Genomic DNA, 72,089 nt, shown 5'->3' on the forward strand with positions numbered 1-72,089 from the left:
TAAAAAATGGTCAAAATCTTTGTTCGCTGTTACTATAGCGAACAAAAATCAAACTTCTTTGTTCATTGTCGTTAAGAGCGAACAACCCCGAACCTGTGATCTGGGCAAAAAGTGCTTATTTTGGAAATTAAGTTTAGAAATTGCTTATTTTTTGAATTTTTTATATTAATTTGCTTATTCTTTTCAATTTTTCTGTTATATAATTTGCATGATTGTTTTATGATTATAAAGTTATTTGACTTTGAGAGATGTCTCTCAAGCCCTGCTCATTAATTCTTAAGTCCACTTACTATATCCTTAATGTCTACTTACATTATCCTTAATTCCTATTTACTATATATTTAATGTCCACTGAAAAAATACTTAAAATGCCTATATACTATATACTTAATGCTTATCGAGAAACTTAGCCTACATACCATATCTTTAATGCCTACTTACAATACCTTTAATGTCTATTTACAATATACTTAATGCCCACGGAGTAAGTACGTACTATATTATAAATACATATTTACAATATTCTTAATGCATACCGAAAAACTTAATCTATATTTTTCTTTTTGGGCCAACCCAATTAGAGATGGTCTCTCAAAGAAACCGTCTCTCTCACAAGAATTTGTGTTAAAATTATAAGTGATTACTTTAATATTATAAGTGATCATTTTAAGATTGTAAATGTGTATTGGGCCTAATAGAGATAATCTCACCATAAATTTGTCTTATTAGAAAATTTTTGTTGTAATGATTCCCTCTGTCCCTTTGATTTTGTAACCTAGGATTAAAAAAGCTATCATATATTTAAAATTTAACGTACAAACTCAAAGGAATGAAAAGAGTAAAAAATAGGTGTGTTGGTTGATTGGACAAGTTAGAAAATTTAGTAGTACTAGTGGAAAAACCTCACATATTGCTAAGGTTTTTAGGTCCTTATATGTTGCGGTTAGGCCTCAAAACTTGATATGGTAGTAGATTGGTGTCCATTCTACTCCAGTTCAAAATCGGAGCATAAAAGGAATTATATGTCGCGGTTTTATGGAAATCTTTATCATAAAGTAATTATAAATACTTGGAAAACTTTTGTATGCAATGTCGACATATGTATTTTAATCGTTTCTTCCTCGGTATAATGTATGATACAATAATTTTATGATTAATCTAACCTACATTAATGGAGTATAGCAAGTAAAATTCTCCCTCCAATTCAAAGTTAATGTTTTATTAATTTGTTTTTTTATACTATTTACGTTTTAGTACTCTTAATTTTTATTTCATTTTTAATTTATAATTACAAATATAGTCAACTGGGATATTGTTTGATTCGTCTCAATGTGAAGGTTATTAAATTTTTTACTATAAGTAATTAAAAATATGAAAATTCCACGTGGTAGCATCCAGTTTTCATGAAACGCCAGTGGTAGCACTTTTGTAAGATTTTTCCACATGGTAGCATCCAGTTTATGCACTATTTAACTACCGTAACATTTCCCGTTAAATTCTTGTTAATTTCCGTTTAATTCATCATTTTGTAAGATTTTTCTACATGGTAGCATCCAGTTTTTTCTCTCAAATGTTTAATTCACCATTTTAACGTTTAATTCACCGATTAATTTATCAACGCCCTTAAATGCATCTGTTGAGCTTATTAGATGCTTTTTTGAATTATTTATTAATGTTTGTAATGCACCTATATTTCGAACTTTATAATGACATTACTTTGAATGAAAATGAAATTGTTACAATATTTAAGGGCGTTGATAAAATAATCGGTGAATTAAACATTAAGATGGTGAATTAAACATTTGAGAGCAAAAATTGGATGCTACCATATGGAAAAATCTTACAAAATGAAGAATTAAACAGAAATTAACAAGAATTTAACGGAAAATGCTACAGTAGTTAAATAGTGTATAAACTGGATGCTACCATGTGAGATTTTCCTTAAAAATATTATAGTTTAAACTAGTACATTGACAAACGTATAAAAAGTAAATAAGATATTAACATTAAACTGAAAAAAGTATTACTTTTATACGGTTAAAAATTGGTCAACAACTGACACAAAACTTTATAATTAACAAAGTCGTTACAAGTACTAACAAATTTTGTATTATAATAGGAAAGACATGTATATGTATTCTAGATACTTGTTTAGACATAATTTTCATGAAGTTTGGATTAGTAAACAAGAAAATTCTTGACCATATATATTTCCTATTCTAGATAGTCCAATTTGTCTTGGAGAACAAGGTGATAAAAGTCAACTTGGACTTCTCCACCTCGTTTTACAAGTACAAACCCTTCATAGGAGTATATATAAAATAACAATTACATTATAAATTGATAAATATACACACATTTTCAACAATTAAATCATAATTTCTTTTAATTTAATTTGCTTTGAATTATGGCTGGCCCTGGTTTGTATTACTTTTTCCCTACTGATTACTTTGTCCCTCCCCTGCACTCCTCCATAGGGGATCACAAAAACCCTAACCTCCCTCCACAAAAAACATCCCAAATGATCAAGAATACACCTCCTGATGATCATGATCATGACGATCATTATCATCATGATTGTGATCACAATCAGAAGGTAATGAAGATGATCAAGAAGAGAAGGAATTTGGCTGTCAAGACTAGTTGTAAAAAATCAGAAGAAATTTTGCATGTTTACGAGAAGGAGCAACAGCATTATCATCATCCTATACTGTGTATCTCGACCAAGGAGCAACATCAATAAATAATAATTAATTTTATTTGACTATTGTAAAGGGATTTTTTTTTTTTTAAAAATATGATATATAGATTAATAATTCATAATACTAAGAGATCATAGTAATATATGGCACAAAAGAAATTGCTACATGTTAGGTATTAATCGGTTTTGATGTATAGTATTTACTTTTTACAAAATAATACTCCTATAATACTCTTGTTATTTAATGTAGTGATAATATTCAAAATACAATATTCCTTAATGTAGTGTTTGAGAACAAATATTTCATTTCAAATTATGAATTTTAATTATGAAATCATAAATGAAGAATTTGAGAATGACAAGATTTGGGTAGTCATATTCAAATCCTCAATTTTAACTACTTTGAAAACAATGATGGAATTTGATTCAAATCCAAATTTGAAAATTTTTAATTTGCCAAACAATAAATTTGAAACAATTCCAAATTTTCAAATAAAATTATTGTTCCCAAACATAGCATAAGTTAATTTTTAACGTTGGTTATATATATACATTTTATGTTTGTCTCCTTTATTCTCTCATTGTTTTTTTAAAAGCCAATACCCTATCTAGCTAATTGGCTAAAACCCTTAAAATTAAATTATTCTAGATCATTAAAACTCTTATGTTTCTTAAAATTAATTAAAATACTTATATACATACAACATTTTATTTTTATATGATGTTTTACAAATTTTCAAGGGGCATGCCCTTTTGAGCCTCAATAAAGATTCGCCCCTATTAAGTTTATTTTCATCTTTGAAAAATAAAAAATGAAGATTATATAAGACGCATTGTTATCATCAAGCAATTCAAACAATACTAAAATGGTAACATTGCTAGAGTTTTATAATTTTTGAATAATATTTAGGTATTTAATTATTTATGTTATGTATCATGTTTTATTTTAAAATCATAAATTTAAATAGTGATTTACCAATAGGGAGTTTCAATCAATTATTGAATGTATTTTCGTTGTATTTTTAAAAAAAAGAACTCAATAAGATTGTAATTCACAAAATTGAAATTTTAATATAATTAATTATAACTTTGTACGAATTAAATATATTAGTATATTTAAGTTTATTTGTAGAATCATATGAATATATAATCTTAAGATTCGATCCTGTTAATTTTATTTGGCCTCTATAAACAAGTCCAAGTAAAATCCTTATACTAACAATTTTGATCAAACTTATAAGCTAGCTGGTAAAATCTTCGTAGAAAATTTGTTTCAACTTATCGAATGTGTATGAATCTATTGTGTGAAATTAATCCAAGATTTCATCATCCATACTTCTTACATTCATGACCCATCTAGTTGTCGATCTTGAATGGTTGGAATGATAATAGTCATGCTTGTTTTACTTTTATTATTTCATTTGCTTCACAATTAATAGTCATTCTAATCCATTATTATTTGTAAAAGTGACATTATTATGTGGTAATGGAAAATTGTCAATAAAAAAATTTGTATGATCAAAGTTTCATCATCGTGAAAATGATATTTGATCATCACCACGAGGATAACATTTTACACTAAAAAACATTTTCATTACCATTTAGTACAACATCAAACAGACTGTATATGGCTCACATGTGAGGAGGTAATATAATTTTTTTAAAAAAAGTAAATACGTAACTAGTTAACACATTTCAAGGCTATAATATTTGCTAAAATTTTTAGTTGAATTGATTCCTCGACCATTGTTATTTGATTTACCTGTAAAGGCATTGTTATCAACTAAGCTTTCATACTTCTTGCATCATTTAATTCCTCTATCCCTTTAAACTACTACATTGTAAGGTTATAACATTTAGTTTAAATTTTTAGTTGAATTGATTTCTCGACAACTATTATCTGATATACCTAATAAAGCATTGTTATCAACTAAGCTTTCATGCATTGATATGATATAATTCCTCTATCGCTTTAAATTTGTTATAACTCAAAAATCAAAGTGAGAATTTTTATTTATTTGTAAGAAATTTAAAGAAATCAATGCAATATCTCACTACCATCATTAGGCGAAAAACCAAAGAGTAACCTATAGACAATAATGGGAGCTTGAATCCTGTATGTTTCTTGAAAATTTGAATAAAATAAGATTATTTAACAATTTAATTCCAAAAATAAGCTTCGAGAAAACTTAATTCTCAAAATAAGCGTCCGTACATCCAAACCTAGCCTTGGAGTAAGTCGCTGTTACTAACAGCGAAAGACAAAAAAAAAAAAAAAAAAGTCATAAGTCACTGTTAGTAACAGCGACTTAGGGAGTTGACCAGTCAACTCCTTAAGTCGCTGTTAGTAACAACGACTTTAAGGTTAGGTTGGAATGAGGAATTACCTGAGAACTGAAAACTTAAAATTCATTAACGGCGACTTACTCCAAAGCTAGATTTGAATGTACGGATGCTTATTTTGGGAATTAAGTTTTCACGAAGCTTATTTTTAGTATTAAATTGTTAAAACATCTTATTTTATTCAAATTTTCTATGTTTCTTAAATGCAACAGTCATGGACTTGGACCTTTATTAATTACAACAGACTATGTTGAAGTTTTAGGTGCTTTGAGCACACTTTAAAGTATATTTGGGCATGTTGATATATTAAGGAAATATAGGGTATATTGGTGGGATTAATATATAAGTCTTAAAGAAAAATTGGATTTCAAAGTGGAATTTTGGACATAAGATAAAGTCAAATCGGCTTTATCTCTAGGGTTTAAAATTTAAAGTGAACCTTAAAAAGATAAATTAATTAAAAAAAAAATTAATTTTGATTTAAGAGTAATTAATTATTTAATTTTAACATTAAAGTGGTCAATGTTATATTTCTACTTACAAGTTTATAACCTTAAATGGATCAATTATTTTAAAGTCTTCAATTTTGATATTAACGTGATTTATTTAAACCTTAAAATATTAATTATCAATTATATATAAAGTAATCAATCAAATGATTCGTTATAACTTTTAAAAGAAATCAATTTTAATTTTAAATGTATCAATTATAATCATAAATTGGTCAATTAATGATTGCACATTGTAAATAATTATAATTGAGTCGATTGGACTATTAGTCTCATAGCAAGACCGTCTCTTACAAGACCTGTTGATTAAAAATAAATAAAATAAAATAAAAACAGAAAAAACTATAACAACATCACGTGGTTTCCGCATGAGTTGGTAAAACAAACTTCACAAATTTCCGAAGTCCTAACTCCTAATTCGATTCCCCTTGTCTTTCTGCTCGTCCTGTTTATCTCTCTCGCAACACTCAAACTAAACTGCAGATCTCATCATCTCACCGACACCAATAGAATTATTCTTCTGATATTCAATCTTTCATATTTATAGAATTCAGATTCACATAAACATGGGAATTTCTGGGTTTCTTGCTGATTCAAAAGGGAGTCAAATTTTAATGGTGGGTTTGATTTTAATGGCTCTTTCCTTTTATGCTGGTACCCTTTTCAGTAACAATGCCCCTCTTTTGGATGTTCATTCTTCTAATTTTTCCCTTGGTAATTTCCTCTCTTTCTTCCGCTTTATTGTTGGCTTTTATTTTTGTTGGGTAATTTGAAAATTCTAGAACAATGTTGTAAACTTGATTGTTTTCTTTGAATACTAGTTTTATTTTATTTTATTTTTTTTGTCACTGGGTTAATTGTATGCTAGTGAATCATCTTTTTTACTTGTTGAAAGGGATTTTGTGTTAAGATCTATAGTAGGAGTATAAGGAATTATGTGAGAGGTGAAGTGAATAGATTCCGTAATTCTTGCAATTGATTGAACATTTATGCAACTTTGAGAGGTCGTTTGTTTGCGCATAAATTCCATAGGTATTTTAGTATTTACGGTCTGTTTGGTAGTGGGTATGGTGGGAATGGTAATCGAATGCTAGTGTAATTTTGCAAGGAATATCTGGCTTATTGGTCTTGCTTGTTCTCTTTCAAGCATATCATTCTCTTTGCAAAATTCATTCAAATGTATTACCATTTGAAAATATAGTATTAGGTGGGTAATGAAAAAACATGCAAAGAAAGTTTTTTATGATTAAAGTTTCATTGCCATGTAAATGATATGATACATATGAACATATCATATAAATTTACACTATAAATCATTGTCGGTACCTCCGTTTAGTATTAATAACCAAATGGGTCGTTAGAGTTTTGTTTTTTCGACAAAATAATAATGAAAGAACTATAAGGGTAAATTCCCAGGCTTGGATTTCACTTACCATACACTCCCCTTGATTATTTACAATTCTCAATCATAGCAAATTTACAGGAACTTAACAAAGGAGATTAACATACAATAATCTATTTTTTTGAGAAATATTAGGTGGAGCGATGAGGTCTACTCAACCAATTAATTTCTTTAGACTTTTGGCTTGTGTCAAGTTTTCCAAGTGCAAGATTGAGTTTTGCTATGTGAAATACAGTTGGGGTGTTTGTTTGACTATATTGGCATTGATGACCAAGTTTAATGTGAATAAATTAAATTAGTTCATGGACTGTAATTAATAGAACAAACATTTAGCTTTTTAAGAAAAAATCAGTTCGTGGGTTGTAATTAATAGAACTGGGACTATCAGATATCTTGTCACCTAAAGAAGGGGAACATATCATAGGGTTTCGAAAATTGTACATCTAAAAATTAGGCACGAAGACAAGAGGCAAGGATAATACATTGTTCCATTAAAACCCGTGTTTTACGCTAACTTCTCTTTTCAGCTTTTCATGTGTTGATGAAATTACCCTTAGGGCTTCAAAGTTATTCATTGTATGTCGCCAACAGTTTACACCACAAATTGAGCATTACAACAACCCATTTATCATCTAAAACGTCGTATTTTTAGACCTCTTCATACTTATATCTAGGAAGTATACAATACTCTTATTTTCTACGTCTAATCTAGTTTTAAAGTCCTCAACAGATATCTCACGTGCAAAGAAGTTTCTTGTAGTGGCTCCTGAATACTACTATGTGTTTGCCTGTATGTATTTCTCAAATTCATTGGGGAATATGTTTGTTGCCACATGATGTTTGGGAACTTGAGAATTGACGTGAATGGGTGCATTAATATTGATTGTATTTCATTTTTGTATGTAAGTTGGTGAGTGGTTGGAATATGGAAGTGTGCTTGTAGAAGGTCTTGGTTAACTAGATTGATTATGTGCATTGTAGCTAATAGCAACACCATAGCATCAACTTGAGACATCGATCTCTTGCTGAAAAGGTTATACTTTCTTTGGTTTTTATTACTTGCTACAAATAGTGACATCTTGTGAGGAGAAATGTCTATCTGTGGCAACTTATAAAAACCAGAGGAAGTATGAATCAAGTATTGCCAAGAAGGGTGGTTGATATTTTCCATAAAAATATTCAAGGATAAGAGGAGCGAATTAGCCTCAAGTAGCCTTTAGCACTGCTATCCTCAAAGTGAATGTTTCGTATGTATAGACATCCTACATATCTCTATACATATCATTTTGTTGTGCTCTTTGATGTATTGGAAGTTATATTGTTAGGATTGCCGTGACTTACGCACGGGTGTTTGGCTTGGTGAGGATAGTAAATCTGAATATAGGGTTATAATATCGACTGTGTGACAAATGCCCAGCTTAAAGTCACTCATTGTTCCTTATAAAATCCCGAATGAGATTATTGTGGAGATGATGTGACAGTAAAAAAATCGGTAGAGCACTAACCACATTTCGAAAACGGCATTTCCGGATTCTACAAATGATTGCTATTTGCGACATGTTGACTTTTTGTCCAGAATTTTCTTTTGCATTTCATTGTTCTTTTTTTTTCCCTGCAATTGACACTTCAACATAACTTGTAGGTTCCTCAAGGTTTACAAACAGAGTTGCTCTAACTTATCGAAGAACACCAATATTAATCCCTCAACCTGGATTGAATGTATGCCCAATCAACATGAATGAGTATATACCTTGTCACGATCCTTCATATGTGAAAGATTTGCTCCCAACTTTAGATCTTTCAAGAAAGGAAGAACTTGAGAGGCACTGCCCCCCGATTGAGAGGCGTTTATTCTGTTTGGTGCCACCTCCCAAGGATTATAAAATTCCTATAAGGTGGCCAATCAGCCGGGATTATGTTTGGAGGTCTAATGTGAACCACACCCACCTTGCAGAAGTGAAGGGAGGTCAAAATTGGGTTCATGAGAAGGACCAGTTGTGGTGGTTTCCTGGTGGTGGTACTCATTTTAAGCATGGAGCCTCTGAATACATTGAAAGGTATGATCTGAATGAATGCAACGTCTTAATTGTGTTTGGTAGCTTTTCTGGCATGGCCTCTAAGTGAGAAATAATGTACTATTGACTTATTGTGGCAAACAAGGTCAATTATCGTTCGTTATGTCTTTGTGATATGGAGAGGGATCGCCAACCATCGCCTAATCTGTTTTCACTTTTGATATCATCATTATAATTGTTAATTATATAACATTTTACGCCCCGTTTGGTAACCGGTACTAAATGGTGGGAATAGTAACGGAATGTTAGTGTAATTTTGATAAGAATATCTCTTGATAAATTTAATAACCGTACTTATTCTCCTTCAACAAGCTCATTTTCTTTAGAAAATTCATTCCAATGCATTACCACCTAAACATGTGGTATTAAGTGGAAATGAAAAATTGTGAACAAAAAAAGTTTTTTTATGGTCAAGCTTTCATTACCATGATAATAACATGAAAATTTAGACTGCAAATCATTCCCATTACCAGCAATTAGTACCATTAACCGAACGGGTAGTTAAGGTCTTTGATGTTCTCTCGCAGATAGTTGATCTGCTGACTGAATTCTGTATGCAGGTTAGGGAATATGATCACTAATGAGACAGGTGATCTCCGTAATGCAGGGGTGTTTCAGGTTCTAGATGTTGGGTGTGGTGTTGCTAGCTTTGGAGCTTTTCTACTTCCGTTGGATATTCAAACAATGTCGTTTGCACCCAAAGATGGGCATGAAAATCAGATACAATTTGCTTTAGAACGAGGCATTGGTGCAATGATTGCTGCTATATCCACCAAACAGCTTCCTTATCCCACAAGTTCATTTGAAATGGTGCATTGTTCAAGATGTCGTGTTGATTGGCATGAAAATGGTTAGTATTTTCTTCGTAGGTTCCCACTTTTCTTTTGGAATAAAATTTTCAAAAATTATTGGAACCATGATGTGGTTAGAATGTTTACAACCTTTAGTGATGTTCTTTCTAGTGGATGAATTTTTGGGGAAATATAATCAGCCTTACATCAGCGGCGGTTCTGGGGCTGTGCAGGGTGCCCAACCACACAGGACCTCGAACCTAAAGGGCCTCATATTAAAAAATCATTAAAATAACATACTATGCTGGTAGAGTAGTTGGTATGAGTTTTACTTAACAGATTTAAGGTTATAAGTTCTAAACCTATTAATTACATTTTTCTCTCCTTTTTTATCTCTTTTCAAAGCAACACTTTAACTTTCAAATATTTTCTCTTACATCATTTAATTTTTACACATTCATCAAACATCAATTATCACTAACTTAATGTACAAAAATACTATACAATTTATTTAATTCTAGTACTTAAAATTAAAATTGTGTTGAATCTTTATTCTAGTTTAAGAAAATCTATAGTTCTATGAAGGGCCCCAATTTTAGAATTTTATGAAAAATAAACAGGATCTCGAAATTGTTTGCTCTGCCCCTGGCCTTATCGCAAAATAAATTAATTTCTTTCATCAACCTTATCGGAATGAATGGAGAAGAAAAATCATTGTGCACAACTATTGGAACTTATACCAAAAATCCATGAGACTATTTCATGGTTGCTGATTCCATCCTTTGAGATCTGAACTTCAGTCTTATTGCTGTTGAGTTTTTGTTCGACGATGAGGCATATGATAAAATTTTACCATGGTTGAATTTATTAAAATTTTATACAGACGACAATAATATATCGCTGATATGCTTTCGTACTAGTATGTTTTCCCATTTTTGTAAATTTTTTTAATATGTACATCATGCAGATGGCATTTTGCTGAGAGAAGTGGATCGCCTTTTAAGACCGAATGGGTACTTCGTATACTCTGCCCCACCTGCATATAGAAAGGATAAAGATTTTCCTGCGATATGGGATAAGTTGGTGAATCTAACAAAAGCTATGTGCTGGAAACTTATAGCCAAAAAGGTTCAAACAGCAATCTGGGTTAAACCGGGAGATCAATCATGTGTTCAGCTGAATGCGGAGCAAAACATGATACAATTATGTGACATGATCGATTCCACAAAGACACCATGGAATAAACCGTTGAAAAATTGCATAACCGTAAATGACGGATTTTCGAATTCTAATAAACTTCCTCCTCGACCAGAGCGTCTTTCAGCGTTTTCTGGGGCTCTGACCAGATTAGGTATGCTATTGATCTTGTTCATTTGCAGATGAGTCATACTATTCATGTACTCCCTGTCCCTTTAAGCTTTCCCCATTAAAACTTTATATGTAAGCGCTTTTTGGCAAACAATCTATGTTACTTGGACTCAGGTACTAATGTTGGATACTGGTACGTGTCCAAGTATTAGATACATCTAAATATTCAATTCTACACCTAAAATGGTGCTATACCAACGTCCGAGGATTAAGGATCGGACTCAGGTACGTGAAGCAAAATGAAGAGTCCGAGTAACATTACAAACAATGGCAAGCTCAGTGAAACATACTTCACTAGTTAGTTCGCCTTCGCGATTCGCTCAAAATGGTTCAAAAATAGTCTAAAACCGACTATACTTCATTTTTTTACGATTCGCAAGGCTTTTAGCGAATCATGTGACAGTGGGCAAACTCAAAGGGATGTAGGAGAGTTAGTTTATTCAAGTTGATATCTTTGCGTGATTTGAATAGGTATTAGTCAAGAGCAATTTACGACAGACACGCTATTCTGGGAGCATCAAGTTCAGCAGTATTGGGCACTTATGAATGTTAGCAAAGCCAAAATTCGGAATGTTATGGACATGAATGCTTTGTTCGGTGGGTTTGCTACAGCATTGAATTCTTATCCTGTTTGGGTTATGAATGTGGTTCCTTCAACCATGGATGATACATTGACTGCTATATATAGCAGAGGTCTGCTTGGTGCTTTCCATGATTGGTAAGAAACGTCTACTATTATATGTCTGTAACTTTTATTACCATCACTATAGTAAGTTTAACCGGCATTGTTTTCCAATTCATGAATGCTTTTTGTTTAGGTGTGAGCCGTTTTCAACTTATCCTCGATCTTATGATCTCTTGCATGCGAGTTATCTTTTCTCTCATTACAAAGATCGCGGTAATATTTGTCAACTGGAGGATATCTTGCTGGAGACAGATCGTATGTTGAGACCTGAGGTAGCATTCAATTTGTTCATTAGCAATTTACTTTTACGCTTTAAATTAGGTCCCACTATGACTTTCACTAAAACTTTTCAAACACCTTCTGAAAATTAAGAGTATAGAACCAGTGGCGGAACTAGCGTGATGTCACCGAGGTCAGTTGACATCACTTAAATCCAAAAAAAATCAAATATTACATGTAAATATACCCTAGATGAGTTGGTTACTGTATTGTCTTCCATATGTGACCAGCGATCAAAACCCAGCAGGCGCGTTTTACTAAAATTGACATCACTTGTTTTTATTTTCTGGATCCGCCACTGTATAGAACGCATTTTTATGCTTTGAGAGTTTGTACGTATTATGATTAAAGACATAAGCATGAATAGGATGTAATATGTTCGTTAATAGACGAGTTCGTAACGCACTTGTATATAACTTTGTTCCCCTTAATTAAGCGTTCCTATGAATGATGTGTATGCTAGTCGCGAAGATAAAGCTCTCGACACCTAAAATCTGGCCAAAGTTGTGGAATGTAATCAGAATGTCGTTTGTGCAGGGATTTATAATTATTCGGGATGAAGAACCGATACTTTCCAGGATTAAGGATCTTGCGCCAAAATTCCTTTGGAAGGTCAGCTCATACCAGCTGGAAAACAAGCAAAAGCAGAAAGAAACTGTACTCATCTGTTGGAAAATGTTTTGGGCAATCATTTGAAATAATTATGAGAATTCTGATATATAAACGACTCAATGATACATAATTCCGTATATGCATGAATCCCCATACATCTCGAGGTTCATGGACCATGGTTGTTGGTGCAACACTCGGGTGTATCATTTACGCTAACAGACGAGATTGGAGAAGAGTAACTACCAATGGCAGATAAAGAAGATAATAGGGCGAATACGGTAGTTCCTTGTTTTTGTATGTTGTTCAAAGCAATTTAAATAGTTCTAGCTCCAAAGTAGACATTTAATTTATTGTTTCCTCCCTCGTTTTAGAGTATAAGTGTTTAAGCGACTGTAAGGAAAACTACTGAGTTTATTGTATTTGTATCCTGTTGTAATATAATTTAATGCATCACCGTCTATCTTTGTTACTTGTTGGTCATAGTCTCTCTCAATACCGTGTCTGAGCTTTCTTACTGGTGGCTGCTTTTCTGTTACCTCATCGGTTTCCCATCGTTTCAAGCACCATACCGAATCAGAAATGATCACAAGTAGATATTACGTGTTTCCAAATATAGTATTTTTTTTTTTAATTCTTAATTGTGTATGAAGTAATATATAAAAAATTAAATTATATAAAAAGTCAAATATAACAAGCATAATACAAATTTGTAATAAGAGATTGTTGGTCTTTGATCTTCCAATTTCTCTATTGGCATTACTAAAACAATTAGGGTAAAATTTTTTTTATTATTATTTCTAACATGGAAAAAGTGGTTTTAATTCAACAAGGATTGCAAAATTCTTTTTAAGTTAATTACTTGATTATTTTGAGTGGACATGTCATAAATGCCAATATTTTTAGTAATTTTTGTTATAAAGTATATATTAAAATTCAATTATAGTCCAATAGTCTTCATGGCTAAAATTTTATTCATTTACTCAAAATAATTATGAATCTGTACTGTAATATATTAAAAATTTTAAAAATTTATTAAACTTCATTAATTGAGAAATGATATTAATTAATATTTTTTAATATTTACCAGCTTTGATTTTTTATCAAATTTATCATTTAATAAATTAATATATTAATCATTTACAAATTTATTTTTCTAAATTCTCGTACACATCCAAAACTTTAAATATAATCCCAAATCTGAATCAATTTATATTCTTATATGTATATAGATATAGATATTTATTCTAATCTTAAAATCTTTATTGTCAAGTAATTCTGTGTAATTAGTGATAATCACCATCAAACCATTTACTGTCATCCCTTGATTTCTCCTTGAAAATAAGAGACCAAATCAAGTAAATTAAACTTCCATAAGCAATTGGTTGCTGATTTCGTTTCTTCCATTAAAGATTCACAATTCAACCACCATCAATCGAACAATAGCCAAACTTCAAGATCGGTAATTTTATAAGAACATAGTTTTAATTTAATAATTAAATTAATAAAATTATCAATTTCAAACAAAATTCAAATAAATAGAAAATCTTGAATAACCTTAATAATAAAAATGAGATTGGCAGTGTTTTAATTTAAATTAGTTTGTGTGTCAGATCACAATATTCAGCACAGAAGTCTCAGACAGGGATAACTGTGATAATTTTTATGATTCTCATCATCCACAAAAATAAGTAATCACATGCCATTTTATATTCTTCTAAATTAATAATCAAATGTTGATTGAAAATTATAAAAAAACAATGATAATAAAACAAAATGAAAAATTTATCCGAAAAATAGCCTCAGACCGTCCTAGTACAAAAATATCAACATAATGCAAGATTAAACCTCACATTTGCTGCAATCAACCATTAAAAACTATTCATCACAGGCCATTTTTTAGGGATTTGATAAAATCTAGGGTTTTAAAATTTTACAAAATGAAAAAGAAAAAAGAAAATAAAGAGGACGCATCAGATCTTCCTATTCATAAATGGTGATAATCATGGCACTCGGAAAAGATTCTGAGCAATCACTCCAGAAACATTTCATCATTTGGCCTCTTCAAAGTGAAAACAGAGAAATTAAAAGAAATCGGCGAAAAATCGGAACAAAAAAGACACTCAAATTAGGGTTTGATTGAGGATTAACAGTTAATGTGAATATATATATAGCGAGAATGAGAGGCAGATGAGTAAGGAATTTAGGGTTTCGGCTGAATTAGGGTTTTTTTAAAGATCAATAAGAGCTGTGTATGTTTGGGCCTGGGCCTGCAAGATTTTGGGTCTTGCCTTCTACTTTATTTACCAAGACTTGGCCGAGACCGTTTCAAATTGACACCAATAGTAGGCGGCCTAATTCGCGCGTGTAGCAATATCATACGTTTTCCCTTTGTTTTTTTTCATTTTCTGGGCATTTATCATTTTCGACCTTAAAGGTAACAATTTCAACGTAAAGTAATACTTAAACATATCAATTAAAGTAAAAAAATTCAATTTGAACCTGTAAGTGATCAATTTTGACGTTAAACTGATAAATTTCTACCTAAATATGGTCCTGTTTCAAAATTTTAGAACGAAGATATATAAGATGGTATTATTCTATCATTCTACGGATGAATGTCAAACAACAAACGAATGGTCAATAAAACTATCAATAATAGCGTTAAAACTATTTACGTATTAAATTTGAACTAAATGCTATACAATTTGAATACGTATTTTTAAAACAATAATTGAAGATTAGAAGATCAAATTTGAGTTAGATTATAAAACATCATTGTCAAATTATATGTCATAATTTAACTATTAACATATTCAAATTGAACTAAAACCTAGACAATATCTTTATAAACTTTAAAATACTTATTTTGAAAATAATAATTGAAGCTTATACGTTCAAAATTGAGTTAGATCATAAAACATCAATTGTCAATTTATGTGTCATAATTTAACTATTAACGTATTCAATTTGAACTATTTACAAATATATATAAATGTGTTAATGAAAGAGTAATATCACTATTATTAATCGATGATTAAAGAGTACAAAAAATCTTATGTTCCATAAGAACCATCATGTTGCATTGAATAAAAGTACTTGTATAGTACAATGTTTTAACATTATTATTGATAGTGTTATTGACTATTCAATTGTCGTTTTAAATTCATCCATATAATGATAAAATAATACCATTTTATTAACGTTGTTTTCAAATTGTGAAACAAAACCATATTTAAGCAGAAATTGATCAGTTTAACGTCAAAATTGATCACAAATAGGTCAAAATTGAAAATTTTCATGTTAATTGATCTGTTTAAAGTTTATTTTAAGTTGAAATTGATCCCTTTAAGGTTAAAATTAATATATTTAAGATTAAATTAAAAAATGCCTAAAAAATGAAAAAAAACGAGAGAAAACATGTAAGGTTGATACCATATTTGAGACGGTCTCGGCCAAGACCGGCTGTTCTTTATTTTATGGAACTTGGGCTTTATGGGCAAAATAATGTACCTATCGATGTATGCTATATGCTAAAAAAATTACATAAATTTTCATATCAGAGGGTCTCACGATGATACCATTTTAATTAGGTTGGCCCAATTACATTTATTTTTAAAGCGATGACTTTTAATAGCTTTAAAGTTATCACTTATAACCTTAAAATGATCTCTTACAATTTCAAAGTGATCTTTTGGATAAATGGGCTTACTTGTATAGACTCGTCTCATGCTGAGACGGTCTCATATGGGATGGGCTGAAAAAATTATTAACAAGATTTGTATAAAACCTTCTCATCATAAAATAAATTCATATAATCAACTCATTTTTTTAATTGATCAATATAAGAATGTAATGATCATTTTAAGTTTATAATTGACTACTTTAAGTGAAATTATCAATGGTATTCATGAGTTTTGATACTTTATTAATGACCCTAAGTTTTTTTTATCAATGGTACCATCGTATTATTGAGCTTCTTACATCCGTAACCTTTTTTAACTTTTTTTGTCCAAAATCGTCCATAACCGTCAATTTTTTTATGTTTTAAATTGAAAAATAAAAGAAAAAGAAAAAAGTTAACTGTTTTGAACGGACGAAAAAAGTTTAAAAAATTACGATTTTAAGACGCCCAATAATACAAGGGTACCATTAATAATAAAAAACACTCAGGGTACCATTGATAAAATGCCAAAACTCAGGGATACTATTGATAATTTGCTTTACTTTAATACTATAAAAATAATCCATTTAAGATTATAATTTATTTTAAAATTACATATAGTCTATTTAAGACTGTATTTATAAATTGAATTAGCCTAATAAAAATAATCTCACCCTAAAATTCTCTCATTTGAAAATTTATGAAAAACCTTAGTTTAAATGACAAGACTCATCTGTTGATAAGCACATTAAAAATTTTAGCTCCAAAGTATCTTTTTAAATTTATAGTAATAATTTAAACATCACTTACGTGAATAATATAGGGTAGTGATAATGTTGTACACTAATGGATGTTGGTATCAAGCGATATTAATAAATAATAATTTAAAGTTTAAATTTTCATCAAAAGTACTTTAATCATTAAAAAGTTTTCGTTTGCAATTTTTAGTTACCACTGAATATTACGTCTCTAAATGATGAGATATAGATGGTTGAAGATTATCATTAAAATTGTCATGAAAATTTCCACCAAAATTACATTGATTTATTTAGTAATTGTTCAAACTTATTATAAATGTTAACTACCAAACAGATTATAAATTCATATTAGACTTATTTTGTAAATCTACATTATAATAATTTAGTTTTCAATTTAAGTCAATAGAAGACTAATTCATACTTTCTCCATTCCCCAAGGAAGTTCCCACAAGAAATATTCGCGGGAATTATAAAAAAATAGAATTTATTGGATAGTGGATATATTATATTATTGAATAATAAATTTGATGGAGAAAAGATGAGGACCATAAGCATTAATAATTATTAAGAGAAAGTCAGTAGAAAAAATATGAGAACCATAACTAATTAAAAAATATTTTTAAAAAGTTAGTGAGAAACACGTGGAGACCATAAAGAATATAAAAATGTTAAAATGAAGTTAATGGAATATATGCAAAAACTACAAGAATTATTAAAATATTAAAATAAAGATAAATAAGATTATTTTTATCTAAAATTTATAACATAAATAAAAAAATTATTTATGAAAACAACAAGTAAAATACCAAAAATAACAAATGCAAGCTTTTTAAGTAACGGAAGGAATAATATTCTATACGGTGGATACTTACTTTTCACTAGAGCTGTTCAAAACAAACCCGACCCGAAAATCCGACCCGGAACCGAAAATTATCCGACCCGAAAAAATGTAAGTTTTTTAGGTTTACCGAACCGCAATTACCCGAACCGATACTTCACTCGAACCGTTTAATAACCGAAAATGACAAAATCAAACTCGAACTGCAACCGAATTTTATAACCGACATATAAACCTTAACCGATGTTACCCGAACTGAACAGTGATCGACCCGAGTCAAATCCGACCCGAATTATGCACGTAACCGAATGCAACCTGACTAAAACCGATTAAGATCGAACTGTTTTTAACCTGAACTGATACAAACCCGAACCGATTGTTAATCGAACTGTTTTTTACCCGAACTGATACCAACCCGAACCGATTGTTAATCGAACTGTTACAAATCCGAATCAATTTTTCACCTAATTTTAGCAAATTAGGTCCAATTTCAGTTTTCTAATTATGATTTTTTGAATATTTGAAACTAATTTCTAATATTGAAAGATTGTAAACAAGATTATATATAAATATTTTAGCAAATCAATTATAAACCAATAAGATTTTACCAATTCTTCAAGCTTTAAGCCCCAAAAATTTACATTCATCACTTATACATCCACCAAATATAAATTTACAAATATTAAGTTTTTAACCCCAAAAATTTACATCCATCACTTATACATCCACCAAATTAACATATACAAATATCAAGTTTTTTACCCCAAAAATTTACATCCATCACTTATAAATCCACCTAATGTAAATATACAAATATCAAGTTTTTAACCACAAAAATTAATTTTCAATCAGCAACTATATATAGTTACATATCCACCATAAAATCTCTCACGTACTGCTGCTTTGCTTGTGGTACCATATTTCAATCTTGAACAAAAAACAAACAAAAAAAGTATTAAAAGAAAGTAATTCATTCTTATAAGAAAGATACAAAAAAGAAACACCTAAAATTTTGCTACCAGAATATGTATCACATGTCGGGTGAGATCATTGTAATGCCTCTCAAGGTCAACAAACACCGCATGTTCAGCAAGCTACCAACATGAATCATAGCTAAGGAAACATTTCTAATTGCCTAATCTCAAGTAAACAAGGCTATTAGAAAGTTGCCTATAAGACTAAGACTCATGGATAACATTCACCCAACCCAACGATTATCAAGTTTCCATGTGACTTGTAAGGTTAAATTACTTGCGTCCAGATTCCGTGTTTCAATTTGAGCCACAATCAGATCCATAAGAACCAACATCTTTTGCATGGCAACAATCAAGTGAATAAACCATAACTGAGTACATAAAGTACACGAAACAGGAGTTATAATAGAATGATAATTAACTAAAATTTATTTAAAAAGTAAAATACGTACCAGATTCTGAAGATGAGGATCCACTTGGACCCTGATCTCCCTTAGCATGCGATTCTGCATCGGGGACTAAGTCACTGCCAACAACTAATCCTACTTCATCAGATTCTTCTTCATATCCAAACAACCAATTACGAGTTAAAATCAAGGCTTCAACATGTCTTGATAAAAGGGATGCTCTCCATCTATTCAAAATTCTTCCTCCCATAGAAAAAGTTGATTCGGATGCAACTGTGGTTATTGGAATAGCCAATATGTCTTTAGCTATTTTAGACATAATTGGGTATGTAGTTTGTTGGTCTTTCCAATACAACAAAATATCAAACTTCGAATCACCATGCATGTGCAAAAAGAGAACAATATTTTCTCTGATTAAAATCACCAATGACATCACCATTGTTAGCAAGCCATTCTTGGTAAGGTTCACAAGTCTTGAGGTGATTTCTACAATTAGAGGTTCCATAGTGACCTTCGGCTCTATAATCAGTATTCTTACAATGGCGACAAACAGCATGTAATGAAATAACAACATTGTTATCATCCTTCTCGGCCACTATGGTAAAATGATCCCAAACTGGTGAGGTACGCTTTCCAAGTCCTTCAATATCCTCCTGAAACTCAGTTTTAGTTCGCCTTCGACCTCCAGCTAAAGAAATTCCACCTCTTCCTCTACTAGTTTTTGCACGCTTTGGTGGACGAATAGGACGTTGGACAACTTGTCTAGGGTTCGGGTTCACATTCCTTGGAGTGGATACACTAGTTTGTAACTCTTCAAACGCTGTTAATTTCAACAAAAATAATATACATGCTAGTAATTTATCTCAATATTGAACACAATGCAAAAGAATAATAAAGTACACAACATATAAGGTACTTGAACCATTAGATTAACAAATTACCCGTGTTCGAAATATTGTCAAATTGAAAACCATTAGCTTCATTTGCCTCATTAAAATTCATCTTCCTACAATTAAGAATTAGAGATTGAACAAATTTAATCCCATCTTCTAATTTCAAAAGAAGTATTGAACATTGTTTGAACAAAATTATACATTAATATGTATTCAAGATTACTAATACAATTACAAACTATCTTATACTTCTCTGAATAATAAGCTATTAAAAATGAGTGACAAAGAAAAACTGCTTGGAGGACTTATAGCGGGTATTCTGAGACTACTTCAACTCAGACTACACCAACTAAGAGTGCAAGTAAGCCTCCGAATCCTGGGTATGGTCCGATGAGTTTACGCATAGTTCCCATAGAGGAATGACACCAACAATATTTGAATATTTTTTCAGTACAATGAGCAGATCACAGCTCTCCTTGATCCATCATCAACAAATTTGTTTCTTCGTGATACTGTGAAAATTGTGTCCGATAGAAGCAAAAACATTTACGTTAGAATATTCAGATCCAATATATGATTGTGAATTTTGAAGCAAAAACCATAGTGGTATGACCAATAACAAAGAAAATGATGCCAATTTTGGTCCATTTGATAAAGCTAACTAAAAACACCAAAACAAGGGTTCAACAGATGAACAACTTACAAAAACTTGACAGTTGCAACCATTTCAACATAGGAACAACATATGAACAACTTACAGGGGTCCATTTGATAAAGCTAACCATGAATATCAGCCGTTTTCTATACAAAAACTTACAATTTCAACCCAAACAAGAAAACAGATGCAAAAGTCACTATCATTTGGAGATTTACAGTTGAATTACAAGTCACTATCAGAATATCAATTGCAAGTATTTCACAACGGATAAAACATAGGGACGATCAAGATGAAACCCAGAAGAAATTCAAAACCCATAAGCATTAATCAAACATTCAGACTAAAACCTAAAAAGTAATAATATGGAAAAAGTAAGTTCATGTACATGGAAGAAGCTTGCAATGTTATTCATAATTAGGAACACATTTGGTTGGGTAAATTTCAAGTCCTTAGGTCAGTTTTGAATACATCAATGGCATTTGGTATAAGATGGATTGGATTTCATGACGCTGAAATTGAAGAAATGTGCGAAACAATAAGTGCAACATCAAATAATCCAGCGATAAACCAACGATAAGAAATTAATCCAGCGATAAACCAAAGATAACATAAAATTCAAGCATCCTTATTGCATCTTGAGAGCTTGAAGGCTGGTTAAATTAAAATCCCCTTTCTATGAATTTATATCACAGATTCACAGTTATCCTTATTAGAAGTATCCATTACTATCTAAGATTTTATTTGAGTGTTTATATCCTTATGTGAACCTAACCAACTATAACCAATCTCAAACATCATCATCATTATACACAAATGATTCTCAATAAAGATATACATAACTATCAACTATGTCTAAGTGTGTACTTACCATTAAGAATAACAACTACAATTCACACTGCAAAACAAAAAGGCACTTCTATGACAGAAGAGAATTGCATACAGAAATTAAACTTTCATAAATACAGACTTCAATTACACGATGGGGCTCCTTCCAAAGCAGATAAGGTTGCATACAGAAGACAATTGAACTAAATCTTCATAAATACAGACTTCAAGCATGCCAAGAAAGTAAAAAATGACCCCAATGAATATAACTTTCAAAGACAATAGCATAAGCCCTTACCTTCCTTCACCAAATTTAATCAAGTTCACAGCCTCCTCATCAATTTACTCAAAGCAATTTACTCAAAGCAAAACTCAATCAGTGTGTGCGGCTATGACGGTGAAGGTGAAGAAACTAGGGTTTCTTCGACTGCCTTAAGATTGTTGGGTATTTGGGCCGTGAGAGTGTGAAGTGTATTGTAAATTGGAGGAGAACGGTGAAGTGTGAACGTGTTCTACCAGCCGGATTGGAGGAGAACAGATGGGATTGAAAGAGGGCCGCCGGTTTCAGTGAGAGGATGAAGAAGAGAGAGTTGGGTTAGGGTTTAGTCGAGCGGGAATTGGGAAATAAGGTATTGTATCAGATTCACTTTCAGGATGAGGAAAATACATCAAATCCCTTTTTCATCCGGCGACGTGGCACAATCTTGACCACTGATATGATATTACCATTATAAATCCAACGGCTTAAACCCGTTATCCGTGTGCTATCAATATAACCAATAATATTTTATCATCAAATTGGACAATTATATGATTATATCTAAAATAATTTATTTGAGTAATATAAATATTTTATATCAAATATTAAATATTTTTATTATTGAATTTGGTCAAATTACATAATTTAGGCTATTTAATTCAAAGTAAAAAAAAAGGTGGAGTACTACACTAGTTTCATTTACTATAATCTATAATAGATCGAATTATGATAAGTGAACTTTGAATTACGATCGATTATTAATAATAGCCTATAAATTACTTTAGAGTTTAGAGTATTCAAGATCAATAATAACTAATAACTAATAGTAATAAGTAATAACATTGAGTTAACAGTCAAATGTCAATGATAGTCTATAAGTCTATAACTATAACTCTATAAGTATAACTCTATAAGATAGTTTGTATTAGTTATTTAGTTTTATTTACTCCAATAGATATAGTTCCAAACATTATTAAGCTTTAAATTAAATACGAATATACGATCAATTATTAGTGTAATAGATTTATTATTTTAAAGTATTCATTGTCACTAATAAGTATAAATACATAATATCATATAAAATGGTTATAATTACTTGATTAATCTAATTCACTTTATTATATATAATAAGTTTCAATTATCAAACTTAGAAATACAATCGATTATTAGTGTAATAGAGTAATGTATATTCTAATAGCTTAAACTCCCTCTAATTAAAAAACAAATGTCTCATTTGGAATTTGCATAAATTCTCCTCTAGTAATATATTCTAAATTTCTAATAGGTTAATTACAAGCCTAAAAAGAAATCGAGATAATTACTCTAAATTGGAGAGACTATTAGTTTATACTTTAGAGTACTCAATAAGACAACAACGCTAATAAGTCTAAGTACGCAACTAATAGTCTACGAGATAGTTTAGATTATTCTTATTCATTCAAACAAATCGAGTTTCGATTATTGAGTTTTAATATTCAACCAATTATCAAAAGTAGCAACATGATGCATTATTAAATAAAAGTCTCATATATATATATATATATATATATATATATATATATATATATATATATATATATATATATATATATACATATATATATACATATATATACATATATATATATACATATATATATATATATATATATACATATATATATATATATATATATATATATATATATATATATACATATATATATATATATATATATATATATATATATATATATATATATATACATATATATATATATATATATATATATATATATATATATATATACATATATATATATACATATATATATATATATATATATATATATATATATATATATATATATATATATATATATACATATATATATATACATATATATATATATATACATATATATATATATACATATATATATATATATACATATATATATATATATATATATATATATATATATATATATATATATATATATATATATATATGTATATATATATATATATGTATATATATATATATGTAAATATATATATATGTATATATATATATATATATATATACATATATATATATATACATATATATATATATATATATATATATATATATATATATATAAACTAATTGAAATAAATTGATCTGCCATAAAATGAGCATACATCAATTAAAAACCCGACTATTAACTTATTTCGATATTGACCCGATCGATAGTTGTCCGTAACCGATAACTACTCGAAAAATAAAGCTCGAACCCGATCTGTTCCCGAAAAAACCGAACCACTTAGTAATCGATGACAACCCGAGACCGATTGACACTCGACACGAACTTCAACCGACACCGAACTGATGCAAACCCGATAGCTTAAATAACCGATCTCCAACCGAACCGTGACTAACCGACTCGACCCGTTGTAACACACAGCCGAAAAATAACCGATCCGAAATATAACCGAACCGAATAACACCCGTACGAAACCGACCCGATCAACCGAATGAACACCTCTGCTTTTCACCGATCACATAAAAAAAACCCAAATCTGGAAGAACATTAACACTATATACTCCTACTGTCTCCGAACTCCGGGTAAATTAAGTTGTTCATAAGTCGACAAGTCGTCAAGCACACTCAGTCATCTCATCTTTTTTTCCTTTTGCTATGATTGAAATCCTCGTTGTTCATCTTAAGATCTGATTACAATTTTCCTTGATGTGCATCATCTCCAGATCTCACTCATCTCATTTTTTATCAGGTATCATACTATTACTTCTATAATCATAACAATTTGCTCAAAATTCAGTAAGTGTAGATGATTTCTTCTTATCTAATGCTCAATTTCAAAATTCTTGTTTCGTTGGTCTTGGATATCGTATAATTGATATAATTATGATGAGGTTTTGTATAATGCTTTAGCTATTAGCATATTGGGAAGTAATTTTTGAATTTGTGAAAGATGTTATGTTAGTCATCTTATAGAATTTTTAAGGAATGTAGAAATTTTCTGATTGAAAATTATCATTATTTGGAATCACTAATATGATTGGTCAGTAATTATTAACTGAAGTATTTTGTTATATTTATGGCTAGTTTACTTTCGAATGGCCTGAGTAGGGTAATAACAATTTGTGCAAGTGAAATAGTGAATCGTCGAAAAGTTTGGTTGCTCAATCACGAGCAACGTTCCTGAAGCAATTTATAAACCTAAGAATGGTGATAGAGTGTTTTCGGTGAACATTGAACACTAGAGAACACAATCGGTGACGATAAACATTAAATGAGTATGAACACAATAAATCACACAAAGATTTAACACCACAAACTTGTGTATGAGAGATAATTAGGGTTAGATGTGTTGAGGCTAAGGTTGATATTTTGCCTTTGTGGTATATAATATGAAGGCTAATGGGGTTTATTTATACTAAGCTTGATGTCGTGACCTGATGTGCAAATTTTATTTAACTGCAAGCGTATAGTGTACGTGTTGATGTGGGTTGAACACATGGATGCTGGGATAATGAGCTTGCTAATCTCTATCAACTAAATTGCTTGAGAAGAAAAATGGTTGATTGATTTTTAAACTAATAAACTAAAAATGCAATGAAAATTAGGTTGAAATTATATGATTAAGAAATCTACGGTGTCGGGAATCCCTTAAATTCTCGTATGATCAAACTTTTATCAGTGTCCATAAAATGTCGGATTAATTGTGTGATTAAATATGATCTTGTTAATCTGAAATTCTCGCTCTATTGATTAACTATTAGATTTAGACCCTTTTAATTCTATTCTCACACACTCGTTACATTGAACGAGTTATTAAGAATTTAACTAAAATTTACCCTAAAGCAAACTTGGTCCTAATCTCACACTCTAGTTCTATTGATTAGTTCAGCAAAGCACATTTAATTTAGGGTATTAGCACAATTTAATCACTTTAATCCTAACTTAATAGACACTTTCAATAATCAAATCATACTCGAATTATAGGTTCAAACCTTAACCCTAGAAAATGAATCTACTCACTAATCATGATGAAAACAATAAATAAAAGCCTTAAGATGATACTAAACATGATAAAAGTGATGATAACCTGAATGTCCAAATATAAGGTCATTGCATAACAATTCTTCCAGTTCAAAATACTTGCAACATGGATCATGTTGCAAGTATTTTGAAGCGGCGGTAGTATCATAACACATTCCGAATCCCCTCCCCCTCTAGCATGTGCTAGGTGAATTCAAGGTTACTCTTGCAAGCCAAGTAATTACTGCTTCTAACTAAAAACTTCAAATGGTATCTAACAGGTAGTTCCGGTTGGTATTGTTGGAGGATCTGACCTATTTAAGATATCAGAGCAACTTGGAAATTCAGGTTGGCTTCTCAAAGCCTATGCGCTGTTCTCTTTCTCATTTTCTGTCATTTACATTGGTTGCTCCGATGTGACAAATATGTGATTTCTTCAATTTTTTCTGTTATTGTACTTGAAATTGGGCATATATATTCTACTTGTTGCCCTTGTATTTTAATCATTTATTTCCACCAATGCATTGAGAAAATGTGGCAATCTTTTGTTCGATCACAGAGTACTGCTCAACATTACTGTTTTAATCTTAATTCTTCTGCGGCTACAACATTATTGTCTTGTGTGTGCAGTAATTAATGACTATGATTATGTTTTTGCGGCAAATGGACTTGTGGCTTATGAAGGTGGTGTGGAGATTGGCATCATGGTAAGTTCTAAAACTCGAGTATTACTATAAGATAATAGTGTTTGATGATTGATGAATATCAAATGTGTTTAAAGTTAAACACCTTTTAATGTTTATAACTTTTGTTTGCATAAGATTTTGTGAAAGAAAGTCATTGTTTAAAATATCATACTATTTTTTTTGCAAAAATAAATTTTGTTGGCTGAATTTGGAAGGCGATTTGCAATAGTTTATGTTGGAATCTAAAGTTATGAACCTAGGTTTGTCAGTTCACATCAACTTATTTTCATTCATTTATTGGTGTGTTTCAATCAGGAATTAGAAATAACCACTATATTGGTATTGAGCTTAGATCAGATGAACTAATCATTATATTGGTATTGTTGAATCCTTTCATTGGTCAGAGGTCTACCTCAAAAGGAGACTTATTACCTATGTGACATTGCCTGCACAATCAATTGTATCCAAATCTAATCAAATAAGAATAGGAAATGAAATCTATCACATACTACTATTTAGCAATTTGAAGTGCTTCATAATATTTCAATCCTCGCATTATATGTATGCTCTATGATTTCTTATGTAGACTCGTATGTCTAATGAGTTTTTAGATGTTGCAGAGCCTTACAGATATTCCTATAAAAAGGCACGGAAAAGTGTCTGAATCATTTATTCTTTATTTATGTTTCTATGCTGGCTAAATTTTCCCATCCGTTTCTACAGGGGACCATTTATCGAGTTTCGAAATTGAATGATTAATGTTTCACCTATAGGTAAAAATTGTAGTCAAGAAGAAAGAGATGAGTTTGAAAAGTATGACAAGGTACGTATGTTGAACTTTCTGAAGCGTTTATTCTCATATAATAAGTTCATGAAGCTTCATATATTACAAATATGATAACTCAAACCACTTATCCAGGTCCACAAAATATGTTCAATTATGGTGAATGTATTGCGTGAGAAATTTGCCACTATAACTTGACATTTTCAATAGGAGGGCAGATAAGCTTTGATGTTGGTGATTCTCTATTTATATGCGGTGAAATCTATTAAGTGAATCAAAATTCTTATAGTCTTTCACATTTTCAGGTTTTTCCACGGGGTTGGGATAAGACCTACTGTTTGCAATACCTTGATGACTTCACTGAGATCCACTTTTTTGGTGACAAAACTTTTGAGGTGAGTTTTGAGGAGTATTCTATACCTCTGACATTGTCATATTTAAGCCTAATTTTGTTTCAAGTATTATTTGTCATTTGCTACATGGCTAATGTTGAATTTTAGCTTTGACATGTCAAATGATTGCATTGTTTGTCTCAATGTATAATCTCTATATGATAAATATGTTAAGAGGTTTTACTAATGTACAATTAAAGAAATTAATTGTCAAAATTGTGCATTGCCAAGGGTGTGAAACCTTAATGTTTTAAGTATCTGGTTTAGTTCAATCTTAAAAAAATAATATTTACTTTATCAAGTTTGAGTGAGTAAAAATTATTTTATATAAAAAAAAATACTCTATGCAGTTCATTTCACAATTGTGCAAACATGCAATCAGTAAAAATAAGCTCATCAGTAAAAACAATTATAGTCCGGAAAATTTAAGTTCGCTTCAGCTAAAAATAAGCTAGTTGAGTTAAAACAAGTTCAATTTAGCAAAATGAAGGTGAATTAGACACGACCAAAATTGTACTAAGGGCTTATATTATATCAACCTCCAAATCAAAAATCTCTAATGTGAAGACTGTATTGTCTGTGGCTCTGTGCTTTTTACCTACCTAAGTTAGGAGTCAGATGCTTCTTTAGAGAGCCATAGAGATGTCTTGAACATTTATGATACTTGTTCCTATAATAACCAAGAAGCATTGTTCATCTACCAGCACCACCTAGGAGTTCCGTGCTATCAGCCTATCATGCTATGTGCCTATGTGAAGGTAGAATTACCTGAAATACGGTGCTGCAACATTTTAATTTGGCGATGATTGCCTATTTACGCATATTGTCATTTTCTTACGGCGCTTTTAGTTTTGCCGAAAGAATATTCTTTTTAACCTCATACAGCTAGTCTCTTGAGAGACCGTCTCATTAAGAGACGTATATCAAGCCCAGCCCATTAAAGATTAATGCCTACTTACATTATTTTTAATGCGTACTTACTGTATCCTTAATGCTTACTTACCATATCTTTAATGCCTACTTTTAATATTTTAAATGTCTACTTAGATTATTGTTAATGCTTACTTACCATATCCTTAATGCCTACTTTTAATATTTTAAATGTCTACTTAGATCATTCTTAATGCCTACTTATAATATTTTAAAAAACATATAATGGGCCATCTCAATTAGAGATAGTCTCTCAAAGAGACCGTCTTTCACAAGAATTTGTAATCAATATATCTGTGATTTAATTTGGCGATGATTGCCTATTTTCGCATATTGTCAGTTTCTTACAGCATTGTAAATTTTGCCGAAAGAATACTCTTTTTAACCTCATCAATATATCTGTGATTCATCCCTAGATTTCTAGTGTCTCTCATCCTTGTGTTAGGAGACGATAAATGATGAGATTGAGTATGGCTTGAAGAGTAATAGTCCTCATTTTTAAAGATTCTAAAACTGAATTTTAGATTATGTGTATTCTTTTGTTCCTCACCAATTAAAAAGAAGATGTTTCTACATGGATATCTCATCCTCATTTCCATGGATAAATCCCTGATAACCTTCAATTAGTCCTTCCTTGTAGACTCATCCTATAAGGTTTTCGCAAGCAAAATTTCCGTTGGCGCTTTATAATGCATAAACCACTGCAAATGTGACCCATGATTATGAACCAACCGATACTTCGTTCCACTTCACTAGAGAACACCGTTTTGTTTCTTTCATTCTAGGAGCAATTTGTTTCTTTCATAACCACGTTTTGTTTCCTTTTGCAGGGTGGAAACGATCATGAAATTTTTGTGTCGGATAGGACTATTGGACATACAGGTGAGCTATTCGTTTGGTTTTATCAATTGTCATTGTGATCTATAATCCGTGCCATCATGGTTGTTGCAAATTCCTACGCGAACATTTTCCTTGTCCATTACTATTTTCAATCGTAATTTGTTCTTCCATTAGTTACACGTGTTTGAGATTGTACAATTCTTTTTTACCATTCTCAGTTAACGGTCCAGAGGATACAAGGAAGCAATGTACAGAAATTTTCCTTACCAAGAAAGATTGAGACATTATCTTCAATTTGCATGTTGTTCGTACTGAACTACTGATCACAATTTATACAGAACACGTAAAATTACCTAATCATGTTTTCTAATCCAATTTATATATTGATATGTATAAACTGCATGTATAAGGATTGTATAAGGATTGCTACTGACTTGCACTGGGATTTTAACCACTGAATAACCCACATATAATGATTTTCAAATCATGGTGGACAATAAGCATTATTTGCCACAAATCCTTGGCAAGATTTTGTTTATAATGTTAGACCTCGTTTGGATGAGATAGAAAGGGGACTCAATTTTGATGGAAATGTTACTTTTGTAAAGTTTGTTTGAAATGTTTTTTTTTGGTTGAACACTAAAATTTACAATTGACATGGGATTCGGAGTACCATCGATCTCCATGGGTCTCGATTCTTTAGCTAGGTTGCAAAGGTGTTCATGATGGTGTTAGTTTCTGAATTTTTGAAATGGATAAGCCAAATTATATATAAAAAAAGCACGAAATACGTCAATAATCAACTAATATCAAAAAATAACCGTCTAATTTCTCGCAGTTGGTGACTGCGAACAGAATCAAACTTCAGGTTTGGAAATTAGATGCTTATTTTTGGATATAAGTTGATTATTGACTTATTTCGTGCTTATTTTTTTCTTTTATAATTTGGCTTATCCATTTCAAAAATTCCGTTACTTTCTCGGGTAAAAAATTTAAGTTTAAGGTCCTTTAAATTTTCTTGTTATGTATCAGTACTATTGTAGATCTTGTAGTCCTTTTTTTCTCAAATAGAATTACTCTTGATTATGACTTTTCATTAATCTATATGAAAAAATATATTTTTATAGGATCTTGATACATTGAGATTCTCAAAAATATTCTACAGCCCAATAAAAATTGCGCATATCTAAAAGTCAACAAATTTAAGAAATTATCATTTATTGTAATATTCTTTCCATATGAGTAACTAATTACTATATTAAAGAATTTTGTTGAATAATATTAGAATTTAACAACTATCTTGTGACATTCACAATAGGGGAAGGTCATTTATAAGTGGAGGGAATATTAAGAGTAAATTTTTATAATTTTTTGAAACACACAATTCAAATTGTCTGTCTTCTTAATTTGCATTGAACATTTAAACCTATAAAAAAATGAAAGAAAAGACAAATGAAAATATCATACTCTCCGTTTTCTAATGTCATTTTTATTTAGAATATTTAATTTCAAAGAGAGAGAAGTTTGACTACGGTTTTTAAGAAATACGTAGAAGAAATAATATTCATTTGAGATCTCCTTAAATTCAATTTTATACTTTATTATCATATATTTTTTATAATTTTTATGAAGCCTAATTAGAGATATTAAGACTTAAAAATTGTTTTAAAAACTGTAAAAAAAATAAACGGGAAGAAAAAAAAGGAAGGAGTAGTATTTTCTTTGTTGTGGTATACTATTTGAAGCTGCTCCAACAAATTTAAAAAATATTTTTCATACTTGACCATAACTATTAATTTGGTCTAGCTTAAATTAGTGGTAGAGAGCTCTAAAAAACTTACCAACATCATAGAAGTGGACATAATCATTAATATAGTAGTAGTACTTGAGTTTCTAGGTTATTTCCCAATATGGAAAGGTTTCACTCTTTAGGTTGTTGGGCGATACAAGTATACAACAAATCGTGAAGTATTTGCCTTGCACTTTCTCGTCATTTGCAAACTAATCAATTCAATTTAAGAACGCTAATTTGTAATTTGTAGGACACTAGTATGAGTATCCAACATCCAAAGTGTACAATAATCATCTTAAATAACCCTACAAATGTTTAACATTAAATTAATAGCTAATTATAGAAACAAATAATTGTCTGATTTTATAATTTAAAGATGTCTAACTTTTATAGTTCTTACTAATACCATTTATAATTGAGCACATTAGAAAAAAAAGTCATGTTGTATTCTTTATTTATTAAAACGTGAGACTTATTAAAAATAATTTTTAAAAATATGTTCTAAATTTATGAACTTTAACAAATGTTATCGTATTATTGTGATGGGTCTTGGTTTGAAAGCTAGGAAAAGAAATAGGCTCTTAAGAATCAGAATGGTTAGAGGTTTGTTGATGAGTTACTTGAAAGAGCATTAGGGTTGTTGGATTGAACAAACGAAGACAACACGCCTCAGATTGATTAGAACTGATCCTTCTTGAATAAGTATGGGGTGCATTCGAATGAACACGGAGAGTGGTCAAACAAACATAGAGTGCCCTTGAACGATCACCTAAGTTACTTGAACAAGCACTTGCTATTGGTGAGGATCCAAAAGGTTCTAATTGATCCTGCTTAAACGAGCCCACCTCATTCGAGCATGTGCCTAGCACATGCATGCAATACTCTATTTTGCGGGTGTTTGTTTTAAGTACACTAACCCCACACTTGTAGGCTGTAGCACATTATTGATATGTAGTCACCCATTAAGCTTGTCATGGTACTGTTTTTTAATTAATTAATTTATTTATTAATTAAACATCATATTACTAAAATACCCCTTGACCTTTCCGGATTGACTTTGACTTTTGGTCAATGGGCTTTCTGCTGGACTTCCCATCTTCCTTAGAAGGCTCATGGCATCTTACCTTCAGAATACTTAACTTCCCTGTCATCTATCTTCTTTGGCCATCCTCCTTTTTAGTTGAATAACTGCCCACCACCTTCCACTCTTCAGTCATGCTTGGCTCTCCTTGTTTCAAGGAGAATAACTGTCCACTCTTCCCATGACCAGTCCACCTCCCATTACTCCCACTACTCTCATGATCTTCCACCTTTCTTCTCTTAAGTAACTTCCCCCTTCAATATTATAAATAGGGACAACCATCAGAGGGGAAGGGACATCTGAAATAGTTTTCCTAGTATCCTTGCTTACACTACTTCCTCAAGCCTTCCCAACCACTAGCACTAGAACAAGCAATCTCAATCCCGACCTTCCTTCTGGCATTCATTCTACAATCTGTCATTCATTAATTTCCGATTTACGTTCTAACTTGAGCGTCGGAGGGGTTTTCCGGGAGATCACCCCCCGGACAAGGCTAACGTTATCTTGCAGGAATTCAGGTCACCTCCTATCATAAGTCGCTTCTCTTGATCACACTTCTACTTGTCTCCAGGTATTTCAAGTGTATCCCACTTCCTCGTTTCATCACCGAAACAGTTTGGCGCCGTCTGTGGGGAGCTATACAAAAAGTCATGGCTCCCAAGAAGAACCCGACTCAAACCGCCACCGTGCATAGCACAGACACAGACACTTCAGCGGGTCACGCTAATAATCAAGCCGTGACTCGCCGTGATCTGGACATGCTAGCGCGAAATCTCACGGCCGCGTTCTCTGAACAACTCCGCGCCGTCATAAACAATACCCCTACTCAACAACGGGTACTGGAAGACATGGCGAACCAAATAAAGAACTTAGAGGAACGAATCGAGCCCCGTCAAGAGATACCAAAATCTCATGAATCTCAAGACGGGAACTCGAGGACTTCCCATTCCAGTAGACGCAATAAAAATAGGCGGGAAAGGTCCAAAACTTACCCGCACCATAGCAAGACAGATACACGAGATGGCGAATCCAAAACCGCCACCCCAGATGCCCGAACCTTCATAGAGAGCAAAAAGCGAAAGACGTCTGAGAGCGTCCAATCCCTGGTAGATAAAAGAAGGGAGGAAAGGAAAAAGGCACAACTCGCCGGGTCTAGCCGTCCCCTCACTCCCACCTCCATGCCGCGGAATGAGGACGACAAGAGTGTCCTTCCCGAAGAGCCCATATCATTAGTCTCTCCCCTGGCCAGAGAGATACTGAATACTCCCAATCCCGGGAAAATAAAGGTACCAAACATGGCTGCTTTCGATGGCACGTCATGTCCGCAGGAACATTTGACGGCGTATAAGAATCTTATGTTGTTGTACACCACCAACTCATCGTTATGGTGTAAGTTCTTTCCAACTACTCTTACAGGAGTAGCTTTGACATGGTACACCTCCCTTCCCGGAGGAAGCATCCACAACTTTGCCCAACTAGAGGGCAAGTTCTTAGGCCACTTCATAGACTCAAGAAGGCAGGAGAAATCAAACTTCCACCTGCTTAGTGTCACTCAATTGGAAGGAGAATCCATATCCTCATATCTTAAGAAGTTCCATGAGGCAGTGCTGGAAGTGACTGATTTGGAGGAGTCGGTTGCCCTGAACGCCCTAATCAACGGAATGAAGGCCCAACGGCTGAAGTTCCAGTTGGTTTAAAGTCAAGTAAAGACGTATGCAGAGGCTATGAAACAATGCCAAAGTTATGTCACGGCGTCAGAGATATGTCAAGCACATGATCCAAAAAGGCGAAAATTTGAGAAAAAAGATGATGGGCCCCCCCGTCAATCCTCACGAAGCAGGGAGGAGCATTCTTCGAGGAGAGAGAATATTTACATGCCGCGTCGTCCTACGCCGCCGTCTGATATGGGACCTCCACGAGCTCGACCCGTATATGTTACAGAAGGAGAAACTAGGACGCGGAATCTGGGAGATGGAGGAAACGACCCCTTATTCAATCGAAACAGGAGGGACATTTTCTTCGCTGTTCGAGATCAATTGCCAGCTCCACCTCCAGTTACCACCCCCTCTGATAGGCGCAACTATAATCTGTGGTGTGATTATCACAAAGAGCACGGCCATACTATGGCACAATGTCGCGAACTAAAGCGCATCTTGCATCAGTTGGCTAATGAGGGAAAACTGTCCAGGTTTCTCAACAGGAGAGATTATGATGCTGGAAAAGAAGGGGAAAGGAGGCCATGGCAACAGAAACGCCGATCCCCCAAGCCAAACGAAGCAAGACGCGAAAGTTCCGACACTCAAGGAACGATCAACATGATTTTTGGGGGATACACTGAGGAATATCCCACTATCCGCGCGGCAAAAAACAGCGTCCACACTTTGCTGAAAGGACCTCCCATGGCCACATCTAAGGGACCGGTCATGAAATTCGATGCCACGACCTCCCAACCGCTGCAGCAACCCCATACCGATCCCCTGGTGGTCTCTCTCAAAATTGGGCAAATGAAAGTCAGACGGGTGCTGGTAGATACGGGAAGCACGGCTGATCTTATTACAATGGAGTGCTTAAGAAAAATGAAGTTCGAGGAAAAGCACTTACAACCCCTAGACAAACCACTGATTGGGTTTGGAGGGAGTCAGGTCATTCCGTTGGGCACGATCATTCTCCCCGTACGGGTAGGGGAAAGAAGTGAAAGCCGGACCATGCCCATACGGTTCACAGTGGTAGATCTCGACTTCCCCTACAATGCTATCATGGGGCTCCCACTTATTAATAAGATCAAGGCTGCAATCTTTCCCCATCAACTCTTGCTGCAGTTCGAGACAGATAATGGAAAAGTTGGCATTCTCAAGGGAGACCAAGTGACGGCTCGCCAATGCCTCGTCAACACCTTGAAGCGCGGGTCCTCTGAGACACGAGCAAAAAGAAAAAGGGAAGAAAATGTCCCAGCTGTCATGAGCGTGTACATGGAAAATCTCAGCACGCATGAAAGGCCTCGCCCCATAGAACGATACGAGGAAGTAGACATGTTCGAGGGAAAACAGATCAAGGTAGGGAAAGATCTTCCTAGCACAGTCAAACAGGACATAGTGGCCACCATTGCTGAGTTCCGCGACGTCTTTGCTTTTTGCACGGAAGAAATGCCTGGCATCCCTACCAGTGTCGCGTGTCATGAACTTGACATCAAACCAGGCTATAAACCCATAAAACAAAAGCTACGACATCAAGGAAGAGAGCGGACTGAGGCCGCCAAAGAGGAAGTCGAGAAGTTGTTGAGAGCCGGATTTATTAAAGAATGCAAGTATTCTGAGTGGCTATCCAACGTTGTCCTGGTGAAAAAACCAAATGGCAAGTGGAGGATGTGCGTCGACTTCACGGACCTGAATAAGGCGTGCCCTAAAGACGATTACCCACTTCCAAAGATAGATCGTCTGGTGGATTCTACAGCAGGCCATGCATTATTAAGCTTCATGGATGCCAATGCCGGCTATCATCAGATTCCGTTGGCAATTGAAGACCAACCTCACACGGCCTTCATTACCAGCATGGGAGTCTATTGCTACAAGGTCATGCCCTTCGGATTAAAAAACGCGGGGGCAACTTATCAAAGGATGGTCAACAAGGTTTTCCAATCTCAGATTGGACGGAATTTAGAAGTATATGTAGACGACATGATCACAAAAAGCAAACAAGCAAGTCAGCACGCCGCAGACTTACGAGAGACGTTCCTTACCCTTCGAAAGCACCAAATGAAACTCAATCCTAACAAGTGTGTGTTCGGAGTTACCGGAGGGAAATGCCTGGGCTTCCTGGTAGACGAGCGAGGCATTGAGGCAAATCCCGATAAAATCCGGGCTATACAAAACATGAGATCTCCCACCTCAGTAAAAGAAGTACAAAAGCTCACGGGGTGCCTGGCTGCTCTTGGAAGATTTATTTCCAAGTCCGCGGATAAATGTTTACCCTTCTTTAAAACAATAAAACAACAGAAGTTCGAGTGGACAGCAGAAGCAGAAGAGTCCTTCCGCCAACTTAAAGAGCACCTGTCCACCTTGCCAAAACTAGTTTCGCCCATCAAAGGGGAGAAGCTAGTCTTATATGTCTCTGTCTCCGAATATTCGTTATCCGGAGTACTGGTTGCGGAAAGAGAAAAGAAACAGCTTCCTATATACTACATAAGTCATGCATTCCGTGGCTCGGAAGGAAACTACGGTGAAGTCGAAAAAGTCATATTCGCAATCATCATGGCAAGCAGGAAATTGAAGCCCTACTTTCAATCCCACCAGATCATCGTCCGGACTGATCAACCTTTGAAAAAGATTCTGGAAGGGAAAAACAAGTCAAGCCGCGTCACAGATTGGGCAAACCAGCTGGCGGATTTCGGCATCGAATATGAGCCTCGAACGGCAATCAAAGCCCAAGCTCTGGCTGACTTCATTGCTGAAAGCACTCTCCCCTATCATCCTGAACCATATCAGGAATGGAAGTTGTATGTAGATGGGTCCTCTACCCAATCAGCAAGTGGTGCTGGACTCCTCATTGTGTCTTCCGCCGGGGTCCGTATGGAAAGGGCGGTCAGGTTTGAGTTCGCAGCATCCAACAACGAAGCCGAATATGAAGCATTATTGATGGGACTGAGAATTTGCTACGAAACGGGAGCCAAAAAATTATCCGCCTTCTCCGACTCCCAATTGATTGTTGGACAAGTGAACGGGGAATTCGAAGCTAAAGATGACAGCATGAAAATGTACCTGCAGCAAGTAAGGGAATTTGTTCAAAAATTCGACAAGTTCACGTTGGAGCACATTCCAAGATCCCAGAACGCCCAAGCTGATTCCTTGGCCAAGCTTGCCAGCTCAGCAGAAACATCCGCGGCTCGAGATATAATCTGGGAAGTACTTCCTAACCCCAGCATCAACTTCATGGTCGATACCATCGACAGATCAGAAACATGGATGGAGCCATACATCGAATATTTGCGGAGTCAGACGCTTCCCCAAGATGAATGTCAGGCCAAAATGCTCCGGAAGAAAGCCAGATGGTTCGAACTCTACGAAGGAACGCTCTACAAGAAGTCATATACACACCCCCTCCTGAAATGCGTATCCCCTGAAGAAGGAAACTATATCCTCCGCGAAATACACGAAGGGGGATGTGGTATACACCAAGGAGTACGGACTGTCATTGGGAAAGTCCTTAGAAGTGGATATTATTGGCCCTCACTCCGAGAAGACGCGGAGTATTTGATCAAAAGATGTCCTGAATGTCAGTACCACTCAAAGATAGGAAGGAAGCCATCTAATTACTTGACCGCCATGCAAGCCGTCCTGCCTTTCGACAGATGGGGCATGGACCTCCTTGGCCCCTTCCCTCCGGCAAAAGGGCAACGCAAATTCATCATTGTGGCCATTGATTATTTCACAAAATATGTGGAAGCGGAAGCCCTTAGTTCAATCACGGACAAACAAGTCTGTCAGTTTATATGGAGGAATATCATCACAAGGTACGGCATCCCCCGGGTGATCGTAACAGATAATGGAAGGCAATTCGTCAGCAAGAACACCATCGAGTACTGCAACAAGTTTAACATCCAAATCAGATTCAGTTCAGTATCCAGGCCGCAAACTAATGGTCAAGTAGAATCCGCAAACAAAGAGATCCTGAATGGCATTAAGAAGAAGATAGAGGGGGTCAAAGGTAATTGGGATGAAGAACTACCAGGCGTCTTATGGGCAAGTCGAACGACCATCAAGGACGCAACGGGGCATACACCTTTCTCTTTAGTATACGGATCTGAAGCCGTGCTCCCAGTCGAAATAGGCGTACCCTCTACAAGGGTCACCTACTAATCACACGACGAAAATGAGGAAGGAAAAAGAGTAAACTTAGATCTGCTGCCAGAGACAAGAGGAAACGCAATGCTGAGATCAATAGCACAAAAACAAAAGATGATCCGTAGCTTTAACCGTCATGTCAAAACCAGACGTATTCAAATTGGTGATTTAGTCCTCCGAAAAGTAGAAGCTACGGGAAAGATCGTGGAGAAAGGAAAGTTAGGGGCCAACTGGGACGGACCTTTCAGAGTCACCCAAATCGTCAAACCAGGAACTTTCGAACTAGAAGACATGAAAGGAAAAAAACTACCCCGTCCATGGAATGGAGACCACTTAAAGAAATTCTTCATTTAATGACATTTGCAAGGGGCAATCAGTTACTAGTATCAGTGTTAGCAACATCAATCCGCGACTACAGTCCTTCCGCAACATAATTGCGTTGTAATTCAAAATTACTTCAATCATCGCTTCGTCCTCCAAGTATTATTCCGCAGCCTCAAAAGAGAGAAGCCACGGCTCAACGAATAAAAGCATGGATACCACAAATAAACTCCACAATCAGGAATATATACATCAAAATATTCAAAATACAGAGTTGAATGTTCACAAAAATCAAAATTACAAGATCATACATCCGCCAAAAAAGCCTCGACGTCTTGATCCGGCGGCAGAGGAGGCTCGATCCTTCCCTCTTCAAGACTGGGGGTGAAGCTTACATAATCTTCAACGTTAAACGGCTCCACCCCGATCTCGGACAGCTCTCGGGACAAGCCCTGGAGGTTCCTACCTTCGTCAATAATAAGATTCGATAAATCAAGGCACAAAACCTCCAGGTTGGAGAGCGTCAAGTTTTCCGGGACATCTGACACCGGAGGAGAAGAGAGAGCCAGCTGATCCAAGTCTAGGCATAGAGCCTCCCTCTCAGCCTCAGCATTCATCTTTTCGGACCAGGCTCTCCTTTCATCCGCATCCCAAGCAGCGTCGACCAGTACCGCCGACTCCCCGTCCAAGACAGGAGCAAGGTTGGACAAGGCTTCACTTCCCTTCTGATCAGCAGTTTGCTGAAGAGATGTAAAGTCCATGCCCAACTCTGCGGCAGCCAAACGGTACTTTTCGTCGCTGATCAGGGTTCCGGCTCTCACCATCTCCGCCGTCAGATCTCCAAGGAACTTCGACGCTTCCGGCTCATCCGAAAGAAGCCAATCTCGAGCCATCCGGGCCTTCCTGGTTAAACACAATTTATACACTTTGGCCGCGGATAGAATCATCTTGAAGTGGGCTGAATCAGTCGATACTTGCTGCATAAGTTGCTGGTTCTGATGAACGAGCTTGGCATGGGTATCCATCAGCAAGCCGACTTCATGGCCGAGGCTCGCAGACCAGGTGGAAGCAGCATCTAAGTTCTCGATGGTCAGGTCCAGCTGCTTCCTTGCCCTTTCCCGCCATTGTTCGGTCCTGACCAAGCGCTCTTTCAGTTCGGAACACTTGGCCAGTTTCTCTTTTAGGCCCGGCAGGTCCTCCCGCAATTTTGATAACTCGTCATTCAGCTCCTCACAGCGGGAGGTAAGGGCGGCAATGGTTTCCTGGTCCGCGGCACTTTGACGGTTTGCGTCGAGTTCGAAAGCCAACCGTATGAACGCCTGCAAAGAAACGACAATGGATGAAGTCCGGAGACCAAGTAATAACACTACTAAGCATCAAAAAGTCATTACCTCTGCCGCCGAAGCTTGTGCCTGACGCACCCTGTCACGGGGGGGCATGGATTCTAGTCGGTCGACGTCCACCTTGCTGATTAAGTTGGACGTCGCCCTGTTAAAACGAACAACTAAGCCCTTATGCCCCAACTCCGGAAAGGGTGTCTCGTGTCGAAAAGGGAAAACTTCCCGACGACGATAAACCTCCGCGAATTGTGATGAGGGAGCCGCGGAAGACTCCCCCACCTTCTCCTTCCCCTTCTTTGAAGATGGCCGTAGAGAGTCCGAAGGGGGAGACGCCTCCTCCTCAACCGACCCTATGCGGAGAGGTACGGCCGTAGGGATCGTACCCACAGAGGGCCGCTTGGCCGAGCTCTCCTTGCGGGAAGAAGAATCCCGCTTCCTCTTCTTCTTCCCACTCTTTTTCACCCCCCTTGTCTGTGGAGGAATCACCCTCTCAGATTCATCGGGGATGTGAACTTGTTTTCTCTCTTCGAGAAGTCGGAGAGCCTCTTGCTCTGAGGGCACGTCCTCCAGACCCTTCTCTACAGTCGCCGAGTCCTACAAAAGAAAAAGTTAGGAAGAATCAACAGAAATCTTTCATAACGAAGAATTTTGTGAAGTTATACCTTCGGAGGAAGGGGAAGAGGCTTATCCTCGGGTCGTTGTATGGCCCCTTGAGCAAGTCTTAGAACGCTAAATTTCTTCATCAGCTCCGGACTCTTTGCTCGAAGATTCTCCTTGGCTATCCCTGTAAAAATCGCGAGTTAGGAGCAGTTAAACATATCATAGGAAAGAAAAGGAAGAAACCCGGCCATTCTTACTCCGATCGATAGCCAAGCTGATGCCAAATGATGAGAGGAGGTTCTCGTTCTCCAACTCAGGGCGACCAGGTATCCAATTAAGTTGGACGTTCATTGGTTTCCTTCCCAACTGAACGTCCATCTTTGCGTACTCTATGATCACCGCGTCACTAAAAGAACACTGCGGGATCCCATTATTAAAACCCGTGAGGTTGGGTTTAATGTCAAAAGAGGTCTTGATGTTCCATCCCTCTGAATTATACAAAAATGCAAATTTCGTCCTATACCCCTTCTGGTTATCGGGGAGGTCTTAGACTATCTTCAGTCCTCGACGGTGTGTAAAAGTAATCCAGCCACAGCCGTATGATTGCGAATTACATAGGCGGGCTCTAAATATGTATCTAAAAGCTGTGAGTGTTGGTGGCACGGCCAAAACTTTGCATAGGATCAAAAAGGCCACCATACAACCCCAGGCGTTTGGGTATAACTCGGGCACTGAAATGTTCAAAAACTCTAACACCTCCCTAAAAAACGGGTGAAGAGGAAATCTGAGCCCTAATTTAAAAGAAGGAAAGTATACTGCTATACAATGTGGGGGAGGAAACCTAACGGTGTCATAATTCCCCGGGGTAATAATGTTTATATTATCCTTCAAACCCCACTTTTGAGAGATGGCCTCCCGGCGGTTGTCTAGATCCCTTTTGGTCTGTAAATCAATGAAGTAATTTAGGGGCCCGCCGTTTGGAATGTAGAATGGAGGAGGAACTGGCGCTGCACTCTCCCTTCCGGAAGACTCGGCTGATCCTTCAAAGTTTTCCATATCTACATACAATAACCCTTCTAGGTCAGGATTTATTCGCGGCAAGTAATTTGGAAAGAAAGCAACGCTCACTTCCCAAGGAGCAGTTTTTATAATTTCCGGAGGGTATATAGGGGATACAGACGACTCATCCCCATCTTTTATTGGTTCATAATGAGGGGTAATTCTCACCGAACTACTTTCATCCGAGTCATTCATTGGTAACCCCTTTTTATTAAGACGCCTAGGTACTATCAAAAGAGTTTCCGGCAAGTTAGTAGGGTTGGTGTCTGAGTTAGCTATAGTCTCTTGAGTAGCCGCGACGTCCATGTTAAAAATAAAGTAGTAGTCGAAACTTGCAAAGAATAGAGACTAAATTCATAAAACAAATTCAAAGTTCTAGGCTAACATTCAAGAACAGTTTGAAGAATAACTTGAAGAAATTCGAAAAATCTGGGAAAAGTTTGAATACCTTGAAGAAATTTGATGATTTGTCAGAAATTTGATGAAGATCTGTCAGAAACTTTGAAGATCTTCAAAAGATTTGTCAGAAGTTTGAAGAAGGGATGAAGATTGTCCGAGCGTTTCTCTACTTTCTCTTTCTCGCAATTTGAAGATTTGAAGAAGTTAATGAAGATTAGGCGAAATGGAACTATTCCAACTACCCTGTTTATAGCAGCAATAAATGCTTCACTTGGGACTTGAGCATTCGAACGAAAGGATGGAATTCCGGAGGAAAACTGGGAAGTCGATAAGTCGGGGAAAACATACTTTTTAAGTGTTTAGTGATGACCGTGAAGTCTATTAGTCGGACCCTGGTTGAAAGGGTGTGTTGCGAAATTTTTCTAAGTGTTAACTCTTGAATATAGCTGGAAGGTCGAAAAGTCGGACCCCCAATTAGAGAGGAACGTCATAAATATGTTTGAATGTCAAAGCCATCCAACCTGTGGGTCGACAAGTTAGACCCCCAGGGAGGGAGGAGCAGATAATTATTCAAGTCCTTTAGCGCTCGAATATGTCCGGAGAGTCGATAAGTCGGACCCTAAACTGAACCTCCAGAAAGGAAAATCATTTTAAGTATAGAGATTACCCATTCTTCCGTCCGACTTATGGACACGGCGGGTAAAATGTGATGGAAGGAAATATAAAAATATCTCAAGGGTGAAGGAAATCCGTGTGATCGATAAGTCGGACTCCTTGGTGCACCCAGTCATAATATAAAGAGAAGTCCCATATTTCTGTATGATTAAAGACACGGGTCTGCGAGTTGGTTCCTCGTCATAAAAGAGGAGGGGTGAAAAGTAAAGTGGCTGATTCCCATATTTATCCGTGTGGTCGATAAGTCGGACCCCCAAATGACCCTAATCCAAGTAAAAAATTCTAAGTATAGAACCTCTCATGTGTGTCCGTAGGATTGAAGATGCGAATTATGGGGCTCATTCCGTATCATGCTGGAATAAAGAGGGCTGCTTGGACCAAGTACTGAACATTTTTAAAGATATCCGTGTGGTCGATAAGTCGGACCCCCAGGGGGTCCTTCTCTTTCTCAAAATATTCTAAGTATTGAAGAGGGATTCTCGTGCTGAACTTACGAGTGAAGATGCAAACTATTAGTTCGCGGCATAATTCAACCATAGGGGTAAAAATATCTTGAGAAGAATGCAATGCCGCGTCATTACTAGGAATCTGATTCGTAAAAACCCTTGGCGTTACGCGGCATCGGTTCAAAACGGACAGTTGATTTAGTTCGCATAGTCGATAAGTCGGACCCTCCTTGGGTGTTTTGTTGAGAACCTGATTTCTGCGATATCAGTGAAAGCAAAGGTCGAGACAAGATGTCGCGGAATCTAGATCCCACAGTCACTATTTCGCTGTTGTAATATAACGCGTCTGGGGCTACTCCGCGGCATACTTCAAGCCGCGGCTTCACATGCCCGTTTGGCCCATGTTCAATATGTTCTTACCTGACAAGCTTAAAAGGTCATATCCTTTTCATTATAACTCAGAATTCAGCACAAGGACTGTCGATTCAAAGCTTGCAAACTCAATTTTTAAGATCCTTGAGGAGATTCGCCAGGGCACCTGTTTTTCCGCATAAAGGAGGATGTTTCTAGTCGTTGTGGTTCTCTCCTCACATCATCCTTCATGCGTGGGGCTAAATGTCATGGTACTGTTTTTTAATTAATTTATTTATTTATTAATTAAACATCATATTACTAAAATACCCCTTGACCTTTCCGGATTGACTTTGACTTTTGGTCAATGGGCTTTCTGCTGGACTTCCCATCTTCCTTGGAAGGCTCATGGCATCTTACCTTCAGAATACATAACTTCCCTGTCATCTATCTTCTTTGGCCATCCTCCTTTTTAGTTGAATAACTGCCCACCACCTTCCACTCTTCAGTCATGCTTGGCTCTCCTTGTTTCAAGGAGAATAACTGTCCACTCTTCCCATGACCAGTCCACCTCCCATTACTCCCACTACTCTCATGATCTTCCACCTTTCTTCTCTTAAGTAACTTCCCCCTTCAATATTATAAATAGGGACAACCATCAGAGGGGAAGGGACATCTGAAATAGTTTTCCTAGTATCCTTGCTTACACTACTTCCTCAAGCCTTCCCAACCACTAGCACTAGAACAAGCAATCTCAATCCCGACCTTCCTTCTGGCATTCATTCTACAATCTGTCATTCATTAATTTCCGATTTACGTTCTAACTTGAGCGTCGGAGGGGTTTTCCGGGAGATCACCCCCCGGACAAGGCTAACGTTATCTTGCAGGAATTCAGGTCACCTCCTATCATAAGTCACTTCTCTTGATCACACTTCTACTTGTCTCCAGGTATTTCAAGTGTATCCCACTTCCTCGTTTCATCACCGAAACAAAGCTAAACACATAGCCCTTTGTCAAATATATTACTCAGATTGGAATTCTAAAGAGTTCTTGAAATTCCTTTGTTGTTTCATTCAATAGAATCATCTTGGACTTAAGGGATGACATCGTTCACATCGGATAATTCGCGGTAAATCTCAATGTAATTTTATGGAAAAATTACCGTAAATAATATAACTTTTCGCTACTTTTTCTACAATAATACCACTTGATTAACCATGAATAATATCAATTTGGGGGGTGTTTTTTTTCCTAGAATAATACCATCTTTAGTATATTAACTAATTTACCAAATCTTGTTGTCATATAATCTCCTATAATTTGATTTTTAACGTTACGTATATTTTAGGGAAACACCCCTAAAGTTGGTATTATTCATGATTAATTAAAAGTTTGTATTATTGTAGGGAAATAAGCAAGAAGTTGTATTATTTATGATAAATTTGCTTAATTTTTTTGCTTTAATTAATTACTGTTTTTGCGCTTATTACTTTTAAATTTTGATAAACAAAACATATCTTAATTAATGTGAGCATGCTTCGATCTACACAAAATTATTTAAAAACATAATGTAAATATAATATAGTTGATTAATAGAATCTAGCCGTAAAGTTAGAGGAGGGATGAAGGATCATCATATGAAAATCCTACAATAAATAATCTTACATGTTTAGTGCTAATGTAACATTATTTTGTGTTTATAAATATTTAATTAAGCATTAATATGCTATATTTGTCCATGTCTCTTTCAACAATAGGGAACCACACAACATCTAGCATACAATTATTAAAAAATAAATCAACAAATTAATATAATATAAATTGAATGACTTTGTTCTTTTAGAGACAACGAAAGGTCTTCATTATTTTGACTTAATGAAACACATAACTATAACACAAATTAGTGAATGAGACGGTCTCAATGTAAGACACGCCTATATATAGGTTAAATAATTTAAATAAGTAGTATAAAATATGAAAATATAGGGGGTATTTGGCAAACACCAAATAGCTGATAGCTGATAGTTGATAGCTAGTAATTGATTATAATGAATGAATTTATTACCTGATTTTATAGATAGGACATTTGACCAACTAATTTTATTTACAAATTTCAAAAGCAACTTATTCATCACAATAGTTGTTTCAATTTAATGTATCAAACACTAACAATAGATAATTTAACCACTCAACTATTTATTTAAAAGGTAAACTAAATTTACCTGTCAAATAACCAATAAATTATTTATTTTAAATTTTTTTCAGGTAAAAACGATTTTTCATAAAAGTTTTTTAACTTTAAATATGATTATAATATAAAAATCCAACAACAACCTACCCTGCCAAAATAAAACATACATCAATAATGTTGCAAAAAATTTCTTATAAAAATGGGGGACAATATAATAAGTGTCCCACTTGGAATTTAAATTTATTGTAGGACGTGGAGAAATATCAGTCCTTTATTAAAAACTTAAAATAATTTATAAGATCCTATATAACATTCTTTATAGAACTTTACAAAAGATGCAACTAATTCTTCCACGATGGATAACATCGATAGGTCATCACATCAATTCATAATTAAATATTATAAATTTACTATTAGAATTTCTAATTTATAGATGTGGGTTGGTTTAATTGTGTATAAATATATTTTGTAAATTTTGACGCTCCATTGAAATGAAGAAGCTAGGTGAGAATAAAAAGAGCAAAACATAATTAATAATTAAATATTTATGTTTCTTATGAAAATTCTCATTATTAAACTCACTTTCTAGAGCTTAAAATTATAGACTTAAAAGAGTCAAAAAACTCTAACATAAAAATTCCAAAGAAATTTGACGTACGCGAAAATCTTGACAAAACTGCTCGACCAAGCCCTTCATCTACTCAACCGAGCGCCTCTTCACGAAACATTTTGTCTGCTGCTCTTCGATCACTTAATTAAATTCGATCGAGTCATAACTTGCTCGGTCGAGCACGGCCCATACCTTTATGTTTCTCTTCTTCTCTTGCTTTATACTCTTTGTATAAGAGCTCCCTTACCCCTTCATCTACGCCTTTATCAATTCAAGTTAGTACTTGTCCCATCTAAGTAATTAAACTCATTACCGTTGGATGATTAAGTTCAAAAATCAACAAAAAGATCAAAGAAAAAGTTTCGTCTAATATATATTATATAAGTTTTTTTTGACATTTTCTAGTGTCTACATATACATTTAAGTCTAATATATATTAGGTAAACAATAATTATTCATAGTATTACTCAACTAACAGCCAAATGAACATACTTTAATGTGAAGATGAGTTCCTCAACTACAAAAAAACCTTTCTTTTTTTTGAAATAAACTACAAAAAGACCTTGTCTTAGTTAATTAAGCAATATTACATTAACTTTAAAACATGGCAACACTACCTCCATCAATTATTACTTTTCTCTTATAGAACTCTCATATCATTTAAAAAATGTTGCCACTATTGAAATATTAAAATATATTGTAATATCAAGATACTACACAGATTATTTATCCATCACTATTCATAAAAATTATAAATTGATCCCATAAATTAACACTAGTCTTTATTCGGTACACAATATTTTCATTTTTGCACATCTTGAAAACTTTTTAAAATGTCTCTTAATACTGTAAATATGCTTACTAAGAAGTTTTTAACAAATGGGACGAACTTGCTTGAAAATAAGACACATCTTGTTGCTATGAGCTAGTAGTATTTAAAACTCTTTCCGTTCTATTTTATCTCAACTTGGGTATCACAATTACACTCACTAAGAAATGTTCAAAACAGACCCGATAATTTGATATTTGCCCTACCTTATAGCACAATCCAATTTGAGCCCATTTAATTACAATTATGTAAAAAGCAATATAGACGTAGAACCCGATTTTATACCGACCCGCAACATCTAACCCAAATTCAATTCTATAATCCGAACAAACACCGTCCTCGCTTACGAAACCTTGTGATCTCCCAATAAAGTAAGAGACACACAACAACTAAAATAAGAGGAAAATCTCTAATTAAATAAATATATTTTCCATTAAAAGCATACCAAAATTGATGAAGCAGCCAAGAAAATATGTCGAATACTTGTCTTTGGAATTGTGTACAAAGAAGAGTGTTTCTAAATTACTGTTTTGTTTATTAAGTTTTTATCATAAAATTAAAATATATAAAAAAATTTAAATTTTTTAGTGTAAACTCAAAAAAATATAAAAAATAATTAATTAAGTCAGTGTGCTACTCCTAGTTAAGTAGACAGAATGAACTGGCTTGATGTACGTATAATTTGTTTACAATCAATTATTTTGGTGGGACAATTTGTTTGTGTACTAAAACAACTAGTAGATGTGTCAAGTATCATCAATTTTGTTTTAGATCAATTTGAATTTTATCTTGTCAATAATTTTGCTCCTTTAGATCAAGTACCCCACATTAATAAAGCTTCTAAGGTAGGAAACTATAGGAGTACGTTATTTCTAATGATGTTTTTGAAAGGTGATAAAAAATACGATAGATAAGGATTTATGAAAATAACAGACATAAAATATAAAAATAAATGATTCTCTTCCATCATAATAACCTTATTTTTTTATACGATTTATAAAACTTACAACTAAACACATATTCGTTTGATCGAAAATACGTATATGTTTTTCATTTTGTATATACTATTTTATGTAATGATCCTAAAAAATCATATACCATATTGTATATGTGTGTGAGAATAGTTTAAGAAATCTAGTCTTACTCTCCATTTGTTTCAAGATGTTACATGCATCTTTTTAGTCATCTCATAAGTTGGCTATTTCAATCAAATAAAAATGTATTTTTAGAGTATTTAATTTGCGATTATTACATAAGGGTATTGGTATCACGGATTGTCACCAATAAAATCTTGTCAACTCATTTCACTACTCAAATTAATAAGAAAATTTAAAAATATCTTAAACTTACTGTAAAAAATTGTTCGTGGGCATTCAGCTATCGTGGGATATAACTATTAGGTTAATTTTTTGATTGAGTTAGTTCTTTCACACAATCACCCTAAATTTAACAAAAATACTTCTTTAACTTGAGCAAAATTTATCGTTTTTTATTAAAAAAAATTCATTCTATTTATATAGACTTAGTGTATAATAACTCTATTATGCATCGCCTTAATCGCGTCTTCAGTAGTCTAACACTTTTCATTCTTTCATTCTAACAATTCACACTTTCTTATACATATTCCTTAAATTTAAATATGTATACGCTAACCTATACTAAGTTCCTACAATTTCAACCCTTGATCTAACACTATTAATAGGTAAACTATTTTAGAACATTGGGTACCATTCGGCATTGACTATGAGAATACTAATGTCAAAGAATTAAATTAAAGATCTTGATTTATGAAAAAACTGATTAATCATTTGTATCTATGACTACTCGAAACTGACACATTAATCAATAATAGGACTAATCCTTAACTTTTGACATTAACATCATCGAACCTGAAAACATAAGTAGTCAAGTAGGAAGTACTACTTTTTAAGAAAACTGTATTTGGTCAACGGGAATGGCAGCAAGACTTAGGTTATGTTATGTCATTTTTTTTTTGTCCTTTTTTATTTCACTTTATTTTATTTATCAACATTGATTCATTATCTTTTTATAATCTCATTCAAATATTTTAATTCTTCATAAGTTTTATTCATGCAATTCATTTTTTCTCTTTATATGTTTGATCAAAAGTTTATTAAACAATTTTAACTTATTTTGAGACAAATGCATGATTGATTGGTCAAACCATTAATTCTAATGTTTGGTATTAAATTAGTCGGTTGAAGCAACTTATAGCTATGAATAAGCTAATTCTAAACAAGCTGCTCTTAGCAGCTTGTTCAAAACCAACTAGTCAAACCAACTTATAGAATAAGCTGATCAAATTAATTACTTTAATCAGCTACTAACTATTAGTTATTTATCAAATACCTCATTTTTTATTGTCAAATAATTATATTTTCCTTCAAAAAATTTTACTTCTCTTTAATACTATCCTAGAGAGACAAAAAGTAGATACAAGGTTAAGGTTTAATCATATTCGTTCAGAACGAACTACTATAGCCTATATAGCATAGCTAGATAAGTGTACAACAATATGATGTCCACTTAAACTTTCTCCATGTTTGGAACATAATCAAATGTTTTCTCAACTCACTATTAGGCATTAGCTACAGTGTACACAGCTTTACTCAAAAAAAAAAAAAAAAAAAGAGTGGTACATAATCTTTTAAAGCCAAATTTCACATAAATGCTATGTGCAATAAAATAAAAAAATAGCACTTCATATTAATTCCAGTAAATAATGCCATTGACCTTCAAAAATATTGTTTATAATGAATTATGAAAAAACTTTATGCAATGCAACATATATGTAATCGTGTCATTTAATTTACTACATTTGCTATAAAATTAAAATCTTCTACATATATTTTGATCGAAAATGAAAATGCAGTAAATTCGTTGAGACGAAAAATTATATTTCCTCTGTTTTATTGTACTCCCTCATATTTTCCCTATTAGTTTCATTTCCAAATAGGATTAAGTCATTCTATTAGTCCCATTTCTATTTATAGTATGCTTTTCTTAACTTATTACCCTTACTCACATTACCCTATTAAAATAAAACTAATGAAAAATCATTAACAATTTACTTATTATCCTTTCTCTATCCTTTCTAAGTGGTTCCATTTGAGCCACCTAAAAATTGGTGAAAAGTCAAATGGGAATAATTAGAAGAATAGATAGAAGTACTTGTTATATTTGACTTTTTACGTAGTTCAATACAATATTTTTATCATTTATATGTTGAATAATACATAACTAAAAGTAATAAAAATTTAATATCATGAAAATATGCAATAATTAAAACGATTCAAACAACATCCAACATGAATATATTTATTCTTATATATTAATTAACTACAATATATAAAATAAGCTTAAATGATGAATTGCGTTAATAACCGTTATATAATAGTATTTATAACGGAGGAGGTATATTATTAACAATAACATAATCCAAGACATATCATATCCATCTTAACCCAAGAAGTAGGAGTATAAATTCTGTCATGTAGAATGTTTAAATTGAAGTTGTTACGCAATATCTGAATTATTAACCTAAAAATCTAAGCACATATCACATATGACATGACTAAAGGAGAAACAAAGTATGATTGCAATCTTATATTTGATTGCAGAGATGACTGTATTATTTTCCAGGGTAAAAACTGCACCTTTGCATATACCAGCAAGATCTTGCTTGTACAATGAATTTCAATTATATAAGTCAAAGAAATTTGTAAAACATCCAAAAACCCATATGTCAATGGGAAGAAAGACTCTAATAACTTATAAAGTGTACTCATCATTTTTAATTTGTCAATGTGGATAGAACATCCCAACAACAAGTACTGCGCACTTTTCACATTTTAAATTTTGTGTTTGATTCTTACCTATTTTTTTCCTCAGCTTATCATGTTATAAAAAAAGTAAAATTAGTCTAATTAGATGCCATTTTTTAGCTAGGTACATGCAATCTAATAAATTAATTAGTAAACCAAAGGTAAATCCAAGATAATAATATAGGATGGGATGAATAATCAACTATCGTATTATACCAACCTTCCTATCCATTCTTTTGTGTTAAGTGTTATGCAATCAAATATTAATGTGTTTTCTTAATCAAATGGTTGGAATATGACTTAGCTAGGCTCGAATATTTCAAGAAAAACAATTATGGACTATGTGGATATATTAATATTTTATATAAAATTATATAGGAAGGATGGAAAGAACAAAGGCTAGAGAAAATAGATAATGGAGAGAGCTAAGCTAAAGCTAGGGTTTTAATTTTAAAGTATTGAAGCAACAAATCAAGAAGAATTAAGAATCCTAAAGCACAAGCAGAGCTCCCCAAAATGGCAAGGTCGAGAAAAAGTAAAAGGTGGAATGAAGGAAATCCTAAATACTTAATTTATAAGATATTATCAAATTATGGAAAGAAAGAAGATATTGCTTTAAAAAATTGTTATTTATTATTATTATTATTTTAATATTACTGTAATATAAGAGAATGTCCTTTCTTGTGGTCACAAGTCATTGCATCAAAGACAAACCAATCAATAATTTGTACCCACAAACTACAAAGGCTTAAAATACTATTCAATTAAGACTCAAAAGACAATCAACATAACTTATGTGAAAAGTTGGATTGATTGGATGTAACCAAGAAAAGAAATTAACTAAAAAGGGTTGAACACCTCATTTTCCCAAATAGAACAAGATCTTGCCACCCAAAAATATTTTTATATGAAGTATAATTTACCATTATTAATTAACTAGATTAGAAATTTTTTCCAAAGAAATAGAGAAAAGAACAAGAAGAAATTGAAATAAAAAAATGATGGTTGAAGCAACACTCCCTATCTAGGAGTTTTTTTCGAGTCCAGAGACTTTTTGATCGCATTCTTCTTTATAGGTATAGATTGCCATCTTTCATCCTCTTCCAGAGCTCAATCATTATTTTTATGAGTGGGACGCACCGAATACATGATGAAGATGGTTGAATATTACTTCTTTCATCTCGTAATTTCAAGGGGTGAGATTTTAACAATCCAAGACTAAAACAACAATCTGAAAAGATTACATTGGATTATCTCTTTTTATACTATGTTAATGACTATTTGAAACCGAACTTTAATTTATTCCATAAGGTCGTGGTCGAACCCCCTCCTTAACTTATTTGTTTCAAGATGTGCACCATTTATTTTGTTATATACCACAATAAGTAAACTGCATTCAGCATTACCTAAATAACATTCTATGGGTTGTTCTCAAAATAGTTAGTTGGACAATTATTTTGGCTTATTTGAGTGTAAATAGATAGTTGAGTGTTTAATTTTATTAAGGAAAATTATCTAAAATAATTTAATATTTTCGTGATTTTCTTATAATAGTTTCTTATATTGATAAACCATATTGCTTGAATAATCCTAAATTTTAATGGGTATTTGCCTAGAGTATATTTGGATAACCCGATCATCTGCTATTGTAGGTAATTCACCAAAAAAGTTAATTGAAAATTAATTTAAAATTAAAGAAAAATTTTAAAAATTTACATAAAAAAAATTCTAAATAATAAAAGAATTATAAATTTTTTTTGAACATTTTTTTAACATTTTTTCGACATTATATTATAATTTATCTTTTTTTAAAAAAATAAAACCTGCTATAACAAGTTATCCGGTTACCGGGTTTACTCTAAGAAAATACTCCTTAAAGTTGGGATTATTCATGGTTAATCAATATGTGAGATTATTGTAGGAAGATCATGAATATTTTGAATTATTCTAGGTAATTTTTCCTTTTATTAATGCTAGTATTTGGTAAATTAATTGTTTAAAATAACTTGTTGTTATGAATCAGCTAATTTACAATAAGTTATTCCCACCAACGTGTTCAAACTCAGTTAGTCAAATTAGCTGATAAAATCAACGAGTCAAATTATATTATTAGTTCATGAAATCAACAGCTCAAATTAATAAATTTTCAATTAATTATTACGTATTAGTTATATTAGTTATCAGTTGTTTATCAAAAACTTTTATATATTTTTTAATTTCTAAATCTTTTTGCTTGATTGACTTTAGAAAATAAATATTTGAGTTATTTATTCTGGAAATAGAATAGCAACACTATATAGGAATATTTCATCCTCTTGATTTGCGTACTATTCTATGGACTTCCCTTAATCTTCTTGCATTGTTTTATGCTTAATGTATATTTATAAAATTATCACTCGAAATTAAAAAGATGGAATTTTTATTGGCTAGATATTATTGTTTTGATGTTATATATGATGACTTGTATTATAATCACTTGCAATTTGTTTTCTAAGTTTTAGATGAAAAAAGGATCATATATAATCAAATATATTAAATATGATTCAAAAATGATAGTTAAATATATTAAATATGATTCAAAAATGTTATGTTCATTACAAAATATAAAGCGTAAAACCAAGAAGACTAAACAGAAATATTTTTCTGAAATATAACATTATTATTGTTGGTACAATTTGTCTTAAAATTATAAAATAATTTTAATTAAAGAAACAAATTTAATGCTTACATACAGTCCTATTATTCACCAACTACCTATTAAAATTATTTTTTACTATACTCAAATAAAATGCTTCATGAATAGATGTAGTTAAGCTCAAAAATATATATCAACAAATATTTTATCATTCTCACATCATTATGGGGAAATTGAATAAGAAAAGTAAATTTATTGTAAAATTCAAACAAAAATGGCTTGTTAAAATTCTTTTAAATCTATCTATTTTATTTGCTATAATTTTTTAATGGTAATATTCTAGTCATTTTCATTTTCTTTTTCTTATCAACACATTTAATATGTCAGTTTTAATATTATCCATACAATATAAATGATCTTACTATTTTAAAATTATTGTGCAAAATTCATTTTATTGCAAAGTAGCAAGTAGGGAGTGAGGGAGTAATAGTGAACATAGAAAACAAGATCTAAGAAAATTTATGACATTAAATAGTAAGTAAATATTACCTTATCTAATAAAAGGCAAAAGATTCTGAAACAACTGGGAAGAAAAAGATGAGTGGGCGACAAGGAAGAAAAGAAAAGCAAGCATTAAATAGGGTATGAATTGATATATATTGCAAATTCACACAAAAACCACGAAGAAAAACAATGATAAATAATAATAATAATAATAATAATAATAATAATAATAACAATATAAACACTAAATATTAACAATAATGATAACAATAATAATAATAATAATAATAATAATAATAATAATAATAATAATAATAAAATTGAAATTAATATTCTCACTTATCTTCTATTTGTTGAAATTAAATATAATTATTAATAATTTTCTAATAATATCTAAGTCTTTTATATTTTCTCATAATGAATAAATGAATCGTGTATGATTATTAAAGAATTAAAAATAGATGATTATATTTTCAACCAATGAATAATTGATAAAATTATTACTTCTATAATAATAAATCAAATTTTCAAAATAATAATAGAGATAAAAATATAATTTTTAAAAGAAAATACTGATTATTCTCTAATAATTTCACCTAAAACTTATTTCTCGTACTAAACGAATGGAGTTATTTTCGACACATACAAGTTATAAGTAGATTAATTTTCATCAAATAAAACTAATTATAGGTGAGATCATAAAGGATAATAAAAAGATGAATATATAATTCATTAAAAAAAATTATGAATATCATTTTTTCATAATAAAAATAATAATAATAAGAATAAGAAGAAGAAGAAAAAAGTAATATTAATAATCCAACATTTCACTCATCCACTGTCAATAATTTCATCTTTAAATTGTTGTTAACACATTAAGGGCAAAGGTTGGATTATTAAAAGATAATCTATAGGTAATATTATTCACAACGTATAGATAAAAGATTAGATTATTAATATTAATTTTTCATAATAATAATAATAATAATTAATAAGTAAAAGAAGTGAAATAAATACAAAATACTTGAAATGCACAGACCAGAATTGAAAAGATTGACCTGTGGGTCTTTCATCTGTCTTTCATTACCATAAAATAAAATGATCGTCCCAAAAAAAAAAAAAAATTCAGATAATCTTTTTTGTCTTCTGAATATTTTCTCATCTTTCTTTTCCTTTCCTTTTTTTTTTTCTACCTTTGCCAAAACCCAAAAAACTAGCTTCATTTCATCACAATTTCCTCATCTTCAACTGCATTTTACATATAATAATCATCAAACTTATCATGCCCAAAAAAGAAGAGGTAAAAACCCTACAAACAACTACCCAAAAAATACCCCAAATACTTCAAAATTTTAATTCAACAAAATTATATAAATAATTCTAGAATTTAATTTTCCACCTATATTTAGTACTTTACTTGACTAAAATAGATGGATAATTACATTTTTTTTTCTTAACTAGAAATTATATGAAGTAATCCCATTTAATGTAATTAATTAACTTAACTCCCCTTCAAAAACACCTTCAATACTCATGATGATGATGATGATGTGGATGATGATTATGATGTTGGTGATGATCTCCCATGGAACCTGAACCCGAACCAACTGCGCCTAAGTTTAAATAAACCATCCTTGAATCAATGCCAAGGTTTCCACTACTACTAGTACTACTAGTAGTATGTTCTTGATCACCTCCCATTGGTGCATAAATCGACGTCGATGATATATTATTATTGGTATTAGTATTGTTATTGTTGTCGTTATCGTTTGCATCCTCTCTCGAGATTACCATAGCAGCATTTTGCACAAGCTCTAAACATAGACGGAGTTTATTGGGCTCAATATGGGCTAACCCTGGTATTGCCCCTTTGAATAGGAAATCCGAGGTCAAAGACCTTAATATATCCAATGGAGTAACACCATCGACGGTTCGTACATTCGGATCGGCGTGGTGATCTAGTAAAACCGAAACCATATCCGGGGAAACCATCTCGGATGCCATATGAAGCGGGGTTTTGCCCGTCGGCCCTGCCGGGTAATTTACATCGGCAGCCCCGAGTTCGAGCAAAGCTTTGACAACTTCACGACTACAATTTTCGACCGCATAGTGTAGGGCGAGGGCCTCGTCTAAATTGAGGCCCTCGCCCATTACCATAAGCTTGACTAGTTCAACATCGGACGAGTCAAGTGCCCGTCTCATTCGACGGATCTTGTGATCCTCGTGCTCGACTTGAGACGGGAGACCTAGATCTGGGTGGTGGTGGTGGAGATGGTGGTGGGAAATCAAGGAGCTCCGTCTTCCTATTGAGGATTTTAGTCGGAGCTCCTCGATTTTTGCCACCACGTCAATAGGAAGGTGTTTGGCTAGTACCTCGGGAGGTAACCCTGATTTTGCTACCAAATGTGAGCAAGTAGTCCAAAGTTGATGCATGTCTTGCTTCCTAGATGCTATTAATACTTTCATTACATCTTCAATTGATGCCTTTTCTACCATACTTGCCAATTGTTTCTGCAAATTCAGAATTGGTTGGTCATTCCTAATGTTCATTGATTATTACCCACAATAAGTATTAATTGCATGCACGAAGTGCAAAATAAATTTCTAGACTTACCAACACTTAAAGACATATTTTTAAGTTACTCATCATTCTCTTTATAATAACCATATTTAATTTAATATTATTTGAATGACTCATCATTTTAAAAGCTAATTTCTTGAGACCGTCTCTTTGAAAGACGTATCTAATCCAACTCATTAATAATTAATACATATTTATTATATATTCTTAATGCTTACTTAACGTATCATACCTTAATGGCTACATACATTATTCTTAATTCTTACTTACCGTATCCTTAATGCCTACTTTTAATATCTTAAATGTCTAGTTACATCATTCTTAATGCGTACTTATAATTTTCAAAAAATATATAATAAGCCGACCCAATTAAAGATGATCTTTTAAAAAGACCATTTCTCACAAAAATTTGTGTTTTCTTAAAATCTACTTATTTAAAAGTGAATATAAAAAAAATGGTGCACTACAAATGGGAATTAGACTTAATGTTATTGACAATGAGAGTTAACAATGAGAATGGGGAGTATACAATTGAAAATAAAATCATTGTTTAAGTTTATTATTATTATTATTATTCATTTTGCATTAATTCTCTTAAACATAAGTTTCATATAAGCAAGATATCTACCATGATATATCTTTCATTTATATGAAATTATAAAATTTGAATATATATTGTGCATTTAATAATATGATCCATGGCATTTAGAAAATTAGAACTACATAGACAAAAATTCAAGAACCAATTTTAACACCAAATTACATTTTACAATCTAAAACGGTACTAGTATTAATAAATACTCTCTCCCCTCACTTTAATTTACTACTCTGCATCTAAAAAATTCTTACTTTAATTTACATGCTATAGCAAATTCAAAGAGAAAAATAAATAATTTTTCTATTATTTCATGAAAACTTGAATATCACTAGTCACTAGCTCTATTCCAATATTCCAAACTTTTTAACTCCCAAAAATATTCTTTAATTATGAAAAATAAATTAAACAAGCAAAATAGTTTTGTATATAAAATATAAAATTATATTATGGAAGTTTGTGTAACCATAAGTGGGATTACCATATTAGAGTTAAAACAATTATTTGCTCCAAATGAGGAAAGTAAAGTTTAGCAAGAAATCAGTAAAATTTTGTCCCCCCCTTCTCCAGAAACTGTGGAAGAAAAGACTTTGATTGAAGTGAAATCTGAATATCATCAAATCATCATTAACATATTTGTAGTTGTAGAGTATTACTTCTAGTTGTTGTAGGAAACAATCATAAGATCTAATTTTAGTAAGTATAATAAAAATTCATTTTCAAGTGAATTTTACCATAATTAAGCTAAACATTTTTCTATTCAACTCAACATAAAGCATATCTTAAAATATTATATTCTTTAATTATTTTTTAGGGAATTTTTTCTTTTTAAAGGCCAAAAAAGATCTTACCTCATCCACCACTTATTCAACTCAATAAAACAATTATTTTACTACCTAAATGTTAATTTATTATCCTAAACAACATTATAATTAAAATAATAAAAAACAATACATACTTATATATTAACTCCCAATGGTTAAATTCTAACTTTTTTTATGTGAAATCCTTTTAAGAAAAATAAAATAATAATTTCAATCGGAGGTAAACCCATATATGATTTTTCATCGAAAAATTATAAAGAGTGTGACTAACACGTTTACTTGATAGGCTACTCTTAATACGAATTCGTTTTAGTTTAAAACCTGATCGAATTTGTATGCAGTTAAAATCAAACTTTTAATAAAGGTGAAAGGAAAAGTCTTTAACAATTAGGTCAATGTTGAAATATAAATTTTAAAATATAAATAAAAAAATATGTATGTATATATGTATGTATAAAATGAACCTGAGTAAGCAAAGCAAGTTGTTCAACACCAAAAGATCGGGCGGCGGAGAGAGTATCAAGGGCAAGATCAACGGCGGAGGTGCAATGTGTATGCCAACAACCTCTTTCACCACAATTAGGACGAGGTTCATGTTTTTGAGGAACAATTGAAACTTGTCCACTATACAAAAACTGTAACAACAACATAAACACTTCATACCCGACTGAATTTACGGGTATTACTTGGGTCGGAACTGGGCCACCGCCCGCCCGTGGAGAAGAGGCTTGACCCATTACTCTCGGGTCAAGCCCACCTGGTTGATCCGGCCCACAAAAAAACTTCCTGAAAAATAAACTACGCGCAGCTAAAATACAACGATGCGCGTGTACTAAACGTCCTTCTACACTGAACGTTACATCGCTAAATGCTTGACCGTTGATTAACAAGTTTAGATAATCCAACGATAGAGATCTCAATGAATCATCTAAGCTCATTTTTTTTCTATTTTTTTTCTATTTTTTTAGGGTTTAGAAAAATATTTGGTGAGATGAGAAAATTAGGAAAATTATTTTGGAAATAAGATTAATAGATGAAAATAAAAGAAGTGTAGAATTTGAGTTTCATAGTTGAAGGAGAGAAGAAAGGGAAGATGAGGTTTGTTTAGATGTATTTGTTTATTTATTTGAGTTGATTTTTATTGTGAGAGAATGGTAGAGAAAGCAAATGGGGTGGATGGAATGGTCGGCTAAGGGTATTTAAAAGAGGATCAAATAATTGGAATAATTTGATGACGTTTATATTTTTTTATTTTTTATTTTTACCTTATTAGGTTTTTTTATCGTTACAGTATAAGTGGATAGAAGCAAAATGATTAATTGAGAATTGAATTTATAATATTTTTTAAAAGGTCGTATTTGTTCTTCAACTTAAACAAGATTTAATTTCCTATCTGATCTGATTATGTTGTTTGGTATAATAAATAGAATAAGTATCTTAGTAAACGAGTGTTATGCTCATCAAGATGTTGGTAAATAAGAATATAAATTAATTTTAAAATAATAAATTAGAAAATATACTAAAATTTGAAATATAGCAACGATTATAAAGCTAAAATTTTTATTGAATATGAAAATTTTCATCAAATCAAAATATAGTACTCAATCCCTTAAATTCTGAGAAATTGTCTTATTTAATTTTTAACACAATTTATTGATCACTATCAATTTGTTATTGATTTATAATTTAGATGTCAAAATATAGTCACATGGAATCTTCTTTGATTCATCTCATGTAAATTTCATTAATATTAGTTTTTCATAATTTTTAATTATGCACAACTAGAGATATATAGGATTGAATTAGTACCTTGGATGAAGTGTTAAAAAAAATAGACAATTGAAAGTATAATATATGTATGTTTTATTTTATAATTTACGTATGCTTTTAGATATAATTTTATTTTCCTTTTTTAGCAATTTCTTTGGAGGAAAATAAGAAACATTAAATATAAAGAAAATGTGTAAATAAAATAACATGAAACAAGAGTTTAAATTTGCAGTGAAGATGGAAAATAATCTAATATTTGCCTAAATATGAAATGAAATGATTTTTATTAGTGCAAACTATATTTTTTGAGGGTATTAGAGCAAATTAAAATACTCCTAATAAATATAGTAATTTTATTTGGGTAATAGTTTGGTGGGTGGGATAATTTATTTAATTTGAAAATAAAAATGAAAGAAAAATATTTAAGAAGAGAATTATTGATGTGCAAAGTTGTAGGTCTTTAATTAGCTAAAGGGACAAGTTACGCCAACCTGCAAAAACTGGCTTCACGGGGACAAAAGGGTGAATAGGGGACAAAAGGGTGAATAGGGGAGGTAATAATAAAGATAATTTGTAATCTTTTTTTACTTATTACTATTATAATATTTTTTTAATGAGTGGAAGATTTTTCTTTTTTCCATTATAATGAAAAAATAAGCTGAAATTTTTTTTGGACCTTTTTGAAATGAAGAATCATTTGAGGTAAAGTTATTTTTCTTTTTGGTTGTAGTGGGTAAAAAGCTAATAGGTAACTTTTTAAAAATAATAATACTAGTAAATATATAAATCTATGCTTATTATCAATAAAATAGAAATGAATCAATAACAATTGTTTTTTTATTGAAACCTTTAAGTTTATTTTCATACTTTATGAATTATTGTCAAATAAAGTATCTAATTAACTAATGATAGGTGTCATATATGTTAATAAATTATAAAGAATAAGAATAATAATTTTCAAAATTGATTAAGTGAATATCGAATTAGAAATTGACATTTGGATGATTGTATTATTGTTGGGATGAGTTATCCCACATCGATAAATTAAAAATGGTGTGCACGCTTTATAAGCTATTAGAGACCTTCTTCCCATTGCTATATGGTTTTGGGATGGTATATATCTCCTTGGCTTATGAAGTGTGTGCACTTGTGTCCCCCCGTTAATATGCTGGCATTCACAATAAGTCCAGTCTAATTTAACATGGTATCAGAGCCAATGGTTCGATCAACAATTTAAAAATGGTAGGTTCGAAAAGAATGGCGTTCCTACCCTAATTGATTACTCCCACATGCGAACTTGACGGGGGTTCGCATGTGAGGTGGGGTGTTGGGATGAGTTATCCCACATCGATAAATTGAAAACGGTGTGCACGCTTATAAGCTATTAGAGACCTTCTTCCCATTGTCATATGGTTTTGGGATGATATATATCTCCTTGACTTATGAAGTGTGTGCACTTGTGTCCCCTGTTAATATGCTGGCATTTACAATAAGTCCAGCCTAATTTAACAATTATACTCATATGATGTAAATTTGACAAATTAATTAATAATTAGAAATTGAAAATTGACAAATTAATTTATATTTTAGATGATTTCTATTATTTTAAAGTGTTTTACCATTTTTAAGATGATAATAAGCTATATTAGATTGTCTTATTATTTGATGTGAAGAATACGGGAAACAGTTTTGTATACTAGACCCTAAAATTTCGCCTTAGCTTAATTAAAGTCACGTAATCACATTAGAGTGATAATCAGGATGCGCAAATAGATTAAAAAAAAAATAAAAAAGGTTCGTAAAACAATGAAGCTTCATTATTGGCTTCAAATACGAATGCAAGCATAAGTGAGTGGATGCTTGAATAGTCTCTTTAACTATAAATGCAAGACATATACTCCAATGTCCAATGGAGTAAATGAGTAATATTCAGGAAGTCATAAACTTTGAGCCAAGTGTTGGATTTGAATTTCCCCAACATAATTTAAACAAACCATGTGATTAGTAATTTATTTTGTTTGTTTGTAGTGAAAAAGTAAGAAAAAAAAAGTTAATGAAAGAATGTTTGGAGAGATAATTAAGGATAGTAGTAGTTTATAATTGCTCTATTTTGAAATATTTGTAATATTATTGTTATTGATGTTATTTATTATTTTAAATTTATTTTATATTATATAAAAAAATATAGTTAAATAAGTTTTTATTTGAATTGTCTAATTACATATTTTTAAAGTATTAACTTTTGTAATTTTTAATTATGCATAATTTAATATATAAATCATCACATTAACATATTTAATCAAATTAATATATTTAATTATGTAAAAAGTAATATGTAGCAAGTATAATAAAATTGGTGAAAGTGGATGAGATTAAGTTAGAAAATATGGGACCATAATCAACAATAGATATACAACAAAATTAAGCAATTACAAACAAATATATTACAAAACTAACCAAGAATAGACACTATAATTCATGTTGTATATATTATAAAGTTAATATTATGAAAGTGTGCATTAGATAACTTAAATAAAATCTCATTTGACTATCTTTCCTTACATTAACCGCAATTTATAAAAGAAGTTTAAAAGATGAATAACACCAATAACTATAATGTAGCGAGTACTTTCCTTATTCCATCATACTAGCTACATTATTTGATATTATACGCAATCAAATTTGTTATATTGATTATTTATATATTAATTATGTTAAATTGAAAATTTTAAAAACAAAAATAAATATGAAAATATGCGATTAGACGATAAAAATAAGATCATATATAACGATACATTATATAATTCTGATACATATAAGTTTTTTTTTTTAACTTGTCATATATGAATGACATAGTAAAAATAATAGTTTTTCTGTGTAATGCTAGTATTTTTTTAACATTTTTGGTAAATAATTCATAAATAATTTTTTTCTAAAAGAAGCAAATATCGATTGATTTGAAATTTTCTAGAATGGTCTCATAAATATAGATTTCAACAAAAGTAAATATTAATAATTTCTTAATATAGGCTAGCTACACAAAGCAACATAGCGTAAGTTCAATTATAGTACATACCTAACTCTATTATGCAAAGCGGCTCTTAGAATTTCAAATTAAAATTTTCAAAAGTTTGATTTTTGTGTAATTATTCCATTTCCATTAAATTATATACCTACCTTTATTACGTAATGGCAATTGGCAACTCTATATTTGAACATATATGAAACGCTTCCTCTACGTAATAGCAATTAGCAACTCAAACCTATTACATATATTCGAATATTAAAAATAAAAATTATAAAAATATTTACTTCGTTAATTAAAGTTAGACAATAAGAAAAATTCAATAGATCTCATTTGACTATTTTATCTTATACATAAGTGAATAATAACTTTGTTAATAATAAAAGTGGTATAAAAAAATTAACAGGATAGATTTAAACTTTAATATAAAGAATTAATAAGTGTTTTTTTTTTTGAAATAACAAAGCAATGTTATTTAACAATATTAAAATAATGATAAAAAAGTAAAAATTGAATATAATTAATAAGAAATATTTCTTTATAGCGTCATTATTGATTAATGATCACTAATTTGCTTAGACAAAATACCGATTTTAGTTGGTTAAGAATTTAGATGCATTTGTAGATTACTAGAAGATCTAAACGTCATATTGTAGATCTCCATTCTCCATGGAACCAGGAGGCTGGAAAGCATTAATTCTTTCACTATTACTAGTCTTGTCTTAGGCTTCCTTTATAGAGCCTTCAAATCATCTAATTTTTTACTTCTATTTCTTAGTTATGTTTTATTAACACTATTGTACTATTTATCATTTAAAATTATTTTATATTATTTAAAATTATTTTATATAGTGATTAATGTGTAAGAAAAAATAAAATCAAGTAAGATTTTGCTTGAATCGTCTATTCACATAATTTCATAACATCAACTTTTTGTAATTTTTAATTAATACAAATAATTAAAATAACATATTGAATTGCATATAAAATCAAATGTAACAAGTATATCTAATGGAATAGAGGAAGTACTTGCTAGCAACTATATTTGAATATTTACGCAATTCAATGCGTCAGTTTAATTATTAATATATTGAATTATACATAATTAAAAATTCTAAAAAGTTAATTTTATGAAACTATGCAATTAGACGATTACAAAAGCTTATTTTAAGTTCTTTAATAAAAGTACTTATATTTGAATCTAAAAAAATTATATTCATCTAAATAGAAAAGATAATGAAAATGCTTTTATAATGATATTATAGTCTTTTTGGTATTTAAAAATAAGTTTTGATTATGGTTTTATATTAGTTTTTAAAGAAAATACTCTATCATTTCCTAAAAACATGGATTTCAGAATTTTGCTTGAAACTATTAACTGACTTTTAAAATTATTTTAAAATAGTAAATGAGTATATTTTGACCTCATCTTTTACCATTTCATCCACATGCATGTTATTAAAGATACCAAACCATTAGATTGAGGTAGCTTGCGGTAAAATTAAAGAAAAGAGTGTAGATTTTTACAAATGTTAGGTTTAGTGACAGTTTTGCAAGGTCTAAAAGATAACCTAATTTACCTAAGCTATACCCTATATAATTGAGTGCTACTACTTGAAAATTTTGCCTAACACTCTAAGCTTTCTATAGGTACCTTGCACGACCTTATAGCCCTCCATAAATGAGAGATTCATCCCCATCTTTCTACCCCTTCACCTCAATAGTTTCTGGCAGCTTATATATACCTTAACAAATCATCCTTTTTCTCCCAAGTTCTCTTAATAAGTGTCTCATATCTTTATACTATAATATTGTAGACATCCTAATATTTTCATTGATACCCCACACGCACATATACAAGCTCTATAAGTCCCTCCTCCTCAAGCATACATTCACAATTTGTTGTTCCTTTTTGGTTAGTTGTATACATGAATACAATATGAAGTGTTTACCCCCCTTTCTCTTCATGCACGTATAAATAAACCTTATAGTGATCTTATACACAAACTTTCTCACATTTTAGACCCAAGATTTGTATCAATTGGAGCATGAAAGGTTATGTTTTGCCCTCAAACATTTTGGACAACTAAGAGTAAGCCAATTTCGAACACCTTTTGTTTTGTGGATTTTCGACTATCTTCTACTCATTTTAATACTACAGTTTGTTCTTAAGAAATATGGGTTTTGGAGTTGTAAGAAATTAGACACTTAAATCATTGGCTTTGGAGTTCGGAGCTAGAGGTTATGAGCATTTTAGTAAGACATGCCGAAAAGGGACTTATGATGGTGAGAGATTTTGACTTTAAGTTGAATGTGAAATTAATAATTGGAGCTAGAGATAAAGATGGAAAATAATTTTATCATTTTATAAGCCAAAATCATCAACTTTTGTAAGGTTCTAGTATTATTATTTTAGGAGCTTGGATTATTATTCTTGAAATCTTAAAGATTATTCTTGAAGCTTATTTTCTCTTACTACTTTGGAGTTCTTATTTCATATTATTTCTCTTGCATCCTTGGTGGCTCATGATACACACTTCTTAACCTTCTTACTATGTGACATTTATATTATATTTTCTTAAGTATGTGAAAGATATCACAATATGTTAGATTGATTTAATTCTATCTTGCATGTTGGCTTAAAGTAAGAATAACACATTTTTGTATCAAAAGTAAAAGTAAAGTGTTTATTATAAGTTTAAGTATATGCATGTTATAAATTTGAAAATTTATGATATTTTATATATATTAATGTTAAAAATGCTATTCATATGTTTACATTATAAATTTACAAGTATTGTGATTATTAGCCGAAATCGGTATTAAATTAAAGTCACAAAAGAAAAATATATAAATTTTAAATTTTTCTCATTTATATGATATTAATGATGAATATATTTTTATTATGTGTATTTTTACTTTAGTGTTCATGCATGTAAATTTTATGAATTTCTAATAAGTAAAAATGCGTAAAAATGGTGTTTTGAGGTGTTTTTGTGAAGTTATTGTTGTGAATGAATTTTGTGTGAGCTTAGTAACTTTAGGAATGTATTTTATATGAATTCAACAGTAGATAAATGTTAGAAAATCATTTAGGTTTATTTTCTTAAAGTTATTTCATTAAAATGGTTATTAAAGGAATTTTAACTAATAAAATATTTTTTAATACATTAAAGGGGGTTAATATAATATTAATGGATAAAATGGTTTATAAAATCATATTATTATTTTTCCTACAATTTTGGACCAGAATATAAATATTTGGTATTTTTCTATGAATTTTTACTAAATGTTTTATTACATACCGATGAAACATAAAATGTTAAAATATAAAATAATAACTAAATGAAGTTATTTCGAGCTATTATTTTTATGAGACTCTTATATAGGCAGTAGGTGTATAATTTGATTTATGAAACTCTTATATGGGCAGTAGGTTTTTGAGACTCTTATATGACCATCTATGAACCCTTGTGAATTTTAATTAAAACGATAAATCCAAAAACGATAAAATATGAAATAAATACTAAATGGACTATTTTGGATTTAAAATTTTTATGAGACACTCTTATATATAGTAGGATCATAGAAGGACTATTGGAAAAAAAATTTGTGGACATTTGCGGACATTAATAATTTTATGTCGGTTTATCGGTAAATTGGCCAAACAATTTAGTTAGAATGCATAGGCTTGTTTTTCTTGAACTTTCTGGTCAAAAACTCACTTCATATAGCTTTTGAACCTCTAATATATTTTTATAATATTTGTATTGGTTATTATTAATTTTTAATTAATTTACATGTTTAATCAATGTAAACTCCTTATTAAATATAACGAAAAATTTCCTTAGGCTTTATAAGTTTATATGGTCTTGTAAAGAACTTATATAGCCCCTATAACTTTTTCATACTTTTAGGAAATGTATTTATTGAGAATCTCTAATTATTGAATTATCAAATATGTTGACTTTTCCTTATGAGAATGTGACTTAGAGTTTAACTAAACTAGGGTTAATCTATAACTATGTGAAATAGATAACAAGGAGTCTTGTTTGAACTTATGTGTACTTGGATGAATGACTCTAATAGTAAGGAAAATGTCGAACTACGGACCGGCGTGTAATCTGACGCCCGTTTTTCCCAGCACGTAGAAATGAGAGGTTAGATAGGGGAACCGAGAGAGTCCCATCCTGTAGAAGCTCGAGCATAAAAATTGATGGAGCAACGGCTCCCATCACAGTTAGAGTTTGGAATATGTTCCTCCTCTAGCCAGACCCTTACATATATCAGAAAGTCATCATTATGTGTGTTATGCAAATGTGATTTTTGATTTAATTAAGTAGATTTATTGGATTAACCTTTTAGTTACCAAGAGATGATCACTGTAGCAAAGATATGTATTTACATTCATGTGATAAATGTAAAAAATTGTTGAAAGTATTCGAGAATTGAAAATGAGAAACGAGAACCGAGGAACTTAAAATCAAGTTTTGAAATGTACTTTGCATATCTTTTGAATATATTATGATTTTCATAGTATTACATTGTTGAGGAGTTTGTACTTGGCGTTAGGCGCTAATTCCGATTCAAATGGCTGTCATCCATATCATGGATGACAGTATTTTGCAAGAAGTTTTAGCTTCAAGTTTCAATCCATGCCACAACATTTTTTTTCTTTATCAAGGATGTAGCTGCATGTTATTTTACTTATTGGTGACTTTGATGATCATGGTGTATTTATGCCTTTATTATGGTTTGGGAAAACAATATGTGTTATTCTCTCAATTGTAATATTTTTAAACTTTTGTTTTTAAACGATTTTAAATTTTAATAGATTTTAGTAGTTTGGAATTTAAGATTTTCGCATTATTTATTATAAACATAATTATTAGTGTGATTTATATAAGGGGACTGCTGCGGCTATTACAATTTTAGCAAATATTTTACAATAACTATATTTAATTTTACTTGTCAAGTAGAAAAACCTATTTATTTGTACCTTTTAAAATTGGTGTATTTTAAAATAACATAGACCAAGTCGATACAACACTTTCTCTTGAGTTACTCTTTTTTCATGATTTCTATGAAAAAAATAATACATGTTCTTTATCATAACAAATACTAAAATTTATAATAAATAAAACAATATAACAATCTTTTAAAAAAGGCGCATCTCTAGAATTGGATGATTTAGCAAAGAACTACTACTATTTACAAACGTAAAGTGTATGCATTCTATAGTGTATTACAAGTTTGACATCAACAATAATGAACATGATGAAACACATACCTTCATATAAGTACGAAGTATTGCATTATTTCTAGTGGGGTAAATTAGCTTAGAAACTTTTCTAAAGGAATAGACTAGAACCTACATAAATGAACACTAAACTACCACTAGTAAAACAAAATGATTTTTTTCTTTTTTATAATGATATTACATTAAAAAAAAATATTATTCTTAAATTATAAGTTAACATAATTAATGCTTGAGTTATACTTTCAATACTCCCTCCTATTTATTATTATTGTACCATTTGGTTTTTACACGTCTGCCAATGCATATATTCAATCGTAAGAATCTTAAATTGTGTTTAATTAAAAGTTGTAAAATATTTAAATTAAATTTACATTAAAACGAATTAAACACAATCTAAGTTGACTATATTTTAACTTATGAATTAACAATAAAATACAAATAATTAAAAGTTATAAAATACTTAAATTAAATTTACATGGAAATGAATCAAACACAATTTCAGTTGACTATATTTTAACGTATAAATTAAGAATAAAATATTAATAATTAAAAGTTATATTTTAACTTGCTATAATTTTTTTATGAAAATATTTATTATCTTTTATTTTTATTCATATATTTCAACTCAGTCTTTTATTTAAACTACACAAATTCAAAAGTTTTTTTATCTTAATTTTAGCAAATATACAACTGTTATAATTTATTGAGAATCGTCTACCAGATACATAGAAGTACAGTAGAATGGAGTATAATTTGAAAAGGTTGTCACACATACACGTGAGGTGGAGTTACTACACTACCACTGTCTTAATGGCAGGAGTGGTGCTATGATTACTTTAAATATCTTAGTAAGTACTCTTACAGTAAGGGTTACTGCCCCTTTCTAGTTGTAGCATATGAAACTTACTATCATGTTTGTTGGCAAAAAAAAAAAACTCTTAGGGTAAAGTTATTGATTATTGATTTTGATCAATTAATAGTTTGAAAATACCGATATATTTGGACAGTTTGATAGTTGTTTTGTGTATGAAATTCTCTTTTAATGATTTTTTAGAATTGATGGGTGGATTTTTTGACCGCATTTCTTTTTATGGGTATGAATTGTTATCATTTTCTTTCTTTTCAAACTCTGATCATGATATTCTAAAAGCGGAATATATTTGATATGATAATAATGATGATAAGTGTTTAAGTCAACTATTAAGAAAAAAATTAGAGGAAATAAGTTGATGAATGTTAGTTGTTTATCAATGAACATATACGTCAACAAAAAAAAATCAATGAAAAAAACTATTAATAATAGGTTTTTTGGTCTTGTCATAAAGTTTAGTTTTTAAAAGGTAAGCTGCCTAATATTTTTTTCTAGTTGTTTGGTCAATTAACGGAAGTTAAGCAAAAAGTCATTTACAAAATATAGCCAAGGTTTATTGTTAGATTTATTTTTATGAAATATAGCAAATAGCCCATATTAATTTTATCTTAATTTAATATTTAAAATATATTATTGACCTCATCATAAAGCATTTTGGTTATAAGATTGAATTTAATTTTAATTCAAAGTCAAATTTAATTATCAAATTTAATTATAAGGCGGGATAAATATCAAGTACTTTATTAATTTTTTTAACACGTCTAACTACGAGACAGAGTAAGTAGAAGTATGAAATTAGAAGAGAAAAAATGAAAAAAAAGGGAACAAGAAATCCTCAAGATTGACAATACATAAAATTTCTACTTCTACTTTGGCAGCTGAGCAGAGCTCCCACACTGACTGTCTTATGATTTCTTGACCCTTCGATTTGACATCTGACTTGTCTTTTCACCATCCTTTCTCTCAAGCACTCATACTCAATCCTTTTCACCTCTGTTTTTTCTCCCTTCCTTCTCTTTTCTACCCACCTTTATTTTCCTTTCCTTTTATTATGTTCTATGGAGAAAACAATTTAATTACTCAATTTGTCAAAAAAAATTATCATAATTGTATATTATATAAAAATTAAGAAATTAAAAATTAAGTATAATGAAAATAATTAAGATATTTTTATAAAAAAATTTATGGAAAAGTTTAAAGAATATACAAAAATAATGTGGCAAAACTTTTAAATAATTCATTCACTCAGAAATACTCGTACTTGATTATAATTTATTGGGTGGAAAAATATTACTATTAGTAATAAATATATTGGAACGATGGAGGTAGTCCAAGTCTCCAAGAGAGTACATAATGTCTCTAAATTGAGAGTTAGAATCCTCTCTATTACTTAATATATAATGGAGAATTTATTACTTAAATCTAATGGTTAGAATTGCTTGATAAATGAAAATAAGAAGAATTTTGAGATTTTATTTTTTATTCAAAAATACGTGCCAAAATCTTAAAATGAATAATTAAAAAAAGTAATAGAGATGATCCTAATACCTAAATTGATGGCTAATAGCCTATGTATAAGTTTTATTAATATTAACCTTGTAACTTGTTGATCTAATAATAAAGATATATCTATAAAGAAAATTAAAGAAAAGTCTTTAAGAATATACAAAAAAACATGGCAAATCTCTAAAATACTTTTTTTCCTTTTGAGATACTCATATCTAATTATGACATATTGAGTGAAAATATATCTAAATTACATAATTTCTCTAAATTAATGGCTAATAGCCTAATTTCCCTAATAGGTAAGGTAAGAGTTTTATTGACCTTGTAACTTGTTGGTCAAATTTACTTACTTGCAATATTTGGAGTTTCGAGTATATTGACCTTCGTTCTGGACAGACTCAAACCTTAGCCATGCAATCGTTTGTCCTTCTAAATTTATTGCCTATACAAATTAGTGTAAAAGCTTAATTGTATAATAAATTTAAAGGAATATAGGAAATATTAAATACTCTGTCTTTTGATTTTTGTATTAATAAATTATGTAAATAAAATTAAAAAAGAAAAAATATGTGTATAAGAGTTAATGAAATTGTAAACTATCATTCCTTTAAATAGAAATATTGCAAATTTAGAGTTTGTATGGCAAATGATTATTAGTTAGTTTAACCAGTTGGAAGTATTGATTGATAAGTCAATTGGTATAAAAGTATTGACTAAAACTTAATTATCAGTTATTGATTATTTATCGGGTAAAGAGTTGGTAAAAGCAAAAGGTTTTCTATGAGTGTACTCTTCTCTATGGGTATGAGCTGCCGTCTTTCTTTCCTCCCCAAACCCTGATCATAGTTTTCTATGAGCAGGATACACTGGGTATGATGATGATGATGATGACGACTCTCTATTTTTATTTATTCTTCCCGTTTATTTTTTTCGCAAATTTCATTACAAATTTAGAAGTTAAATAATTTTAATTGTTAATTGTTTTAGAAAATCTAAAAAATTAATATTTAAAAATTATGAAAGACACGATATGACTCGTTCCAATCCATAGTGTCCACCCAACTATATGGTTGTAGTAGTAGCCATTTTCAACAATATAACCTAACATTTTTATAAAAGTAGAATAGTTTCTAATAGTGTTTATCTTATGTGTCTTTTTTACACTCATGTACTATATATAATATGGAGATATTTTTTGTGCTAATGCAAAACTCAATTACACAATACCCAAAAAATATGAGTTTTTTCGAGAAAACAACAGAAGAGTAAATATATTGGTAGACAACTAAATGGGCGACTAATTCGTTTAGATACTTGAATTTTGGTTCATGTAACTAAAATCATATAGTGTGCCAATACTTTTATTGGAGATAATTGTTGATGAGCATTTAATTCTAATATATAGGTTTTTGAATATATTTTAAAAAATCACGAACTAGACACT

At 31.6% G+C, this 72,089-nt stretch overlaps 2 protein-coding genes and 3 non-coding genes across 5 annotated transcripts; 1 reads left to right on the forward strand and 4 right to left on the reverse strand.

Annotated features, from left to right (window-relative positions):
- The first annotated feature begins 5,948 nt into the window (after nt 1–5,948).
- LOC130822332 (probable methyltransferase PMT7) lies at nt 5,949–13,232 on the forward strand. The gene is made up of 7 exons (XM_057687652.1): nt 5,949–6,267; nt 8,598–9,012; nt 9,591–9,880; nt 10,789–11,172; nt 11,661–11,907; nt 12,008–12,146; nt 12,691–13,232. Exons 1-7 carry the CDS (start codon nt 6,120–6,122, stop codon nt 12,847–12,849), a joined length of 1,782 nt encoding a protein of 593 aa, XP_057543635.1. The 5' UTR covers nt 5,949–6,119; the 3' UTR covers nt 12,850–13,232.
- Nucleotides 13,233–14,364: 1,132 nt separating this feature from the next.
- LOC130801170 (small nucleolar RNA R38) lies at nt 14,365–14,449 on the reverse strand. Its single transcript, XR_009039523.1, has one exon. It is a non-coding gene; the product is annotated as a small nucleolar RNA R38 (small nucleolar RNA).
- A 112-nt stretch (nt 14,450–14,561) lies between these two features.
- Nucleotides 14,562–14,655, reverse strand: LOC130801228 (small nucleolar RNA snoR20a). The gene has a single exon (XR_009039539.1). It is a non-coding gene; the product is annotated as a small nucleolar RNA snoR20a (small nucleolar RNA).
- Nucleotides 14,656–14,732: 77 nt separating this feature from the next.
- On the reverse strand, nt 14,733–14,810 carry LOC130801216 (small nucleolar RNA snoR64a). Its single transcript, XR_009039533.1, has one exon. It is a non-coding gene; the product is annotated as a small nucleolar RNA snoR64a (small nucleolar RNA).
- A 40,425-nt stretch (nt 14,811–55,235) lies between these two features.
- Nucleotides 55,236–59,387, reverse strand: LOC130826733 (BTB/POZ domain and ankyrin repeat-containing protein COCH-like). Its single transcript, XM_057692301.1, has 2 exons — nt 58,678–59,387; nt 55,236–56,724 (listed from the first exon to the last, which is right to left on the reverse strand). The coding sequence occupies exons 1-2, from the start codon at nt 59,149–59,151 to the stop codon at nt 55,738–55,740; spliced, it is 1,461 nt and encodes a 486-aa protein (XP_057548284.1). The 5' UTR covers nt 59,152–59,387; the 3' UTR covers nt 55,236–55,737.
- Between the last annotated feature and the right edge of the window lie 12,702 nt (nt 59,388–72,089).

The sequence above is a fragment of the Amaranthus tricolor genome, chromosome 1 (assembly GCF_026212465.1).
Source record: "Amaranthus tricolor cultivar Red isolate AtriRed21 chromosome 1, ASM2621246v1, whole genome shotgun sequence".
Lineage (NCBI taxonomy): Eukaryota > Viridiplantae > Streptophyta > Magnoliopsida > Caryophyllales > Amaranthaceae > Amaranthus > Amaranthus tricolor.

Bases quoted from the DNA above. Each gene is read 5' to 3' on its own strand.
- LOC130822332 (XM_057687652.1), top strand. From the start codon at position 6,120: ATGGGAATTTCTGGGTTTCTTGCTGATTCAAAAGGGAGTCAAATTTTA. The intron at 9,013-9,590 runs GTATGATCTGAA...TTCTGTATGCAG, and splicing joins GCCTCTGAATACATTGAAAG to GTTAGGGAATATGATCACTA. The intron at 9,881-10,788 runs GTTAGTATTTTC...TACATCATGCAG, and splicing joins TGTTGATTGGCATGAAAATG to ATGGCATTTTGCTGAGAGAA.
- LOC130826733 (XM_057692301.1), bottom strand. From the start codon at position 59,151: ATGAGCTTAGATGATTCATTGAGATCTCTATCGTTGGATTATCTAAAC. The intron at 56,725-58,677 runs GTTCATTTTATA...CTGAATTTGCAG, and splicing joins AACTTGCTTTGCTTACTCAG to AAACAATTGGCAAGTATGGT.